The sequence below is a fragment of the Euprymna scolopes genome, chromosome 38, assembly GCF_053919585.1.
Source record: "Euprymna scolopes isolate OS-2025 chromosome 38, ASM5391958v1, whole genome shotgun sequence".
Classification (NCBI taxonomy): Eukaryota; Metazoa; Mollusca; class Cephalopoda; order Sepiida; family Sepiolidae; genus Euprymna; species Euprymna scolopes.
In genome coordinates, this window is record NC_136519.1 from 46,584,706 (window position 1) to 46,656,794 (window position 72,089).

At 36.4% G+C, this 72,089-nt stretch overlaps 1 pseudogene; it reads left to right on the forward strand.

The window, feature by feature from the left end:
- Positions 1–71,717: 71,717 nt before the first annotated feature.
- Positions 71,718–71,857, forward strand: LOC145263411 (U2 spliceosomal RNA; annotated as a pseudogene).
- Positions 71,858–72,089: the final 232 nt, after the last annotated feature.

The following is a 72,089-nucleotide window of genomic DNA, read 5'->3' on the forward strand; positions in this document are numbered from 1 at the left end:
ACCTTCCACTCTTCTGATGAGAAGCATTTAGCCTCGAAATGCCTTAAGAGTTTGTTTTGTTTGTTTTCTTAATTTTCCCTTTAACTTTTCCTTATTGTTTTCATGATATAATAAAGTTATATATAACTTTTCTTCCTCATCGTTTAATATTATATGCATATGCAAGCATATAAAATTATTTCTACGGACAATCTTTTATTTAATATTATTGTTTTCTCCTCTTAAAAGTGTTGAGTTTTTCTTATCTTGATAGGTTTGGCTTTGTTAAAGATTTATCCTGTGATAGCATAATTATATTGCATATTAGTGCTGGGACGATTAATCAGAATCAGAATCGGTATCGGAATCAAAAACATTTGAGCCTATTTTCTGATGCCAAAACTGATTCCTTAAATTATCATTTTTTTATTTGATTTTGGCTTAAGAAATATTTTCCACCGCTGATTGTAATAATAAGATAATAAATATTTATTGATTTTAACTTCCAATAAGACGAAAATCTCTAGATCACCCCCTCACAAGTGTATTTTTACATTCGAGAAAATATAGGCACATTTAAGATGTGTTTTTATGGTAATCGGGACAAACTAACGCTTTTGTAGTTAAATATTTAGAGATTTATAAAGAATCAGAATCAGAATCTGTAATTGCATCGGAATCGGGAATTTAGTATGGAATCGGTAATTGTATCAGAATCGCAAAAAATACTGGAATCGTCATCACCAATATTTAAGATGTGTTTTTATAGTAATCGAGACAAAATAACACTTTTATAGTTAAATATTTAGAGATGTATAAAGAATCGGAATCGGAAACGGTAATTGTATTGGAATCGAGAATTTAGTATGGAATCGTCCCATCACTAATATGTGTGTGTGTGTATGTGTGTGTGTGTGTGTGTGTGTGTGTGTGTGTGTGTGTGTGTGTGTGTGTTTATATGTATATTTGGGCAGCATTTTTTATATTACAGATTACTGACTATTCAGTTTCAAATTTAAACATGACAGACAAACGAAAAAAATGTTTATATGTATATTTGGACAGAAATTGTCAGCGTAGTTTTATCAAACGATAAAACTACGCCGACAATTTCTGTTTCCTTTTTCATCCATCCTTTTGATCAACAAATTAAACCCTCCTTAGCAACGATGATAAAACACTAATAATAATTTTTTCAAAAATAGCTTGTAGTGTCAGCATCAACTGGCACCACTGCAAATAGTTTAGAAAAGTCGAGGAGGATGGAAATACTAAGAAGTGGAAGCACTAAACAGACCTCCACTGGATGGGTGTGAAGAGGACTGAGACTTTGGGGAGGCTTTTTACCACCTAAATTCCAAAGATGCCCAATGATCACTGTTAATGAGAAGTCAATGGCAAACGGCTATTGCGATAATGCAAATTTATTTGCAAAAGTTACTGAAGGAGATGGGGAATAATGGCAATTTGAGGAGACTTGTTATCATCAAAACCTTAAGGAACACTACCGGATATTGTCAGGGAACAATCTCTGATGCTAACCTGCGTGAGAACTTCTAGCGAATTATAATAATAATAATAATAATAAAAATAATAATAATAATAATAATAATAATAACGAGAATCACAAAATCCTGTGGGACATGGACATACAAACGAATAGACCCATCAGAGCAAGAAAACCGAATGTCGTAATAGTTAACAAAAAAGAAAAGTCCTGCCACATTGTAGACTTTGCTGTCCCAGCTGACCACAAGGTGAATATCACAGCAAAGGAGAAACGAAGCAAAGACACAGAGCTAGCCAGAAAGCCGAAAGGGATATGGTTGGTTAAAAAGTCCAGATAGTACCTATAATAGTAGGAGCACTAAGAACAATTCCTAAAAACTTTGAAAAAGAATGGGACATATTGGAATCAGAGGAATGGCTGAAAAGATAAGTGAAACTGGCATTGGACAGGCTATTTCCCTAGATGAGTTTGCAATTACAGGATACTCTAACTTAACTTCTAAATCTGACCCCCAAGATCGCCATGGGCATGGAATATGTGCCTATATTAAAGATAGCTTTCCATGTGGGAGGGACATCTCCAGGGAAGATCCTAACTTACCCTATATGTGCTTCCGGGTTGCTTTAGCTCACACTACTGCATTTATATTTACTCTCTATCGCCCCCACAACAGCGGAGTTACTATCTTTCAAAGCATATCTGAGAAAATTGACCAAGTCCTTTCTACTTATCCTTCAGCTAACATTCACGTATGTGGTGACTTCAATGTTCACAATGTCGAATGGTTGACCCACTCAAACAAGACCGATGATGAGGGGAGGTTCTGTCATGATTTCTCCATTGCCTATGACCTCACTCAGATTGTTCAGGAACCTATCCGTGTGCACGATAATGACGGCCAGTATGCGAGCCTACTAGACCTTTTTCTCACAACTTGCCCTGAACTATGTTCAGTTTCTGTTCTGTCGCCTCTTGGATCTTCCGACCACTCTGTTGTATCAATTAAGATAAAAATGAAATGTAATAAGTCCCCAAACGTACCTCTTCATCGTACAGTATATCGATACACTAAGGCTGACTGAGATAGCTTCCGTACATTTATATCTGATCTACCTCTGCATTCCATGTTTAAAAAGGATGTGTCCTCTATAGTATTAGACCTGACTGAATGGTTAATTGTAGGTATTGACCATTTCATACCCTCTAAAAAGTTTCAGCAAAAACCTAACAGCCAACCATGGTTCTCTCCAGAATGTGCTGCTGCCATTGCGCACAGAAATAACTTTTTCCACTGCTTCAAACGTAATAGATGTATGGAAACTAAAGCCGCTTTCAGGACTGCCAGCAACCATTGTAAGAAAGTAATAAGGAACGCAAGAGAGTTGTATGCTCAATCTGTTAAGTCTAAAGTAGCTGAGCAGCGGCTTGGTTCCCACCAGTTTTGGCAAATAGCAAACAGAATCCTGAACAGAAGCGTGTGCTCCATCCCAACTATTATCAATGGACCTGAGGTAATCTCGTCAGCATCAGACAAAGCCAAACTCTTTGTCAAGAACTTTGCAGCTAATTCTACCCTTTGCGACCAAGACCGCCAACCCCCAATATTTCCTCCTGTATCAGAAAACACGCTATGTGATATACGTATATCTGTACGTGATGTTGCGAAGCTAATCAAAAACCTTGATTTGAGTAAAGCAACTGGCCCGGATGGTATTCCAATTATAGTACTCAAAAAACTTCAACCTGAACTAGCGCCCATACTTACAAAACTGTTTAAACGTTGTCTTAAGGAGAATAGTTTCCCATCTCCCTGGAAAATCTCATCAGTATGCCCTGTATTTAAGAATTCAGGTGATCGCTCATCCCCCTCTCAGTACAGGCCAATAAGTCTCCTGTGCGTCATGAGTAAGTTGCTAGAATCTGTGTTAAATACAGAAGTAATCAACCATCTCAACAAAAATAACCTTCTTAGTGACACTCAATATGGTTTCCGTTCTGCTAGATCTACAGCAGATGTCCTTACAGTTATATCGCATAGGATTAGCAAATCTCTCGACAGTGGCAATCTTTCTAGGGCAATTGCTCTTGACATATCTAAAGCCTTTGATAGGGTATGGCATAAAGGTTTACTTCATAAGATCGCTAGCTATGGTATAGCTGGAAAAGTCTTCTCAATTATTAAATCATTTCTTTCTGATAGGTTCATAAGAGTAGTAGTTGAGGGGCAAAAATCAGAAGCTCACAGTATTAATGCCGGTGTCCCTCAGGGATCCATCCTGGGCCCAACTCTTTTCCTGATCTACATTAATGATCTTCCAAATCATATCCTTACATCATTTGTAGACATTTATGCTGACGACACTACCATTTATGGTACCACATCTAAGACAGTAAACGACCAAGTTCTCTCCAATTCTCTCTCCTCTGATCTTGAGCACGTAGTACAATGGGGTAAAGAATGGCTGGTTACTTTTAATGCATCTAAAACCAAGCTTCTCTCTTTACATCATCAACATTCTGATCCACATCTGACATCAATTGAAATGAATGGCTCTCGTCTTCAGGAGGCCTCAAGTTTTGACAAACTTCTTAGCTTGACCATTACTCCTGATCTTAAATGGAACATGTACATCAAATCTGTTGCCATCGATCCGGTAGATATCTCACTGCTGATGCTATTCTCTATCTATATAAGAGCCAGGTACGTCCAAGGATGGAATACTGTTGCCACATCTGGGCAGGAGCTGCTAGAAAGGACTTGGCCTACCTTGATAGAGTTCAAAATAGACTTCGTAGCCTCGTAGGAGATGTCCTTTTCTCCTCCTTGCAACCTCTATCTCACAGAAGAGATGTTGCGAGTTTGTCTCTGATGTATCGTTATTTTCATGGAAAGTGTTCAACTGAGCTTCAATCTATGGTCCCCCCTCGCCAAACTTTCATGAGAAACACTCGTCTAGCTGTAAACACTATCAATAATTTCCCCCACTCTTTATCTGTGCCTAAACCTAAACGTAGATTCCATGAACAAAGCTTCTTTCTTAGAACTGCATGCCTGTGGAATTGTCTTCCGTTTTCCTGCTTTCCGGCTGACTACAATATGGTTGTGTTCAAGTCTAAAGTAAATAAGTTCTTGATGAGCCGTTCCATATAAGTTATCAAATTTACCAAATTTTCATTACTAATGATTACTATATTGACCAATTTCTACTGTACACTCTTTAACCCTTATCCCTGAGTGGCCTCTTAGCCTTGATAATGTGGTGATGCCTTTGTAAAAAAAAAAAAAAAAAAAGAATAACAATAATGAAAACAGCTGAAATATTAAGGAAAATCTGGAATGCGGAGACTAATACATGAACCGCTTGCACGGGCCGGACGAGCAACTGCAGAGATAAAACACAATGAAACCAATAACATTGAAGCTGCATATCTATAAGTTCTTCATCCCCATCCCCATTACTCAATCACCTCCCCCCACCCCCAAAGAATGATGCCAAATAGTCAAGAAGGCTCAAAGAGGATGAGAGCACTGACCAGACCTCCGCAGAATAAATGACAAGAGAACTGGTACTTTGAGGAGGCTTATTGCCACTCAAACACCAGTGGAGACCAAAGGCAGCTGCTAGCGGGAAATTAATGGTAAGCGGCTGTTGCGATAATGCGAATTCATTTGCAAATGTTATCAAAAGAGGTGGAGAGTTCTGAAAATCTGGGGAGACTTGTTGTCACTCAGCTTCTAGAGAACACCACAGATTGTTCTCAAGGAGAAATCGTTTATGACCTGTGTGAAAGCTCCTTGTGAGTCAATAATAATAAGGAAAATGGAAAGACCGAGGAGAGAAAGCACTAACCAGACTTCTGCTGGTTGAGTGCAAAGAGGACTGAGACGTTGGGGAGGCTTATTGCCACCCAAATTCTAGTGAACAAAAATGGTCGCTACCAACGAGAAATCAATAGTAAGCGTCTGTTGTGATAGCGCAAAATATTTAGCAATGGTTACCGAAAGAGGTGGAGAGTACTGAAAATCTGGATAGACTTTTGTCACTCAGATTCCAGAAAACACCACAAGTTGTCCTCAAAGAGCAATCTTTGATGATGGCTTGTGTGACTACTCCTTGTGCATTAATAATAATTTATTCTACTGTAACCAGATGTATCCTAATTATAAAGTCGATCAAATATATCGTGCATTAACATATTTTCACACACGTGTGCGCACAAAAGATACAGGCTTGATATGGAGTCAATCTTAAGATTTCCATAAAAGAAAATAGTTCAAAATCGGCCAGAGTCTAACATAAGAAGAGAGGGTTGGGTTTGTAGGTTATAATCTGAGTGGGGTTATATGCATCCAATTATATACTTACATGGGCCCCCAGCTAACTAAAATTCACCTACATTGGTTTAACACTCTTGGATTGACACGCTCACCCCTCGTCCATCACACCCTTGTATAACAGATACTTTAATACCCCAGTTATCCCCCGAGCTAGATGTCGGATTGAAATTTTTGCGACCTAGCCCCTAACTCCTCTTCTGATGAGAAGCATTAGGCTTCGAAATACCTAGGTATAAAGAGCATATAACACCTCTAACTTCTAGTTTCAAAAAATCCGTCTGCTTACCTATTTCATGGCTGCCCTGTCTTAAGTCCGATATTAATCGCCAATGCTGCTATTCAATATTCAAAGCATACACAAGGTTAACAATATTTTTGTTTTAACTTATTTTAATGTGTTTTCCTTACAAATAAAGGTAATTAAACTCCCTTAGGTTAAAAAAAAAAAAAAAACAGATTTAGATATAAATATTCAATATATAACTATATTTACTGCTTTTAGTAGCGCTCTTGTGCATTCTGACGATTTTTTATCAGGCCTTACTTAAAAAATATTTTCTCTTCAAGGAGAGCAGAAGTAAAAACTTGGTTTGAGTAGTGTTTTTAGTACGGCTTCCTTAATTTTAATTAGTGCTTGCAGTAGTGCTCTGGAGGCTTCTTGAGGTTTTTTTTCACTTATCATTTAAAAAAATGTTTTCTCAAGAATAAAAGAAAATATAATCTAAAAATCACTTTTTATTTTGAACATTTTTCATCTTACCCTTTAAGGGCCAATGTGTAGACTAGTATATATTATAATTTCTAAATAACCAAGACAACAATATATCAGAATATGTTTATTAGTCAATACTAAAGAAATACATCATGTACTAAAAATATTGTAATATATTGCTGTCTTTGTTATTGCGAAATTATAATATATATGCTCGCTTATCAGTACTGATAATTGTTGAGCTTAATTAACTGGGTCAAATAATATTGACGTTCGTTTAATTGATATATGAACATTACCGGAATTTAATTAGTAAATTTTGGTTAAAAGTTGAAGCGAGAGAGCTATGTGTATGTGTGTGCGTGTGTACGCGCGCATGTGTATATATATATGTGTGTGTGTGTGTGTGTGTGTGTGTGTGTGTGTGTGTGTGTGTGTGTGTGTGTGTGTGTGTGTGTGTGTATCTTTACCTGACGTGGTTGGGGTGTATTAAAGAAATGATGTTTTATATCTAACTTCAATTTCAAATTTATCTTACCTCACGTGATTGATCTAAGCAACAAAATGTCTAATAGTCATGCGAGTTTCTAGTTGTCCTTAAAATACACACTCGTCACTTATCTTGCCTAAACAAGCGAACCTGGCGAACTGTCTCTACCCTTGACTTAAGAATAGCAAATGTTCTCTTTTATTGCGAAGGTGAATCTGCAGATCCGAGAGTTGGCATTAACCTATTTCTTAGTAGCAGTTCGACCTTGTAGAATTTTTGTCCTGCTTCAGCTAATAAATATCTTAATATAAAATCTAAGATGTATCGGATCAGGCATTAAAAAAAAAAGGTATTTGCTATCTTTATAACGTAACATCGATCGGACAGATTCGTCGCCGTCCCATCATCTATTTATAAATCTAACCTGTCTGTTTAAATGTATGTATGTATGTATGTATGTATGTATGTATGTATGTATGTATGCGTGTATGTCTCACAAAAACTTTCAACAGGCGATGATGGTATCATTTTGAAGCTCGACGTCTCGGACGACAAATATTGAAACATTGGCTAAAAACTTTAATTCCTACACCATAAACTCGGCCGTTTTGCACAAGAAGGAATCAATTTTTTCGCTGACATTTTAGCAAGTTGTCATCACCATTGGATTGACTTCAATCGGCGAAAAAAGCGACCCCTCCCTGTAGAAAAGTGCCCAGTTGAGGGTGAGCGAATTAATGTCTTTGGCTAATTTTTCAACATTTTTTGTCCGATGGATTAAGCTTCAAAACGATACCGATTTCGTGAAAATCCATGTCCTCTGTCGAAAGTTTTAGACATACATACATACATACATACATACATACATACATACATACATACATGATGATGCCAGCATTCTTGAGTATTACCATTACTCAATAATCTCTGGCTCAAATGACACAAACATGAGTGCAACTAGAAGAACGTGCTGGACGGTCACTTCTATGAACTTTCACTAATAACCGGGTCCAAGCTGTGGTGCTCCGAACACCTACCAGGCCAGACCCTGGAAGTTCATATTTGCATCAGTTCTCATTGAATGTCCATTTGCCATTTTAAGCTACAGCCAGCCTTTTGGTTATCGAGATACACACTGATTGCAAAATGCGTATTCCATTGCATATCAAGTAATGCTTGTGCTTGAAACTTTTTATAGTGAGGAAAGACTTTGCACTGAGACAATCCCACTCTCTAAACAACTTTCACATTGAACCAAAAAGAAAAGAAAGTCAACATCATTGGAAGCAGCAGTCGCCGCAGGTTTTATATCAAAGTTTTCCTTCTCCTAGAGAGGTTGCCTTCACCATGGCTTACGGGAGCCCTCTTCACCCACCATGCCATTTGATCCATGATTGGGACTAAGGTTGCTGGGCACTAGAGCATGTGTCACACGCCGGTGGGTCATGTATGCCGCAGCTGATAAGGCCTACATGATGATTGCAACGTCTTGTCAGATGAGTGCCACTCCCTCAGACACTTAATGTCCATGAGCCCAGAAATTACTTTTTTTTTCTTAGTCCTACTGGTGAATTCACACGCTCACGCAGGCATGATACTGAAGACGGTCATTGAGATCAATTATTACATGTTTCCAGCATTTCAAGCCTCCAGACGTCATAACTTTTCCATCGCCACAGGACCATTTTTATAGACAAATGCCTGAGGGAGTATCTATACACAGGTGATGTTACAGAGTCTTAGCTTTGTACGACAGCTAAGTCTCTCCCTCGGTTCAAAATGTTGAGATCCAGCAACAAGCAAGATAAGGCCTACATGCATACATACATACATACATACATTTAAACAGACAGATGAGATTTATATTATAGATAGTGCACCTTTTCTAAGTAAAGTTACCTATAGTAATAGCTATAAGCTGTATACTGCACCAAAGTAGATGAATTTTGTCCTGGAATCCAGCAAGAGACGATAAGAAAGATATACTATAACATAGTAGCAATGATACTTGCGCTTTGCGGCACCCTTGCAGTAAATAGATGCTGCAAGAGCCGCACCAAATATGACCTTAACCTTTGACTATGACCTTGAAAATGGTGCGCACCATCCCTAGGTCGGAGACCATTATCATGTCAAGTTTAGTCATGATCGGTCAAGTGGTGTGGGCTGTAGGAGAGTAGATCTACATAGGATATGACCTTGACTTTTGACCTTAACCTTGAAAAATGACGTGCACCATCTTTAGGTGGGGGATCATCATCATGCCAGGTTTGATCATGATCGGACTAGTGGTGTGGAATGTAGGAGAGTTGTACACACAGACACAGATACACACATACGAATGTTACTGCTTTATATATAGAGATTTAAATGGTCAAGAGTACAATTGTGTTCTCGACTATTTTGCTCACTTAATATTTAAGAGGTGAAGGAGAACTTCAATGGAATATTTGAATATCAATGTATCTTATATAGAGAGATCAAGTGTTGGCCCCAGGAAGAGGGCCACCTTTGATTTCTGGGAACTTCAACTGGAGTAATATAAAACAATTAAAGCATGCATGGTCCCTCGTGGCATAAAAAAATGACTAAGTTCAGCAATTGCCTCCCCTCCATTTAGCCCCAAAACTCCCAGGGGACGTCAAATCCTGGTGAAAATGAACAAATGGTGCAGTTTTAGGCCTTAACATATGTAAATTTGAGTTCTGCACCATGCAAAAAAAAAAGAAATGGCTAAGTCCATTTCCCCCCTCCCCCGCCCTATTAACCCCAAAAAGTTCCCAAGACCTTAACATATTTTAATTTTCGTTCAGTACCATGCAAAACTGCTAAAAAGAAAAGTTTGGACAAATATGGTAAAATAGTCCCAAAAATGGAATGTTTTTATTAGCCCTAAAAGAGCCCCTGGGGCACACCCAAGAGTTATCGCGAAGTATAGACAAACAAAATTATATAGAAATCAATTAGTTACAACTTTTCAAACAGTTTTATAAAAATCCAAGACATCATTTTTTTTTTTTAATAAGCACAAAAGTGTCAATTTTAGCTATTTTAACCCAAAAGGCAACTGGAGTTTCCCAGGAAAATCTGTTTTGTTACTTTTTTACTCATATCATATTTAATGTTTGTACAAAATTTCAAAAAATTCCAAGGCGTAGTTATTGAGAAAAGTGCAGGCAGATGAACGGACGAACAGACGAACAGATGAACGAATGAACGGACGAAGAGACGAATGGACGAACGGACAAGAGTGAATTTACAGGTCCACCCTCCTTTTGTCTGAGAGGACCAACAAAGTCTGCAAGAACAACAAGTGCAGGTTCTGCCACATAGAAATAGAAAATGCAAACTACTTGACATCAAGTTATAAGGTTTGATTGGGGAACATCTTGAGAGACAATAGAGTGCTTAAATATCTTCACCAGAAAAAAAAAGTTGAGGAGTCGCTGTGGTATTTAAACATTAAACATTTTGGAGTCTGAAATTTGCAAGGAAATAACATTATCAAACATATGATACAAATGCAATGACTACTAGAGAGAACTTGAATGCTTATTGGAGAGAACTTGAATGCCTACTAGAAACTGCCCTCGAATGCTTAAAGATTCTCTGTTTGGGGGTTTGCTAGGGCAATCTAGCATGAGAATACTTTTCTCCAAAAATAAACCTTGACCAAATATTAAAAATCACATAATATATGAAGCCCAAATAAGTTATCCTCGCACTACTTTTAGTAGTACCATTAAAATGAATTACCTTTTGTGCCCAGAATTTATATACATACATACAATAGAACCCTAGGATACAGTAGTCTTAGGATACGATTTTTTTTTTCAGGTTATGATGTAGAATACAATGTTTTTTTGGCCCCTGGTTACAGTATTTGTCCCGCCTTACGGTGTTATTTATAATGTTATTTGATTATATACGTGTGTATAATATACTGTACTGTATTTTGTTTTCATTCATTTTTTCGGGGTCAACGGCCAACTAGCACCATGTTTGTTTGTTGGGGTGGAGAGGGCTCCCATAAGCCGTTGTGAAGGCAACCTTTCTAGGAGAAGCAAATATCTGATTTAAAAAACCATAAAGCGGGAGATCAGTACCCGCATTAAGCTGGTCTGTAGTTTAACTTGTTGCTGGCTATCTTGCTCTTGCTTGTTGCTGGATCTCAACATTTTGAATCGAGAGAGAGACTTAGCTGTCGTACAAAGCTAAGACTCTGTAACATCACCTGTGTATAGATACTCCCTCGGGCATTTGTCTATAAAAATGGTCCTGTGGCGATGGAAAAGTTATGACGCATGGAGGCTTGAAATGCTGGAAACATGTAATAATTGATCTCAATGACCGTCTTCAGTATCATGCCTGCGTAAGCGTGTGAATTCACCAGTAGAACTAAGAAAAAAAAAAAGTAATTTCTGGGCTCATGGACATTAAGTGTCTGAGGGAGTGGCACTCGTCTGACAAGACGTTTGCAATCATCACATCACTGTATTTTGTTACTAATTTTTAATACGATATCTCGGGGTTCTACTATATATATATATATATATATATATATATATATATATATATATATATATATATATTCAAGCACGTCTTTTCCGATTTTTCTGGATATCTTAAGTGGTCTTTTTTATTTCAGACTGGAATGTTGTATAAAATGGTACCCAAAAGTTGTTGTTCAGCCATATTCTTCTCAAGCAACTTTTGGGCGCCATTTTCTATAACATGCCAGCTGAAATAAAAAAAAGACCACTTAGTGAATGGAAAAGATATCTGTTGTGTTCAATCAGAGATGCTTAAATAATGACTTGCTGCCAAAATATACAAATGTTTTTCCAGCCGCCTTGTTACAGTATTTACCCCGCCTTACGGTGTTATTTAAAATGTTATCTGATTATATACACGACTATTATATACTGTATTTTGTTACTAATTTTTAATGCCGTATCGTGGGGTTCTACTGTATTCACCACAATTCTCAATGCGCTTCTGCCAGCGATGAGGGTGGTGGCTGTGCATGAGCATCTGGAGCGTGCTTTGTTTACTCACATCTCTGTCGCCACTCTGAAATCGACGAACCCATCTGCTAACTGTGCTGACATCAACTGAATCGGCAGTGTTTTTTTCATGCTAGAACCAATGTTTTCGCCATCATAGTGTTAAAATGGTGATATTAATGTTGTTTTTCGTTTTATTTTGTTAGTGTTTTTATTGGATATTTGGGGAGGGTTCTTTCTTTTTTTTTTTTTTTAGGTTGGGTGCTGTTTTGTTTGTTGGTTTGCATTTTTTGTTTGTTTGACTTACCGCCCGCATGTAGTAGGCTGATATAATCCACTTAACCGACTTAATGAGAACACTTCTGCTAATAGCGAGCAAGCACCTTGATCTAGCATGTTGTCAAGAAAGTGCTCACGGCCTGTAAATAGACACTAATGATTTCCTTCCTGTATGAATCTCTCACACTAGTGCTGGCTTTGGCTGTGTGTGTATGTGTACGTCTTATGTGTGTGTGTGTGTGCGTGTGTGTGTGTGTATGTGTGTGTGCGTGCATGTTGAGTGTGTGTGTGCGTGTTGTGTGTGTGTGTGTGCGTGCATGTTGTGTGTGTGTATTGTGTTGTGTTGTGTGTGTGTTGTGTGTGTGTGTTGTGTTATGTGTGCATGTTGTGTGCGTGTGTGTGCGTGCATGTTGTGTGTGTGTATTGTGTTGTGTTATGTGTACGTGTTGTGTGTGTGTGTGTGGTTGCATGTTGTGTGTGTGTTGTGTTCTGTTGTGTTGTGTGTGCGTTGTATGTGTGTGTGTGTCATGTGTTTATGTGGTGTGTGTGTGTGTGTGTGTGTGTGATGTATGTGTGTGTTGTGATTTGTGAGGAAATATCAAAGATATGAGTAGAAACAAATTACAGCAGCCCATATTAGTTTAATATACTCAGGAATTAACAACAGAGCTAGCATAACTGGATGACAGTAAAGGTCATATACCTATTTATAAAAAGTTAGACATCTGCATATCTTCATGTGTTCATTTCTAAAATAATTACCGATCATTATGAATTTTGGAACACAGGTACTAGGCATATGGGCGGATAGTATAGACATCATTTAGTTAAATTCATTTTATGCAAAGGAAACAAAGGGAGTGTGGAAGCCCTCCATGAATATACGGATGCATTTAATATATAATTTTTATATATCTACAAATATATTAAAGGAACTATGTGTGTGTGTGTGGGGGGGGGGAAATCCCTATGGACTCTGAAATGGTTGGGTCGATTTTTATGAAATTTCACACAAATATACTTTATGTATCTGGCGGTGTTCTTAGATAGATTTTGTATCGGAATCTATTTAATGAGTATCAAAAATCGATAATTGAAATAATCCAATGAGAGAAGGTGCAGGCGATTTTCACCAAAGTTAACACTTTATACAACCTAACATCACACGTGCATTTAAAAAGTTTTATTAAGACACAAGCAAAAAGCCCTGACACATAAAATCAATGGTATGTTATTTGATATGATAGGGGCGAGTTTGAAGTGAATGTTTCTGTTAAGAGCACAATTAAACCATAATACTTGACTTTTTCTTTTTAAACTTTAATTCAAGCAATTATCACAAGCAGAAAGACTAAGCATATAAAATCAACAGTAGATTCTTTGATATAACATGAACGCGTTCAGAATGAATGTTTCTGTTTAAAGCACAATTGAATCATGATACTTGATTTTTTTTTCACTTTAAACTTAAATTCAAGCCATTATTACTGCACAAGCAGTAAGGCCAAGCATATAAAATCAACAATAGGTGGTCAGACATGACCGGGGTGCGTTCAAATATTTCTGTTTCGAGCACAATTGAACCATGATACTTGACTTGTGCATTTTAAACTTTAATGCAAGCCATTATATATGAAACATAATTTTATAAAATCAAGAGTAGGTTCTCTACAGTGCAATGTAGGTTGCAATGTATTGTGGACTAAGTCACTGTGGGGAGGCATGTGAAGCGTCCTTTCCAGTACACTGCGATGGGTCTCCAACAAGAGCAAGCAATCAATTGATTTGATTAAAAAATAGATGATTTCACAAATTCCGATGACAATAAAAATAGGGGGGGAGGAGAAATATTCGTTGATCATCATTCAATGCCGAGTAATGTCGACTCTGCATGTTAGTATATATATATATATATATATATATATATATATATATATATATATATATATATATATATATATATATATATATATATAATTTTAGTCATTCAATAAATTTAAAAAGACATTCACTTCGGATTTTACCACGCAATTTGGATGTGAATTTTTATATTCTTTTCATTAACTTGTCCTACTCTATGACATTAAAATACTTAAACAACTTTTAATTGTTGATTTTCCATGTCTCACTGACTTTAGCAAATAAGGTGCAAACCATTATACTTATTTCCTAATATTTTCTCCTCTGAGGAGATAGGATAAGTAGTTATAATATTTCTAATGTATTCTTTGTCTTACATAGAATAATAAAAATCTTTTGATTTGAAATTTAAACATTTTACGTCATAAATTTTTTAATTTATTGAATGACTAAAATTTGATTTATTTGCTTGTATGTCGAGAAATTTTTATTTAAATGGGATAGTACTTATAGAATATTACTGGCAATAATATTTTGTAAAACTTATAAGCACAGGTTTCCATACCAGTTGAGTGTTAGATTATTTTATTCTGAAGTTTGTATATATATATATATATATATATATATATATATATATATATATATATATATATATATATATATATATATATATATATATTCATTTATTAATTATACAGAAGTACACAAAACGTCAGCCATCTTGAAAACAAGATGGCTGACGAGAGCTGAATATTATTTATGTGTTATCATTAACGGTTTCCCGTTGTGTTGGGCTTGAAACCGACGGTACCAATGGTTTTCTGTACTTCTGTATAATAAATAAACAAATATTTAGCTCTTATATTGAAAAAGTTTTTCTTTGTAATCGAGCACTTTGTCGGAACTTTTCCCCCATAATACAGTAAACAAATATATGTATATATATATATATATATATATATATATATATATATATATATATATATATTTATGAAGTGCCTTCAATAAGTTTCCAGACGTTTTTTGTACAGGCATTCAAAATTATGGTAGACTCTTGAAAATTGAGTATGTTATTGCTATATATCGTGATTGACCAATTTTTATGATTTCACGTTCAAATGAACAGCTACAGCAGGAATCTGAATACTCCTTACTAAAGCTGGATCGTTACAGCTAGTGAATTTCATCAGAACGATATACAATAAAATTCTGTATTAGATTTGCAAAAAATGTCACAGACACGCATGAATGCTTCAGACTACTTTTGGACCATCTTGCATGGATCGAGCATAAGTTTTGGAGTGGCATAAAAGATTAAATGAAGGCAGGGAATTTGTGAAGGATGATGAGAGGTGTGGGAGGAGTAAGGAAATCAGAATTTCATGAATAATGAACGTGGTGTGTCTATAGAGACAATAAGTGCACAGTCTGATGTCAATGTGGAACCTGTATGCACAATTTCCATGATGAACTGAAGATGCAGAATATTTGTACAAAGTTTGTCCTCCATCCTTGTCACACACGATTTGACCAAGATGGGCATCATGACAGTTCCTCACCCTCCCTATAATCCAGACCTTACTCCCTGTGACTTTTGGTTATTCCCTAAGCTCAAGGAAAACCTAAGAGGCTCTCATTATGAGACAATTAAGGAGATGAAAGAGACTGTAACGAGGGTCATTAATACACTCACGCAAGAGGACTTCAGTGGAACATTGGCGAAGTTGTTGGAACAAGTGCATTGCAGCCAGAGGAAATTACTTCGAAGGGGACTAGAGTTTCATGTGTGTTATCAATAAAAGAGCCGATATAAAAAATGTCTAGAAACATTGAAGGCACCCTGTATATCTATCTATCTATCTATCTATATATATATATATATATATATATATATATATATATATATATATATATATATATATATATATATAAAAGTCTGCACTTGTAATTTTTTTAAAAACTGCAAATTTAAGCTAAATTTAATGTAACTGTTTAAACAAACTATATCTCATTTGATTCGCCTTTTATTCTTCTATAATTTTACCTGTTCATATTTGACTTTTAATTGAAATATTCTAGTGTTCACGTCAATTTAAAAAAATAACTTCAAATTGAGGAGCAACAAAAAGTCCGCAAATGGAAAATTGTTTTTTTAAATGTAATTTTAGGACATTAATGCAACACAAATACAACAGGAACACAATGAACTAGTTAATATTTAGTAGCATAGCCTTTCTGCAATTTGACAGCCTGCAATCATTTGGGAATTCCTTGAATTAGTCTGCAGCAATACTCCAGGGAAAGGGCATCCCACTTTTCTTTAATTTTTGTCACAAAGTTCTTCCAAATTTGAAATTTTATCATTGCGTAGCTGTTGCTTGATGTAATGCCATACATTTTCGATAGGATTGAGGTTTGGAGATTGTGCAGGCCAATCCAAACATGGAATATCATGCTTTTCCAGGAACATCTTGACATTGCCAGCTGTGTGAATGGGAGCATTATCCTGCATGAAGATGGGATTATCATCCAAATTCAACATATTAATGTACTTGATCGAATTAATTCGACCTTGCAAACAAACTATAGGCCCTGGACTATTGGTACTAATAATGCCCCACACCAAAGCAGAACTTCCACCACCTTGCAGCATTGAGACTGAGCACCTAGGATGAAATTCTTCGCCTTTCCTCCAACGGATGTGCTGCTTACCATCACTGACTAGCCTATTAAACTAGCTTTCGGTGCTAAAAAGCACTTTTGACCAATATGACGAGTCATGATCTTAATTGCATCTGACGAAGTTCAGGCAGCGCTTTCTGTTCTTTACAGAAATCTTTGTCTTGCGTCTTACAACATATTCTCGCAAATTAAATTCCTTTAATCTGTTCTTGACAGTAGAAAGAGAGCTCTTTTTAGCAAGATTGTACTGTTGCTAGATTTGGGGAACGATTTCAAATCTGTTTTCTGGCTGCAGATCTTGCTAGCATTGTCTTCCTTGTTAGAAGTAACTCTTAGTACGACCAGATTTAGGGGTCATCACGAACACTGTCGGTGTTTTGGTGCTTTTGCACAGTATTTCGTACCGTTTTCTTGTCACATTTCAATCTGCGGCTGATTTCTCGATTGGGTAAACCAGATAGGTGGAGATTAATGAGCTCCTGACGATGACTAAGAGAAAATCGTGGCATATGGACTAAATGTTACGTTGTATAACCTGGAACAACAATAATTACGTTTAGAGATGCTTTATTGCCTGTTGGTGGATATTTTAAACTGATTTAGGGGCGATAATTAAAGCTGGTTTTAAGCGAATTTGTTACTGCGGACTTTCTTTTTGCCTCCTCAATTTGAAGTTATTTTTTTTTTAAATTGACGTGAACACTAGAATATTTCAATTCAAAGTCAAATATGAGGTAAAATTACAGAGGAAAAAATTAAAAGTCAAATATGAGGTAAAATTACAGAGGAAAAAAACGAACCATATGTTTAAAAAGTTAAAAAGTTAATTTAGCTTAAATTTTCCGTTTTTGAAAAAGTGCAGACTTTCTTTTTGCCGCCACTGTGTGTGTGTGTGTGTGTGTGTGTGTGTGTGTGTGTGTGTGAACAATTAATTAATATTATGATATTTTCAGTTTCTTTGTAGTACAAGGTGCGTTCATTAGGTTTCCTGACTTTTATAGTACAGGCACCCTGCTAAAGCCTGATTGGCTGATTAAGATGTGCAGCACAACAGTCCCTCACCCTTCCTTAATCAAGGTCTTGCTCCCTGTGACTTTTGGTTATTCCCTCGACTCAAGGAAAACATTACAGGCTGTCGTCATGAAGCAATTGAGGAGATGAAAGAAGTTCTGACGAGGGTCATTAACATGCCCATACAAAAGGACTTACATGGGGCCTTCCAGAATTTGTTGGAATGATACAACAAGTGTATTGCAGCCGGAGGAGATTACTTCAAAGGAGGCTAAGGTTTCATGTGTGCACTATCTATAAAAGTGCCCATATAAAAAAATCTGAAAACTTATTTAAGGTACCTCATATTTTAAAGGACTTTTAGGGGGCATATGGACATAACCTCTCATTTGAAAATTCAAATATTTTCGCTTTGCATTAAATCTATTTATTGACATAAGAATCCAATAAAGCAAGATACCCTAAATTTTACTTTCTTCTTAAGACCCCTTGAATTTTAGACATTTTCTAGAATCAAATTTAGAAATAAATTTCTAGACATAAGGTTTAGTAACATTATATTTTGATTTTAAATCTTTGTAAAGAGACATATAAAACTGCTCTTTTCAGGGGGAGTGAGTGGATTTTATTCGTATTTTTCTAGATAATGTATACTTATATATATATATATATTGCCGATTTTTTTGTGCGTGTTTGTAATATTCGTTTAAAAATTTAAATCTGGGCCTTAAACACCCTATAAACCTTTAGACCATCCCCGAGATAAATATTAGACATCAACTAATAATTATTTTCATTGTTTTACACTAGCAAGCCGCCCGGTGTTTCCCGTTAGTATAAATATTATATTTTACTTCACACAAAAACTGAGACATATACAAGCAAGTATTATGTTCTTATTTCTAAACAGTCTACTTTTTTTTTCTATTTTTTTTTTTACATGGAGGTCACCACTTATCAAGGCTCGGAGGCCACTCAGGGATAAGGGTTATTGCGTGTACAGTAATCAATGGGACAATATTGTAGTAATCGTTAGTATTGGAGATTTGATAAAGTATCTTACTTAAGGGGGCGGTTTGTCAGCCATTTGTTTATGTTGGACTTGAAGACATCCAAGTTGTAGTCAGGTGGGAAACAGGCAAACAGAAGTGAGTTCCACAGACATGCACTTCTGAGAAAGAAGTTCTGCTCATGGAATCTACGTTTGGATTTAGGCACAGATAAAGAGTGGGGAAAATTATTGACAGTAGTTTCAGCCAGACGGGTGTTTCTCGTGAAAGATTGGCGAGGGGGGACCAGAGATTAAAGCTCAGACGAGCACTTGCCATGGAAATAATGATAAAGCAAAGACAGGCTCGCAACGTCTCTTCTGTGGGAGGGAGGCTTCAGGGAAGAGAAAAGGGCATCCCCCACTAAGCTACAAAGTCTATTTTGTACTCTGTCAAGGCAGGATAGGCTGTTTTTAGCAGCTCCTGCCCAGATATGGCAGCAGTACTCCATCCTTGGACGTACTTGGCTTTTATACAGATAGAGAATTGCATCAGTAGTGAGATATCTTCTGGAGCGGTAGAAGGATCCTATCATTTTCCCAGCGTCCTTGGCAACAGACCTGATGTACGTGTTCCATTTAAGATGAGGAGTAAAGGTCAAACCCAGAAGCTTGTCAAAACATAGCGCCTCCCCAAGACGAGAGCCATCCATTTCAATTGATGCCAGATGGGGATCAGAACGTTGATGATGTAAAGATAGAAGCTTGGTTTTGGATGCATTAAAAGTGACCAGTCACCTCTTCTCCCATTGTACCACGCGCTCAAGATCAGAGGAGAGAGAATTAGAGAGAACTTTGTCATTTACGGCCTTTGATGTGTTGCCATAGATGGTCATGTCGTCAGCATAGATGTCAAGGAATGATTTAAGTATGTGTTTTGGGAGATCATTGATGTAGATCAGGAAGAGAGTTGGGCCCAGGATGGACCCCTGAGGGACTCCAGAATTAAAAAAAAATACTCAAGCCGAGATTGAAACCGAAACCTAACGATAGGGAGTCAAATACGATATTACGAATTTGGCTTTTTTTTAAAGTAATTTGGCTTTTTTTTAGGTACTTTGGCCTTTTTTTAAAGTACTTTGGCCTTTTTTTAAAAGTAATTTGGCCTTTTTTAAAGTAATTCGGCCTTCAAAACTTGTATTTGGCTTTTTCAAAACGTAATGTTTAGACTAAGGAAAGAATAAGCAGAATACTGTCTAGATTTATTTAGCGTTTTTCATTTTTTTTAATTATTTATCATTTGTTCTTAATGCGTTCATTTAATTACAGTTTCACTGATCCCTAAATTTATAATAATAGCTCATTTGCCCTTGGAATTAAAATTATATCTTAATATTCTTTTTAAATAAATAATTTAAAGTGCAGTATCTGTTCTGAATAGGGCTTCAGAGCTATATGTTTTGGTTTCAAATCTACATAGATGGACGCAAGATATATTTTTTTTAACTTTTGAAATTACTACTCTATATTGGGTACAATATAAACATCAATAGAGAATTAACTCTTTAATAATAAATACGAAATCTGCATAAATTAAAGTATCATATTTAAGCATATGTTACGACCGGGCAACGCCAGGCAGCCTGCTAGTATGCATACATATATATACTTTCCGTTGAATTAAAAAGTCGGTCAATTTAGCTCTTATGCGTAGATCATCGTATAACGATTTGATCAATGTCTGTCTGACGTAATGAACATTTAAATTAAAATGTTTAAAATTCAACGCTATTTCACACGGTTAATAGTAGCCGAATGGATACGGCCTCCGCTAATCGAGCCAGAGATGTCTCGTGTCGCGGGGTTCGAATCGTTCGACTGGTAGTAATCGTGACACCCTGTACTGAAGAATCCCGAAAGGATGAAACACTAGTGTCTGTAGGTATTTAATTATTATAGTAAAAAAATAATTATATATATATATATAGACGGATTTTTGAGAGCTGGATTTTGGGGGAGCTGAATTTTTGGGCAGCTGGATTTGAGGGGAGCTGGATTTTATGGGAGTTAGATTGGAGGGGGGGGCTGGATTTTCTCCACATTAAAAAATCGATCTCGTTTATGCATCAGTTCTTGTAGGAAGGCAATTTAATTCTTCTGCTTCTTCTTGTATCGTGGTATTTTCCATGCCGTAGATGAAATCATGTTTAGTGTTCTCCATGGTCTTCGGTCCATTGTTGGTCTGATTCCTCTAAAGACATCACATGATTTTGAACTTGACAGAATACATGGGGTGGGTTGCCATTACCTTCCCTAACTCAGTGGCACCTAACTCGCCTGTTTGCGCCTATCCGTTGTCCTTAGATTATCAGCATAGCTGCAGTCAAATAACGTAACGCCTTTTGGCCAAGATCAAAGTTCAAAATTGTAGTATCTTTTCCGGCAGATACTGCAAGCAAAGACCATATGTGGGGTAACCCCACATATCAGACCTTGGTCAATGTAGGGGCAACCCTTCATACCAACAGTTACTATCCAGCTCCCAATTCCCACCTCTCGGGAGCTGGTCCCCCTTTTCCCCCCCCTCCCTCTCTTTTCACATTAAAAAACGGCCTTGTGCCTAATTTGCTCAGTGGGGAAGCAAATAAATACATACTGCAAGCAAAGACCATATGTGGGGGCAACCCCACATATAAAACCATTGCCCTTGTGGCAATCAGTTATTGGTCAATGTAGGGGAAACCCTTCATACCAATTGTCGCTATCCAACTCACCTTCTCCCCGGGGTGCTGGTCCCCATTTCCTCAATCTCTCCACATTAAAAAACGACCTTGTGCCTAATTTGCTCAGTGGGGAAGCAGATAAATACAAACTCTTAATCCCATTTTTTGGGATTGCTTGGCCTTTCAGCCAAGATCAAAGTTCAAAAGTGTAGTATCTGTTCTTCAGATGATGCACTTCAATTTCTTGTTCTCTTTCAGTGGAGGAGAAATCCTTCATGACTGAGACAATTTTTATTTTTGTTCGTTTTCTCCATGTAAAAAAAACGACCCTGGTGTCTAACTCAGTCCCGTGGGAGGCATTGTAAATAGGAACGCTTAATACCATTTTTGGGGATTACTTGGCCTTTTAGCCAAGATCAAAGTTCAAAAGTGTAGTATCTGTTCCGGCAGATACTGCAATCAAAGACCATATGTGGGGGCAACCCTACATATCAGACCATTGCTCTTGTGGCAATCAGTTATTGGTCAATGTAGCGAAAACCCTTCATACCAATTGTCACTATCCAGCTCCCCTACTCCCCGGGGAGCTGGTCCCCATTTCCCCAATCTCTCCACATTAAAATCGGCATTGTGCCTAATTTGCTTAGTGGGGAAGCAAATAAATATAAACTCTTAATATCATAGAACCCTTGATCTGCTAGAGATCCATCCTCCTCCATGGCCATCCAACGTCCTGCTGCCGACGTAATCCGGGTAACCTTCTCCTAGATGCATTTCTTAATTAAGACTGGGGGTGCATCTCTCCCAGTGAATTAACCTGGAAATTTCTTATGACTCGGCGTTGTACATACAGCGCCTAACCTGTCCAAATAGTCACTCACCTAGTACTGGCCAGGCTCATGGTTGCTTAACTTCGGTAAATTTTTGTTATATAAACACGCAAAATACCAAAGCTTCATGCATAGCTAAGAAGTAAATCAGGTTCATGAAACGGATCAGATCTCTTAACCGATCGTGACTAGCAATGCTTGAAACCGTCATGTCCGTGATTAGACACTTCCTCTCTCTCTCTCTCTCTCTCTCTCTCTCTCTCTCTCTCTCTCTCTCTCTCTCTCTCTCTCCTATTTATAGATTTTTTCATTATACACAGAACGAGGTCATTCTTTTCTTGCTATTCTGGTTCGAGAGTCATATATTATGTAAACTTTAATATTGAATAAATTGTTCGTCGGCTTTGAAGTCAGAGGTTACAATACGTTTAAAGAGCTCAGTTTCTCGGGCAGGCATTTATCAAGAAGGCCGGTAATTTCAACTGTTGAGATATCCCCACTCCCCACCTCCCCGCTCCGAACACTATTACACTCGTTACGCATCAAGGAAATTGTAAAGTTTATGTCGCTGTCTCGGTTCATCTATCGATCTATCTAGTTATTTATTTATTTCCATATCTTGATTCGTCTACCTGTCTATTTCGGTTCATCTAGTTACCCATCTCCGTTCATCTATCTATCTATCTATCTATCTATGTCGATTTACCTATCTTTGTAACTATATCTTATCTATCTATCTATCTATCTATCTATCTATCTATCTATCTCGGTGCATCTATCTATTTAATTATGCCGATTTACCTACCTTTGTAACTCTATCTATCTATCTATCTATCTATCCCTCCCCTCTCTCTCTCTCTCTCTCTCTCTCTCTCTCTCTCTCTATATATATATATATATATATATATATATATATATATATATATATATATATATATATTTACTATTATATAAATTGAACTTTGTGTGTGAGAGTTCCTTCCCTGTGGACTCGAAAACGGCTGGATTGAATATTATAAAATTTCACACGAAGTACTTTATTCGCCTGGCAGTGCTCTTATATAGGTTTTGTTCGGAATGTCCTCGATAGGAATCGATAATCGATGATCGAATAATCCCATGGAAGAAAGAACAGACGATTTTGAACAATTATAACACAATGCACCACCTAACACTAAAAGTGCATTCGATAAATTTTATTCCACATAAGACGAAAGACCTGACATATAAAATCAGCATTAGGTTCTTTGGTATGACTGAGGCGCATTCAAAATGCATGTTTCTGCTTTAATGACAATTGACCAATGATACTTGACTTTTTTTTCATTTTACGCTTAAATTCAATATCACAACCATTAAGGCAAGACATATAGGATCAACAGTAGGTTCTTTGATATGACAGGGGCGCGTTACAAATTAATATTTCTGTTTAGAGCACAATTAAACTATGATACTTGTATTTTCCATCTTAAACTTTAATTCAAGTCATTATAGACAAAACATAATTTTATAAAATCAAGAGTAGGTTCTCTACAGTGCAATGTAGGCTGCAATGTATTGTGAACTAGTCACTGCAAGAGGTATGTGAAGCCTTCTTCCGGTGCACCGACAGACAATCAATCGTTTCATTGAAAAACTAGCCTGGGTGCCCGGCGTTGCTTGGGTGTTTGGAGATGTGTGTTGAGCAAAAAACAAAATACAACAAAAAAGTAGTAGTAGGCAGGCAGGCTCGAACCCGTACCGCGAAGGAGGAAAACAACTTGAAAAAAAAAACGCGACGTCTTGGCCATTGCGTCCATCGCCAAACTGGAAGTGGCGAAGTTTTAAATTAAGGCTAATCAATCAAAAAGAGGGGATGACTTTCGAAAGTATCGACGAAAAAACGACGCCTTTTTGTAGAAAAGTGCTCAGTTGAGGGTGCAGGAATTAGCCTATTTTTTCGATATTTGTCGTCCGAAAGGTCGACCTTCAAAATAATACTGATCTCATGAAAAACCGTCGCCTGTGTCGAGAGTTTTAGGTAGACATACATACATACATACATACATACATACATACAGACATTTAAACAGACTGGTGAGATTTATATTATAAATGAGAGATTTCCCCAATTTCGATGACAATAAAAATATGGGAGTGTGAAACATTCGGTGATCATCATTCTATGCCGGGCAATGTCGTGTTAGCCTGCTAGTCTACGTATTTATCTCGATTTATCTATCTATCTATGGTTTTGTGCAAATTTAGTTGGGACAAGCTGAGAAATTGTTCATTTATTGTAATATATCTTGTAATTAAAAGGGCTGTACAACAGCATATTCTTTTCCTTGTTTTGATTCTCAGGTATCATTCAAACACGGTAGTGTTTGTGAATATATGATTAAGTGGTAGTTTTAGTCATTTAGAACTGTTTTAAAGCCATTTATTATATTTTTACTAGAATATATTGTGCTTTTCTTTTCTAGTCTTAGCAACTAGTCCTTTACTTTTCCATGTTTAAGCTTAACCATATTACTTTTCATGCTTGCATTTTTCTATTGTAATATATCCATTGATATCTTATATGTTTTTATGATGTGGTTCTCGGTTGATCAATTATGTCTAACTGTATCGGATATATACTCGAGAGTCAAAACAATGAAAAGAATATGCTGTTGTCATAGCCCTAGTAATTAATGTTTTCTGTCGGGAAACTAAAAGCCTTTTTCCTCTTTCAAGCGTATGTGGACATAGTGTGACTTGGAACAAGTACTTAGTATAGGTGTAGATAGTATATTGAGTTAGTAGACTCGCAAATTCGACAAAGAAAAGAAGCATTGGCATTTTTAGTCAAGATTAAAGTGTAGTATTTGACAGAAGATGGATACAGGTAGCAAGTCTGTGTGTACGAAGAGGAGCCAAATTTGAATACGTGTTCCCCACCTAGGTGTGGAACGCGCAGTTCCATAAAGTAAAATTTAACAAATAGCCTCTCAGCTAGCTGAGTGTATGTTCCATCTCTCCCTGATTAGGAAGCCTCCAAGATCCCCACCCTCTCTTTCTTGCAATTCTTGTTTTCACCCCCCCTCCTCTAAATTTCACTCATCTTGGAGAGAAAGAAATACAAACTAACCCCCATTCCTTACCCACAAAATTTTCTTTTCTCCATTCACCCCCCATCTAGAGGGCATCCCTACTTAGAGACTGACCCGCAAAAGCCAGGTTCATTTTACAAACCTAGTGGAACGGGCAGTCTATCAACTAGACGGGGTTGGGAGGGTCCTATTAATCCCCCTCCCCCCCCCCCGCCCTCGACACAAATGAATTATTGTACCAGTTTTATTGTTATCATTTTTTGTTTTTACACGTCAATAAAAAATGTTTTAAAAATTGGGAGTTAAGTAGGATGTCCCCCAGTATGAAAGGGTGAATGTGGTATTATGGTGAAAGATACTAGCTGGGAGAAACTTTTGATTTTGTTTAGTTCTGGAGTGACAAGGATGACCAACGACACCCACAATCCCCCCCCCCTTCTGAGTTGGCCATGTGCCTAAGTTTTTTGTTCATTGTTGATTTTCAATGTATTTTAAACATGAATAAAGGATTTAATATCTCAAAGTGTAGTATCTGTTCTTCAGATGCTGCACTTCCATTTCTTGTTCTCTTTCGGTGGAGGATCAGTCCTTCACGACTGAGACAATTTTTTTTTGTACCTTTTCTCCACGTTAAAAAACGACCCTGGTGTCTAACTCTGTCCCGTGGGGAGGCATAGTAAATAGGTACACCAAAGAAAAGTCGTTTGTCTGTGCACATGAATAATGAAGATCCGGCTATTTTATTTTCTGAATTGACTATTTCCAGTATGGATATTACGAGGTGCTTTCAATAAGTTTCCAGGCGTTTTTCCTATGGCCTCTTTTATTGATAATACATACATGAAACTCTAGTCCCCCCCTTCGAAGTAATCTCCTCGGACTGCAATGCACCTGTACCATTTCAACACCTTCTGCAAGTCCCCGGTCAAATTTTTCTTGTGTGAGAGTGTCAATAACCCCTGTCACAGCCTCTTTCATCTTCTCAATTGTCTCATAACGACAGCTTCTAAGGTTTTCCTTGAGCTTAGGTATTAACGAAAAGTCACAGAGAGCAAAGTCTGTACTATATGAAGGTAAGGAACTGTCTTGATGCTCATCTTGGTCAAATGGTCTGTGAGAAGGATGGAGTTTTGAACTGCTCCCTTGGGACAAATTTTGCGCAAATCTTCCACATCATCAGTCCCTTATGAATAATTATGTGTACAGTTCCCACACTGATATTAAACTATGCAATTATTGTCTTTATAGATACACGACGGTCTTTATCCATGAAACTCTTTATTTGGTCAATCAACTCCGGTATTCTGACCACCTTACTCCTCTCACACATCTCATTATCCCTTACAGACTCTCTGACTCTTAAATCTCTTATGCCACTTCCTCGATTCATGCAAGATGATCCAAAAGCAGTATAAAGCATTCCATACGTTTCTGTGGCATTTTTTCCAAGTTTAAAACAAACAAAAAAAAACGCAGATGCAATAAAATTCTAAGTGCCCCGTCTTGTCTTCCAGATTACATTTTTTAAATTCACCAGCAGTGACAATCAGGCTTTAGTAGGGTTTATTTCAATTTCTTCTTTAACTGTTCATTTGAACCTGAAATCATAAAAATTGGTCAGTCATCTCAAAATCTGTAGCAATAATATACTGAATTTCCAAGTGTGTACAAAAAAGTCTGGAAACTTATTGAAGTCACCTCGTACTCCTAGAAAACGTGCAATGATTTTGACTATGATGGAACACACCAAATGAGTATTAGAGCAATTAGTGAGGCGTTAAATGTTGGGAAAATCTTCTGAAACAAGGATTATCAATCAAAATGTTACATCCAGCCATTGCAACACTATAGGAAAGGGGCATTGTGGTAGGAAACCTAAAACCACTGCTCGTGATGATTGATTTCTTATAAAAATTAGTGTGAAGGGTCTAAAGGAAACTGGTGCTGACTTGCAGAAGCTGCAGGTGGCGGTGTTCATGATTCTACAGACAGACGACGGTTCCTCGAGGTTGTAAGAAAGGCCTGCAAACCTCTGCATAAACAATTTTTTGGACACCTGTAATGAAGACAAGAGTGGTGAAAAGTTATATTCTCAGATGAGTCACATTTTTAAGCTAATGGGCACAGGTCCATGTTTGTGAGAAGGTTCAAAAGTGAACCTGGCCGAGCTGGACATATTCAGCAAGCCCCAAAACATCCCCAAAAAAGATTCTGTAAACATGACACTAGAGATGAGGACAGTAGTCCGAAGAATCCAAATAATACGAATATCTAATCCTTATCTCAAAAATTCAGAAACGTGTTGTTGCTGTTGTTGTTGTTGTTGTTGTTGTTGTTGTTGTTGTTGAGAAGGAGGCGGAGGTGGGAGAAGAAGGAGGAGAAGGAGAAGGAGGAGAGGGAATGGAGGAGGAGGAGGAGCAGCACCACTCATTCATTTTGTACGAAATAAGATGATTATTGTTAATATTTGATTCCCTGACATCTTTTGGTTCTTTTTTGTTTGTTTGTTTTTTGTTGTTGTTGTTTTGTTTTTTTTACAAGGAAATTATCCCTTATCACTGGACAAAGGTCACTCGATAATAAGGGTTAACGAGTATCGGGAGGTCGATGATACAACGGTAGTAGTGAAAACTGGGTAGAATTTGATTATTTAAGAACTTGTTCACATTGGACTTGAAAACGATCAAGTTCCAACGTGGTAGTTAGACGTTGTATATGAAAGTCTCGCAAAGAAACAAAGAAAAGAAAAAAAGAAATTTAACTCAATTTTTTTTTTTTTAGTGGAAATAAAAGGCATTTAATAACTGTACTTTCCAAGCCCGCATCTTGGTTTTACAAGTATCTTCGTTTCGCCGAGGGTTTTCAAATTTCTTTTACCGGCATGTGTTTCGCCTAGCTGTCGCCGCCCACGTGGTTCCAAAAATCTCACTTTCTTTTTGCTGCTATGACTGCAGCTTCTCCCACAATACACGGTTGTACAATCATTATTTTTGTTGAAAGATTGCATTTAGTCTTAACAGTTCATCTCGCACTGACTGGTGCTTCCAAACTCTCTGGTCACTACGTGGTTCCTTTTCTTTTCCATCTCTTCCTTCGGTGTGACATCACCTCGAACGCCGGCTTGGTCATTTGCATACGTGCCATGCTACTGTTGCTACATACGCATCATCGGGTCTGTCACACATGTTGTACACAGTTGAAAAGCAGCCCCACATGCGATCAATTTTACTACAGTAAAAAAGAAACATCGTTATAATGAGCAATAAAACGATAAAACGATGCAAGAGTTTGTTTTTTTTTTCTTTCAAATAAATGAATTATTTACTTATTAATTATTTTAATCAATATTTTCGGTTCCATGAGACTTTCTACGGGTGATAAAGACGATTCTTTTTTTTTTTTTTTTTCATTGTTGGAATCTTCCATTGTTGCCGAAGATGGACGATTTATTCGTGTCTTCTTAAAGAAACTGTCTTTTATTGCCCGACAGCCGCAGTGAGATGCGCTCGTACTCATGTAAAACTATTGAGATCAATTTTACAACAATGGTTGCTTCCTTTAGTCTTGATAGACTATGGATACCCACTGTGTCATTTTTGTGGCAAGAATTGCGCAATCACCAACCACACCTCTCCTGAGTCGGCGCTGTTAAATACCAGTGGTAAGTGGAGGTTCGGGACGATTGGAAACAATGCCGAGATAAGCGGATAGCACATACATTGCCTAGAATTCCCAAAATGGTCACCCCTCTCGTAGTAGCCGGGCTCACTGTTGCTTAACTTCGGTGATCTGGTGAGAACAGTCGTGTCAACGTGATTGTTATACTGAGAAACTTGAAAACACGATGCAAGATTTTTTTTTTTTAAATAATTTTTTTTTCTGTAAATTTCGGCTCCATCAGTTATCCTCGGGATATTACAGACATTTTTTTCTTTTCTTCTTTCTCTTTCGGCTATCGAACATTAAAAAACGCTTTCTTCGACAAAACCGGAAGAAATCAGGGATCTTTTTTTTTCGACAATGTTTTAAAATCTCGACAATGAAAACAAATAAAAAAAATATGTTCCTATAACCGTGAGGGTGGATGCCTCATAGAACCGAAATGTTTAATTAAAAAGAAAAGAAAAATGATAAATTATTCATTTACTTGAAAAAAAAAAAAATTCCTGCATCGTGTTATCTGGTTTCTTAACGGAATTTTCAAATTTCTTCATATTTTCATCGATGAGCGCGTAAATTGAATGACCTGTTAGATTCCAGATATAATTATTTCTAGAAAGAGAGGTGAAATTTGTCGACCTGCCTAAACTTAAAGTGTTCTATGGAACGAACTGGACTCGAACTTGGCACATTCAGATTGACATTCCTCTTCGTTAATCACTTAGCCACTGTCACCTCCCTATTGTTACTGTCGTTGTCGCCATCTTGTTTTTAAGTGACGGCCTGGCATATCTGGGGGATGGTACGTCTATCGGTCTGGATAACACGCTTCAGTTCGAAATAGAATTTTTATTAATAAACGCCTACATTGAACGGACGTATCTTAAGAATATATATTATTGTTTGTTTATACAGGGTGCGGCAAAAATATCTCGCACATTTTTACATGCGATCTTCCCTATCGCGTTCGTGCAGTTTCTGAACAATCGTTAATTTGTATGGATGAAACTACATATCATTATGTACAATACTTCTGGTTGTTCGATCAGACAATTCCAAGGCCAAAGCATATTTGCGAGATGATTGGTAGTTGGTAGTTTTTTTTTTTACGGCATATCAACCCTTTTCAGGTCATTTAATGCCGAATCCAGTGATTTGGAAGGAATATTTTTTTAATAGAATACATTTTTTTGCTGTTGTTTTTTTCCAAGTCGGTTTCTATTTAACACATAGTGGGGACCCTAACAGGTACTACCACTCCGGGTCAGAGTGGACCTGGGAGCAGTGGCAATTTTTTTTTTTTTTACACAGTGATCACCACTTATCAAGGCCCGGAAGCCACTCAGGGATAAGGGTTATTGCAAGTACATTACGTTAGTGAGGAGATTTGATGAAGTGTTTACTTAAGGGGGCGGTTCATTAGGAATTTGTTAACATTAGACTTGAAGACATCCAAGTTGTAGTCCGGGGGGAAGCAGGCAGACGGAACAGAGTTCCACAGGCGTGCAGTTCTAAGAAAGAAGCTTTGTTCATGAAATCCGCGTTTTGATTTAGGCACAGATATAGAGTGGGGGAAATTTTTCACAGTGGATTCAGCTAGACGGGTGTTTTTCGTGAAAGATTGGCGAGGGGGGACCAGGGATTGGAGTTCAGACGAGCACCTGCCATGAAAATAACGATAAAACAAGGATAGGCTCGCAACGTCTCTTCTGTGGGAGAGGGGTTGCAGGGTAGAGAAAAGGGCATCCCCCACTAAACCACGAAGTCTATTTTGTACTCTGTCAAGGCATGATAGGCTGTTTTTGGCAGCTCCTGCCCAGATATGGCAACAGTATTCCATCCTTGGACGTACTTGGCTTTTATATAGATAGAGAATTGCATCAGTAGTGAGATATCTTCTGGAGCGGTAGAAGGATCCCACCATCTTTCCAGCGACCTTGGCAACAGACTTGATGTACGTGTTCCATTTCAGATCAGGAGTAAAGGTCAAACCCAGAAGCTTGTCAAAACACGGGGCCTCACCCAGACGAGAGCCATCCATCACAATTGATGCCAGCTGGGGATCAGAGCGTTGATGATGTAAGGATAGGAGTTTGGTTTTGGATGCATTAAAAGTAACTAGCCACATCTTCCCCCACTGAACCACGCGCTCGAGATCAGAGGAGAGAGAATCAGAGAGAACTTCGTCATTTACAGCCTTTGATGTGTTGCCGTAGATGGTCGTGTCATCAGCATAGATGTCAACGAATGATTTAAGTATGTGTTTAGGGAGGTCATTGATGTAGATCAGGAAGAGAGTTGGGCCCAGGATTGACCCCTGAGGGACTCCAGCATTTATATTGCAGGCCTCCGATTTTTGTCCATCTACCACTACTCTTATGAGCCTATCGGAGAGAAATGATTTAATGATTGAGAAAACATTTCCAGTTATACCGTAGCTGGAAATCTTGTGAAGTAGACCCTTATGCCATACTTTGTCGAAGGCCTTTGATATGTCAAGAGCAATTGCCCTAGAAAGGAAGTCTTTGTCAAGAGATTCACTAATCCTGTGGGATATAACCGTCAGCACATCTGCGGTAGATCTTGCAGAGCGGAAACCATATTGTGTGTCACTAAGAAGGTTATTCCTACTGAGGTGGTTGACTATTTCTCTATTTAATACTGATTCCAGCAACTTACTCATAACACAGAGAAGACTTATTTGTCTGTACTGAGAGGGAGATGACTTATCACCTGAATTCTTAAATACAGGGCAAACTGATGAGGTCTTCCAGGGGGTCGGAAAGCACTTCTCCTTAAGGCAGCGCTTAAATAGTTTCGTAAGTATGGGAGCAAGTTCTGGTTGAAGCTTTTTTAACACTATAATTGGGATGCCATCAGGGCCAGTTGCTTTACTGGAATCCAGGTTTTTTATTAGCTTGGCGACCTCATGCACGGATATTTGTATGTTACCTAGCTTGTTCTGTGTTATAGGAGGGAATATGGGGAGTTGATGGCCTTCGTCGCATAAGGTAGAATTAGCTGCAAAGTTCTTTGCAAATAGTTTGGCCTTGTCTGACGCTGACGAGATGACCTCTGGTCCATTGATAATGGTTGGGATAGAACGCACACTTCTGTTCAGGATCCTATTTGTTATTTGCCAAAACTGGTGGGAACCAAGCCGCTGATCAGCTACCTTGGATTTAACAGACTGGGCATATAGCTCTCTTGCATTTTTTATTACTCTTTTACAGTGGTTGCTGGCAGTCCTGAAAGCAGCCTTAGTCTCAGTGCATCTATTACGTTGGTAGCTATGGAAAAAGTGATTTCTGTGCGCGATAGCAGCAGCACATTCTGGGGAGAACCATGGCTGGCTGTTAGGTTTTTGTTGGAATTTTTTAGATGGTATGAATTGGTCTATGCCTACAATTAACCATTCGGTCAGATCTGATACTATAGAGGACACTTCCTTTTTAAACATGGAGTGCAGAGGTAAATCAGATATGAATGTACGGAAGCTATCCCAGTCAGCCATAGAGTATCGGTATACAGTACGGTGGAGGGGTACGTCTGGGGGCTTCTTACATTTCGTTTTTATCTTAACTGATACGACGGAGTGGTCGGAGGATCCTAGAGGAGAATGAACGGTACATGAACATAGCTCAGGGGAAGTTGAGAGAAAAAGGTCTAAGAGGCTTGCATATTGATTGGGTGTATCGGGCACACGGGTGGGTTCGCGAACAATCTGAGTGAGGTCATAAGCAATGGCAAAATCATGACAAAACCTCCCCTCATCATCTGTCTTATTTGAATGGGTCAGCCATTCCATGTTATGGACGTTGAATTCACCACAGATGTGGATGTTAGCCGAGGGATGTGAAGACAGTATGTGGTCTATTTTCTCAGATATGCTCTTAAAGATAGTAACTCCGCTGTTGTGGGGCCTATAGAGGGCAAATATAAATGCAGTGGTGTTAGCAAGTGCAACCCTGAAGCACATATAGGGTAAATTAGGATCTTCTCTAGAGATATCCCTGCCACATGGGAAGCCATCCTTAATGTAGGCACATATTCCATGCCCATGGCGATCTTGGGAGTCAGATTTAGCTGTTAAATTGGAGTATCCATTAATTATGAACTCGTCTAGGGAAGTGGTCGGCCCTATTCCAGTTTCACATAGAAATAATATGTCCGGTTTTGTCTCCTGTAATTGGGTTTCAACCTCTGGAAGGTTGGAACGTAGACTCCTGATATTGGAGAAGGAGACCTGGTAGTAGGGGTCTACGCTGGAAGATGGGGTTCTAGGTTTAAGGGGTGGCTCCACACTCCTCAAAGCCCGCAAGCTCGGCCTCACCATCGGATAATTACAAGAAACCTTCTCTGCCACCAATAGCAATGGCCAGTGACTCCCTGTCTGAGAGTACATCTTTCAAACTGCTTGGCCTAACGTTCACAGGAAACATGAGTTGGAACAATTATATTAAAAACATTGCCAGGGCCGCTGCGAAAAAGGTAGGCTCTCTCTACCGTGCTAGAAAACTACTGGCACCTGAAAGTATCTTGTACCTCTATAAGGCCACCATTCGCCCATGTATGGAGTATTGTTGTCACATTTGGGCTGGTGCATCTGCTACTAGTCTGTCGCTCCTAGACAAGGTTCAAAAAAGCGTCGCCAATCTGATAGGCCCTGAACTGGAATCTAAGCTTCAGCCTCTGTCCCATCGATGAAACGTTGCATTCCTCTGCCTGTTCTACAAGTATTTTAATGGTGAATGCTCTGACGAACTGCAGACACTTGTGCCCCCACGACGTAGACACCCTCGACAAACCCGACAGGCAGCTAAATCCCACCCCCACACAGTAGAGATCCCTAGATGTAAAAGATCTTTCTACTTCAGTAGTTTCTTCCCCAGAACCGCTAGACTCTGGAATTCCATTCCAAGTTCCTGCTTCCCCAGCTATACTGACATGCAGAAGTTCAAGTGCAACGTGAACCGACATCTTGCTGCCCAAATCTCAACATAGTGCCCCAGTAGTTGCTGCCCCTGATAGTAGCCCCCTATACCAAAGTGGCAATGCGCGTTGTTTGGGGTGAAAATGTAATTAAAAAAAAAAGATTATATCCAGGACCCTTGCGAGATGAACGTGTAGGAGACTGAATAACGGAAAGTCTCACAGCTCGAATATTGTCTGGCGTTCTAGAGCTTCAAGGCCTTTCAGGTTGTTTTATTTTAAGTGTCGAACCTGTAGCTATAAAATTTTCAACTCATAGCTGTGTCTATTTTCTATCTGAAACAGCATTCTGCCGTTGTAAAGTTTAATGAACTCAGAAATTTCTGTGTTGAGTTACAAATTCATTATTCTTCAAAAACATTTCTACAGTAAAAACACGATGTGCGCCATTCCAAATCATATTGATGAGAGTATCTGAAAAAAAAAGGCAAGTTATTTGCTAAATGAAAACATCATTTGCGTTTGCATAAGTTCATTAGCAAAATTTAGTTAAAAATTTAAAATGTAGAACAAATTTCTGCCGCACCCTGTATGTGTTGTATGTTTCGTCAAGGTCATTGTTTTTTATTTATTTATTTATTTTTTCAAAAATATTCTTTCCATTTCTTCTTTTCTTTTAATGGCGTGTCAGTTTATGTTCCGTCGACATTGAAATAACCTCTCGGCTAAAACTTTAGTTTGCATAAACTAATTCCCACCTGTCATATTAAATTAGTTTTCGTTTTAATTATATACGCTACCATTACCTGCATAACGTAATCATTTCGGTTTCTCTGTCTACGATATATTATTGTATTGTCGGGTGGTATATATATTACGACGCCAGAAGGAATATGTAATATTGTCGGGGCTTCTTTATTACATAGAAGTGTGTATATATGACGTTTTTATTGACGTGTACATACATTTGATCGTCTATATATGAATGTGCCTATTGATCGTCTAGTGATTGTTTAAACAGGGTGTACAATAATTGTAACATTAAGGGACAAACTAGGGTTTTATATCTTGGGTTGATCTTGATTTGACGAATCCTCGGAAAAGCTACAAACGAAAATTCATACGACCCGAAGCTTTTGTGGTATTTACAGCAGCTTTTATTTCGAGTGTTTCCTCAATTGGAAAGCTGTAACGCTGGTCTTAGCATTTTACTATCGACATTTCTCTCAACTTGGAGCCATTGATGCCCACCACTGCCTTTCTTCCCTTACTCTATGACTCCCAATCCTTGACTAACTAATACGTGTCTTCCAAGCTCTCTCGTTAGGTCATTAACTCCACATAACCAAAGACATAAATCGAATCATCTATTTTCGTCGTGCATTTTGTTCATTTTCTAACATTATTTTCTTGTTAGAACATATTTGTTTTTATATATCTGAAATTCTTTCTTGTTTATAGAATCTAGTCAAGTTAAATTCCTAAAACGTCATTTAACCATATTTATCCTTGAATTGCATTTTTCTTTTTAAAGCAAATCAAATTCAATCCATACGATAATAATAATAATAATAATAATAATAATAATAATAATAATAATAATAACAACAACAACAACAACAACAACTAGCAGGGCCTGTGGAAATCCCACAGCTTACTCTTTCATATGTTGATGCTGGCGTTCTGTGGATGTTCAGCATAAATGGAGACACCCTGGTATTATTATAGCTTTTTTGTTAAAACTTCAAAGGTATTTATCTAAGCTAGCAAGGACGCCCGGTCGTAAAATACGCTTAAATATGCTTGATGCTAGAGACAATTCGATACTTATAAAATTGCGATTTCAAAAATAAAAAAAAATACATTTTTATAAATTGGGTTCATCAGCTTGAATTGAAACTGAAACCAAAACTTATGAAGAATATATATCTACATATCTATAAAAATGAACGTGTCTGTGTGTGTGTCTGTACGTGTGTGTATCTGTGTACATTTCCCTACACAATAATTCTGTCAATTTTTAGTCTACAGACTCTAAATTTGATATACAGTGTACTGAGACTTGGGAAAATCGATGTGATCGGGTTTCGGCCAGAAATTTCGCTGTTAAGGGGGTCAAAGTTCAATGATTTTACCTTCGAGAATTTTACCAAACTTCTCCGACAATTTTTAGTCTAAACACGTGAAAACTTAGATATAGGTTCTTTGGACATGGATCTAACTTAATAACGTGATTTGAGCCCAAAACAATAAATATTAAGGGGTCATAATAGAGATCAAAGTTTTTAAAAATTACTGTTTTGTTTTTTTGTTTTTTTTGCTCAGCATACACCTCCAAACACCCGGGCAACGCCGGTCACCCAATTGCTAGTATATATATATATATATATATATATATATATATATATATATATATATATATATATATATATATATACTGATTTCCTTCAACTATAATCGAAACCGAAACAAAAACTTATAAAGAATTGTTGGTAAAATTGTTTATTACAAGATATTGAAGGTCATAACAATGAAACGACAATCACTCGGAAGAAAAAAGATGTAAGCATGACACACAAAAGAACACACACGCTATCGTATTAATATATAGATAATAATAATAATAATAATAATAATAATAATAATAATAATAATAATGATAATAATAACAATAATAATAATGATAATAACAATAATAATAACAATAATAATAATAATGATAACAATAATAATAATAATAATAATGATAATAAAATAATAATAACAACGATAATAATAATAATAATAACAATAATAATAATAATAATAATAATGATAATAATAATAATAATAATAATAATAATAATAATAATAATAATAATAATAATAATAATAATGATTTCATTTATCAACATCTCCCTGAAAAGGGATGGAATTCATTTCCAGGGGATTTCTCTCAATCCCGGCTTCAAACCAGGAGCTTCAAAGATCAGTGGTTTTCCTAAGGATGTTGGTGGTACCTTCAATAGCAGAAGTCTGAAGGTCGCCTAAAACATCGGGGATTCGTAGTTCAGTTGTAAAAAGAAACACCATGCATATGACAGTTCGAAACAGGCTTCGGAACCTAGTAGGTGATGCCATTTTCTCTTCCCTGCAACCTTTTTCTCACAGAACAGATGTTGCGAGCCTGTCTCTGTGCCGTTGATCTGCTTCCTGGCCGATTACAATATGGTAGCATTCAAGTCAAATGTAAACAAGTTCTTGCTGAGCCGTCTCTTTAAATAATCCAAATTCTACTCATACTACACCATTAACGATTACCAAACTACAACCTTACATTCATTAACTCTTATCTTCCCAGTGGCTTCGAGCCTTGATAAGTGGTGACTGCCTTGTAAAAAATGATAATGGTTTTCATTGATTCATTTGCTTATTTGTTTGCTTGTTTTTTTGTTTGCTGTGATTTACGGCATATCAACCCTTTTTGGCTATTTAACATCGAAGCACAATATTATAAACGAGTCAAGGATTGCTTCGGCTTGTCTGTTTTATGGCATACAAACATTTGTATAGCTATTTATTGCAGATTGCCAAGGTTTATAACATCCTATATAACGTAGATTGAAGTGAATGCCTAAAAGATACTGCCAAGTCTGCTGTAAAAAAGATAATCCCTTTACCGCGCTTGAAAACTTCTCACACGTTATAGTATTCTATATCTATCCAAAGCCATTATTCCCTCATGCATAAAATATTGTTATCACACCTGAGCTAGTGTAACATTGTTCAGGAACCAACACGTTGTAACCTCAGTCGCAAAGGAGACAAAGAAGAGAAAAAGAACTTCAACTCGTTTGTTTTGTTCTACAACATTCATTTCCTCATTCTGTCTGTGATGTCTCTCGCTGTTAGCGCTGTCATGTTTCTCACGTGCGTTATTCACGCCTCACACAGGATATCGAAGGTTATAAACGCCTCTCGAACATTATCTCGGTCTCTAACGCGATCTCTTTTTTAAAGTCTATTTTTCCTTGCCGGTGACGTCATTTCTCATGCGTTTGTATACGCGCGTCTGCGCTATAACACACTCGTACGCCAATCACTATCTTGGACAGAACAATGAAAATGCAATTTCAAAATTAAGCATGGGGTGACAGACTAATGAAAATGCTTCTTCAAGCTTAATAATGACAGACCAAGGAAAATGCAGTTCTAAATTTAAGCATAACAGACCAACGAAAATGTTATTTCAAATTTCAGTGTGGCATGAAAAACCAATGCAGATGCAGTTTCGAACCTAATCGTGACAGACCAGCAAAAATGATTTTTCAGATTTAATAGACAGATGGACGTAAATGTAGATTCAAATTAAAGAATGATAATCCAATCAAAAAGAAATTTCAAATTTAAGCATGACAGACCAATGAAAATGTAGCTTCAAAACGGAACAGACCAACGAGCACATAATTTCAAATTTAAGTATGACTGACCAATGAAAATGTACTTTCAAAAGGTGACAGACCAACAAACACATAATTTCAAATTTAAGTATGAAAGACCAATGAAAATGTAGTTTCAAAACGTGACAGACCAATGAACACATAATTTCAAATTTAAGCCTCATAGACCAATTAAAATGTAGTTTCAAAACGTGACAGACCAATGAGCACATAATTTCAAATTTAAGCATGACAGACCAATGAAAATGTAGTTTCAAAACGTGACAGACCAACGAAAACATAATTTCAAATTTAAGTATGAAAGACCAACGAAAATGTAGTTTCAAAACGTGACAGACCAACGAACACATAATTTCAAATTTAAGTATGAAAGACCAATGAAAATGTAGTTTCAAAACGTGACAGATCAACGAGCACATAATTTCAAATTTAAGCCTCATAGACCAATGAAAATGAAGTTTCAAAACGTGACAAACCAATGAGCACATAATTTCACATTTAAGTATGAAAGACCAACAAAAATGTAGTTTCAAAACGTGACAGATCAACGAACACATAATTTCAAATTTAAGTATGAAAGGCCAATGAAAATGTAGTTTCAAAACGTGACCGACCAACGAGCACATAATTTCAAATTTAAGCATAACAGACCAATGAAAATGTAGTTTCCAAACGTGACAGATTAAGGAGATAGTTTCAAATTTAATCATGACTGACCAACGGAAAAGTTATTTTAAATTTAAATGTTGCCTTCACAGACTAACGAAAATTTTGATTTTATAACTTAATCGTAGCAGACGTAAGAAAATACAGTTTAAAAATTAATTGCGACAGACTAATGAAAATGAAGTTTTAAAATTAATCATAACAGACCAAAGAATATGCTATTTTAATCTTAAGCGTGACAGACCAACGAAAATTCAGTTTCAAATTTAAGCATGACTGACCGACAACGGAACGACCTACGAATGGACGGACAGATCCTCCCTTTGCGATATGAGGACACACGAAAGATCATTCAATTAAAACCTATTGATATAATTCACATCCTGTGTCTGAGTGCAATGTCGCCAAAGTCCAGCAAAGCCAATTAAAAAAAAAATATGCTGATATATTGAATAAGGTGATATTTTGCCAATTTCGTAGACAAAAAACGTTTAGCGTTAAATCGTTTGCAAAAAGGGGGGGTACTTTGACTTCCGCCGGAAGTTCGTAATGTCCCAATTTCTCACAAATGGTCACTAAACATGGCCGCCGAGATCTAAAAGCTTGGTTGACTAAACGTGACGTCAAACAAATGGATCTCGACGTCTGTGGTTTTGAATGGTAATGAGTTAGTCAGCCTTTTAAAATGAACTAGGATTTTTTTTTTACATAAATTTGAGAAAATAGAAGAAAGGAAAAAGCAGGTTTCGATTTAAACTAATCTTGTTAACATAAAGGCAAGATATAAAAAAAAAGAAAAGAATGGCAGTCTATGCATATAAAATAATTATTTTTATTGATATCTCAATGCAACAAAAATAAAGAGTCCGTCAAGAAAATAGAAGTTCAAAGAGTCCGAGGAACGCTGTAGAATCAGTGTTATTTTTCGTGTAAAAAAATTAAGTGCGCATGTTTGTTTCAGCTGGCGACGCGTGCGTTTATATGTGTGCAAATGCATAGGCATGAAAATGTGTATATTTATTCGATCCCCTATGTAAGTGAAATGTTGTGTGCGTCTATGGATACGTGTACAATTACGTTGTGAGAATACCATCTAAGGTTAGCACAGTAGTCGGAATAGTAGTTTTATTCGGCTATTGCTGATTTAATTTCCAAAGAGCAGACTAAAAGAATAATGGAATGAGAGAATAAAATATAACTGACTGAATAACTGCCACGAACATGGGAATAACGGACTAAGGTAAAAGAGGATAAAGTACTAATCAAAACTTTACAAATTAACAAACTTAAACGTATAAATGTACATGATTGAACAAGAAAAGAAAACAGCACTACAGCTTTATTTTGACACTTTTATTGAAAAAATCAATTCAGGTAACTTGATTATGCAGTAGAGCGGACACATATTCAATTAGCCGCCTTCAGCCTTAATCACCACCTCGATACAGGTCCGGAACTGGGAGCATGCCTTTTCCACAAGCATTGGCGGGAGCTCGGCGTATACTCGGAAGATGGTGGCGATTAGGCTGACTTTGTTGTTGTGGGAGGTCATGTTGGTGATGTTCTCGACATATGACCAAACGAAGTAGTCCAGCGGGTTCAGGTCGGGGGAGGAGGGAGCTGTGAGAGAAGTAGAAGCACTTCTTCTGAAGCAAAGCCTGGGTGTCTTTAGACGTAGGCCAGTATCAAATCCTAATGCCACGCCCAGTATCTGCCGTCCGCCACCTGATTGCAAGTCGACTTCGAAGATGTGAGGTGGCATGATGTGGCTCTCACTTAAAACCACACCAAAGACCATAACCGTGGCCGGAAACTTTGTTTTCATCACTCTGTGTACGTCCATGTTATTTGTGGCAATCAAGCAATGCATTTTGAGGGTGCTGGCAATGGCAATGGTCCTAGAGCATGAATGTACGGCGGCACATCTCTGATCTCGCTCGTTGAACATTGTGTCACTTTCAGACATGATAGAACGCTTATATCGCTCTTGGAATTTGTACACAACTGGCCAACTAGTAGATGGTCTGCAATAAAGAAAGAAAAGCGGTTTTCATCGAATGGAAATGGAATCATATCATCTTTTCTAGGGTGACAAAATTATCATTCAACCCTGTGTATTGTTTACATTGGTGATCTTTTGAACCAACGCATTTCAGGTGAAAACATTGTTCCATGATGTCATGATAAGATTGATATGGATTCTAAAAATTACAAAAAAAAAATGGTTCAGTACATAATGTGCTAGAAGTATTTTAAATAAAAATCTGCCACAATTACTTCCCCCAGATATCATGTTTAAAGCTATCGGGCCTTTATTTTAAGTGAATGGTTATCTCCCTTGGTTTTATACTGAATTGGTTGCATAACTCTTCATATTAAAACATACGATAAAACCATATCATTATTTTCATGATAAGTGCCCATTTCAGCTTCAATCTATAGGTCCCCCTTGCCAAACCTTCGCAAAAAATACTCGTCTAGCCACAACTAATATCAACAATTTCTCCGACTCCCTATGTGTGCCTAAATCTAAACGCAAATTTCATTAATAAATATTTTTTCCTTAAACTGCGCAGCCGTGGAACTCTCTTCTGCTGATCAACTTTCCAGCTGATTACAATATGGTCGTCTTCAAGTCCAATGTACACAAGTTCTTGTTGAGCCGTCTCCTTAAATAATCCAATTATACCCAATTTCAATCACTAACGATTACTGTTGTTGTCTCGGTGACCACCGTAAACTGATATACCCTTATCCTTAAGTGGCCCACGGGCCTTGATAAGTGATAACCCCCCTGTAAAACGAAAAGAGACTTACTGAATAACGGGCACTAATATTTAAATAACGAAATAAGGGAATACAAACGTAATAGAATAATTGAATACCAGGCACTAACATTGGAATAACGGAATAAAGGAACAGGTGAATAGAATGATTAAATAACTAATATGAACATTGGAATGATGGACTAATAAAGTATTAATGCAATGACTGAATAAAAGAATTACCAGAATAATTGAATAACGGGCACCAACAATGGAATAACGAACTAACGGAATGATGCTATAAAGTATGAACAAAATGACAATAATGCACACGAACATTGAAATAAATGAATAAAACATTAACGGAGTCATTGGATAACAGACAAGAACATCAGAATAACAGAATAATTAACAGAATGATTTAATAACTGGCAAATATTTGAATAACGGACTAATGAAATGATACGATTGAGTAATAACGGAATGACTGAATAGCGGTTATGGACATTGGAATAACGGAATATAAGAATTATAAAGACAAATAACATACTTATTGTTGATGGGAGGATTTTACTATTTTCCCCGATTCTGATACAATTGTTGATTCCGTACAAAATTTCCGATTCCAATAGAAGTACCGATTCCGATTCTTTATAAATGTCTAAATATTTAACTATAGAGTTGTTATTTTTACCCGATTATCGTAAAAACTCATGTAAAATGTGTAGATATTTTCCTAAACGCAAAAAATACACTTGTGAGGGATGGTCTATCGATTTTAGCTTTACTGGTTGTTTAAAATCAATAAATATTTACTAGTTTATCATTATTACCAACATTGGAAGATTTTGCTTTAAATGAAATCAAATAAAAAAAATACAACTAAAAGAATCGTTTTGGCATTGGAAACAAGAGACAAATTTTCCGATTCTGATACCGATTCCGAAACATTCAAATGTGTCGATTTTCCGATTCCCGATTCTGATTAATCGTCCTAACACTAATATCTATATAATCTGTACAGCACACATATTGTAAATCAGCGCAAATGTCTAAGCCAACTTAAAATCTCATCTTGAAATTGAAAAGCTGTATTTTTTTTAAATCTTTGCTCTCTATGAATTGGTTCCATCTGTCAACGAGCATATAAATGCCTCGCTTGTAAAATTCTTTAGTTTTGATGTGAAATATGGATCTAACTTATGTTCAATTTTCTGTCCTGATGTTAACGTAAAGCCATCTAAATGATTTTGTAATTCTCAAAATAAGTGATAATCAGAGGGAGCTAGATCAGGAGAATATGCAGGATGGGGAAAGATTTCACAACCAAATTCTCCGAGATCTTTGGTCTGTAGTGCCGTGTGAGGACGAGCATTATCATGATGGGAGATGACTTCTTTTCTGTTGACTAAAGAATGTCGGTTTTAGTTCAACATGCGTAAAAATCTTGCAGATAAATATGAATTATGCTTTGACGATCTGGAGAGAAAAGTTATAATTTAATCATAGTAGTATGTTATATATATATATATATATATATACCCCACAATTTTAATGAACCACTGTTCTGCAGGATCAAACATACCCATTCCTGTGTCTCGATACATCTTCTATCATTATATGTAATCAGTTTTTTTAAAATAGTTAGCCATATAGGAGCCTATTCGTGACCAGAGAGAGACACACACACGCACACATTCAGCTTTATATATATATATATATATATATATATATATATATATATATATATATATATATATATATATATATATATATATATATATGTGATTGTTGAGCTGGATTAAATCCGACGATATGAAATAAAATGGAGGTGGAAGGACCTGGATACTCAACGTTTCGCCCGATTTATGCGGGCTTCTTCAAGAGGGATGACCATCCCTCTTGAAGAAGCCCGCATAAATCGGGCGAAATGTTGAGTATCCAGGTCCTTCCACCTCCATTTTATTTCATATATATATATATATATATATATATATATATATATATATATATATATATATATATATATAGTTTTATTTATAATATTCCGGTTTATATTATTGAAATATGTATTATTAAATATTTTTTTACGTGCATAAAAGTATAGCTATGGACACGCATGTTTCTGGCTTTTTAGCCTTCGTCAGCGCAGATCAGGATCGAACTCATGACAGCAGTATCCGCATTTGGATACTTAACCGACCCTGAGCTGTGCTGACGAAGGCTAAAAAGCCAGAAACACGCTTGTCCGTAGGTATACTTTTATGCACGTAAAAAATTTGTAATAATAAAAATAAATAAATACGTCCCATAAAAAATAAGGGCGATCTATTCATATAGATATATGAATAACAATAAAAGCTTATAGGTCTTGAAAAATCGCTAAAGTAGCAGAAAAAAATAAAAACAACAGCGTGTCGAAGTTGTTAATATCGCTAAAAATGCCAATAACAAAATTTTATATATATATGTGTGTGTGTGTGTGTGTGTGTGTGTGTGTGTGTGTGTGTGTGTGTGTGTGTGTGTGTGTGTGTTTATCGGCTTGCGGGAGTTCTCCATTCTTTCACGAGCAGCTAATACAAAACGAATGTCCGCATTCAGACGGACTGTACCACACCTTTTTAGTGTAATTAGATAGCAATTATTTCAGTTATAATGCCTATATATTTATATCTGCATTATCGGCTTCCTGGAGTTCTCTATTCTTTTACGAGGAGCTAATACAAAACGAATGTCCGTGTTCGATCCGTATTAAAAATAAAACCAGTGTTTACATTTCTATACATTTCTGTACATAACAGATGTCCAAATTCCGGATATTGTTAGATCACCTTGCTGTTGAATAATATCTACGATAGTGTATTTCTTTTGAATCGTTCCGTTAAATAAAAACAACGAGGAAACCGTCTCAGGTGGTGTTTACTTTGGTTGGGAAAATATTCACAACACGTGTTCCCTATGAGAATTCTATTGGCTTAGAATTTCTCCTGGTTGGGACGGGTGAGTGACGATGACGCCGAAGGATCAGCTTGATAGAATTAGTTAGCTCTGAGAGTGGTGGTGGACATTTTGGTTAACGTAAATAAGTAACGAATAAATAAGTAAATAAATAAAAACATCACCCACGAAAAAATAATCAATTTCTATCGTTTCTTTTGGGGTTATTTTTATGATTATTTTCTATTTTTTTTTTTATATTATTATTAATTTTTTTTAATTATTTATTTATTTTTATGTGCTTGTTTTGGTAATTTTGTGTTTTTGAAGAGTTTGCCAAGAAATAATTATTTTATATAAACATGCATAGGATTACTAGAAGGCTACCTGTCTCAGGTGAAGTAAAAGTCATTCATCGAATAGAGCAATCTTGCACCAGTTTTACGTCTTCCTTACAAAGATGAAGATCAATATATGCAGCAACTAAACCTTATATCTAGAACCCTTGTTTTAAATTTGATCAAGATCCATTCCATTATTTCGATGTTAGAAAATGTTTAAAAATTTAGGTTTAAGCTGTCTTAATAAAGTCTGTTTGTTTGTCTGTTTGTTTGTTTGTTTGTTTGTTTAATATATATACAAAATGTACACTTTTTCACAAATAGATTTGAATACTGAAAACGGGCTGTTGTGTACATTTACTCCTGCGTGATTTCTATATATACAATTTATTCAAAAGGAACCAACATTCAAGGGGTTATGTTATTTGCATATTACAATAAAGAAAATCTGTTTGAATAATTAATTCTAAACTTTTATGGAAATTAGTAACAGAATTGTTTTAAGTATTCTATTCAAAAATCTATATATCTTTAAAAGTGAAATTGTCTGTGTGTGTGTGTGTGTGTGTGTGTGTGTGTGTGCGCGCGTGTGTGTGTGTGTGTGTGTGTGTGTGTGTGTGTGTGTGTGTGTGTGTGTGTGTGTGTGTGTGTGTGTGTGTGTGTGTGCATTTCCCTATCTAACTACTCTGGCAATCTTCAGTCTATAGATTCGAAATTTAACATAAGAGGTATTTTGAGATTTGGGAAAATCTTTTTAATCCGTTTTCGGACAGAAATTTGGTTGTCAAGGGCTCAAAATTCAACGATTTCACCTTTGTAAACTCTACCAAACTCCTCCGCCAATTTGGGGTCTAAACACTTGAAATCTAAAATGTAGATTACGTGGACATAGGCTAAACTTTATAATTTGATTTGAGCCCAAAACAATAAATGTTAAGTGGTCAAAATTGGAGTCAAATTTAAAAAAAAAAAAATTTGACCTCTGCGGTCTCTACCAAATAACTCTGCCACTTTCTTGTCTAAACATTTGAAATTTTACACAAAGAGTATTCAGAGATAGGGCAAGCTTTCTAATCGGTTTGGATCGCAAATTTGGCTGCCAAGGGGTCAAAGGTCAAAAGATTTAACTATTGCGGTTTTTAGCAAACTACTCAGCTTATTTTTGGTATAAACCTTTAAAATTTTACATAACGTGTATTCAGACATGTGGTAAGCATTTTAATCAGTTTTGGGGCGAAAATGTTGCTGCCAAAAGGTCAAATTTGAAAGAGTTTGTAGATTCTACCAAACTTCTCTGCCAATTTTGTGTCTGAACACTTGAAATTTTAGATGTAGGTAACTTGACATAGGTCCAACTTTTTAATTTGATTTGAGGTAAAAGCAATAAATGTTAGGGGGTTAAAATTAAGGTCAAATTTTTAAAAATTTACCTCTGCAGTCTCTACCAAATTACTCAGACAATTCTTAGTCTAAACATTTGAATTTTTACATAAAGGGTATTCACACATAGGTGAACAGTACATAGGGCCCGAACAAAGCCGGGCTGAACTGCTAGTATCATCTAAAATTGATTTATTTAATTTAGTTTTAATTTGATTTACATTAAATGTGATTTATTTATTAGTATAACCAAGAGCAGCTGCGTTTAAAAACGGAAGTAATTTTCATTTAACCTACGAGTTATTTTCTTTTAAGATATGAGATTTTTCTTTCCCTTATTGAATATCATACATGAAGATGTTGAATGCTTCCAAAAATCCAAAATATTCTCAACTTTTAGGGAAATTGTAACAACTTAGGATATTTAGTGTGTTTTTAATAGTATGTGGCTAAACCTTCTGCCCAGCAACATGAAAGTGTATTTACACATAGGGCTAGCTTTTTAATCGGTTTTTGGCCGAAAATTTGCCTGCCAAGGGGTCAAAGTTCAAAAGATTTGACCATTACGGTCTCTAGTAAACTATTCAGCCAATGTTTGGTCTAACCATTTGAAATTTTACATAAAGGGTTTCAGACATGCACCAAGCTTTTTAATCAGTTTTTGAGCGAAAATTTGTCTTCCAAGAGGTCAAAGTTGAAAGATTTACCTTTGCAGACTCTATCAAACTCCTCCGCCAATTTTGTGTCTAAACACTTGAAATTTTAGATGTAGATTACTTGGACATGAGTCACCTTATAATATATATATATACATATATATATATATATATATATATATATATATGCACATAAAGTTATGAATAGTACATAGGGCCCGTGCAAAGACGGGCTAAACTGCTAGTATATATATATATATATATATATATATATATATATATATATATATATATATATATATAATTATTGGTTCGTTTGAAATCACTAAACTTGAAATCTACAAGTGGGTTTTTTGTTATATTTTGCAAGAATGATTGCATTTAACCCAACTGTGTTTGTAAATATTAAAAAGTAAAAAATAATGCCACATTAAAAAAAAAACTTTTTTTCGTTTATTTTCGGTTCTGACTTCACCCGAGGCGATAAAACAGAAATACTTCCGGTTTATCACCTCAGCTGAGATCGGAACCGAAAATAAACGAAAAAAAAATTTTTACTGTGTTAATATATTTTACTTTTTAATATTTAAAAACACAGTTGGGTTAGATACTACGGTTTATATTGAATCCCCGGAACTAAAATTTGACAGGGACCTTTTGATGTGTCACCGTTTCCAGAGAGCTCCCATCAAGAGGACAAAAAAAAAGCTGTGGCGCAAATTTTTAGTTGACTCTCTTACTTTTTTTCTGCCGGATCCTCACGTGCTCTATATACACCAAAGACACTACGATAATTCTCCCAAATCAAACAAAAAAAATAAATCACCCTATCTCTCCACTACACGTTCTACAAGAAGTGCCTACACAAAAATAAACATTTAATTTCTCTTTTCTCTTCGAATTTTACACACAAAAAAAAATACCGAGTCAAGAAGGATTTTTTCGTTTCCAATGGGCACTAAAAAACTTAAATTTACACTTCTTTTTTGTGCCAAGTCTGAATATTTACTTTTATAAAAATTATTTTAAGGGAGCTGTCCGTTATTTCGTCTGGCGATTCGGCAATTTGTTTACATACTTGCAAAAAAAAAATACACAAAACAGTTTGTTTCACTTTTTCTAAATTATATAAAAAAAAAATAACCTCCCCATGTTAAAAACAGTTTGCGGATGAAACAGCCCCCAAACCTCGAAAATTGTTCTTAACATGTGGATGTTGAGGGAGGGGGGTATTCCGAGGGCCACTTTTAACGAACTTGCTATTATTTATTGCAAAAATAGCTTACAATTTATTTAACAAAAAAAAATAAATAAATACAAATGGACGATGGTAGGCTTTTAGGTTTTTTGTGCTTTTTTTTTCTATTGATGTTTTGTTTCTACATTTACAATTTTACTTTGCAATTTCTTTCGCATAGCTAAGTTATTATTACATCTTGTAAATATTCAGATACGTTACAACAGAACATCGACCACTCTAGATATAAGAATATTACATGAAAATATTTAGCGCTTATGTTTTTTTTAAACCGCATTAAAAACTACGTAAGACAAATGGGTGACCAAATGTCGAAATAATGATTTTTTTTCATAATCTGGTTAATTAGTGTCCAATCAATAATAATCCAGTGGAAGAATTTCAAAAAAACCTATCAGTATAGAAATTACGCAGGGGGTGATGGTTGTACAACTCCGTCCTTTTTTGTTTATTAAATTGTTAGGTGAAAGTACAAATAACCCGATCGGTTTCCATTGTGTGGAAACTCTAGCTTCCGAAAAAAAAGGGTACTCTGGATAGTAACAAAAATAAAATTAAAGTAAAAGGATTTCTCCTGTACTGATCGAGGAAAAAAACGGTGAAGTGTAGTTCACCCTCTGTTTCTCCCCCCCCCCTCTCTCTCTCTCTCTCTCTCTCTCTCTCTCCTCCTCCTCCTCTTAATATCTCTTTCCATTCATCTCTCTCTCTCAATCTATCACCCTCTCCATATCTCTTTGAGCCCCTTTCTTTCTCTAACTCCCCCTTTCTCTCTCCTCTTCTCTCCTTTCCTGTCTCGCCCCCTCTCTATTTCTAACTCTTCCCTCTCAATCCCCCTATCTCTCTCTATCTCTATTTCTCTCTCACTTTCTCTTTTCTATCTATATATCTTCCTCTCTATCTGTTTATCTCTAATCCCTCATTCTATTTTAGTCTCCTAACTTAATTACAATGAATAAGGCATTGTCAAAACATGGATAAATCCTATTTTAGTCACCTAATTAACTTACTGTGAGATTAGAAGTAATCTGGAAATTACTGCTACCTTGAACAGCACCAGGAGTAACTGGTAAAACATTTCTACTTAAATTTATTTTGACAGCCATTCGGTGACAAAATGGCATAGCCTTAGCCCTTGCTGCATGCAGAATACCTGCGACCTTGCTACCGAGTAGAACTACTTATTCTACTTTAAAACTACTATTAAACATTCAATTTTTCAAAAATCTCATGTTCAGCATTTCCAAAACATCTAGTATGGGGAAGAATATTGCAAAAATGTAAACTTATTATTTTCGATGAATGCAGAATGGTACACAAAAAAATCACTTGAAGCTGTTGGTAATGTCAGACCATTTGGGAATGCAGTAATATTGTTTGCAGGAGATTTCATACAAATGTTACCTGCAATTCCTTAATCAACACCAGCATATGAAATAAATATTCTATTTTTGGATGCTATGTGAAGACATTAAACTTAACTCAAAAGATGCATGTCCAGTTGCAGACTGCTCGATCCACACATAAATTTTTTATGGGAAATTGGATACGTAAAAGTGCGGGCTAATCCGAGTTAAGGGCGAAATTCTTTGACTCTTAGCTTCTGTAATTTATAACATCAAAAGAAGAGTTGGTTAAAAAGGGTTTTCCAGATATTCAAATTAATTATACGAATTCCACTTGGGTGAGTGAATCAGCTATTCTTGAAGACGTCCATAAACTTAACACTATTATTCAATGTAAGATTCAAAGTGAGGTAGTCAGATAGAAATCCATCGACACAGTTGTGGAAGCAGATAAAGTGGTTAATTATCCAACAGCTAGATTTGTCAGGGAAGCCACCGCATGTACTGCAACTGAAATTGGCGTCCTAATAATCATGTTGTGAAATATAAACTATTCCAAGCTTGGCAATGGCACATGGCTTGCAGTAAAAAAATTAACACACAATATCATAGAAAGAACAATCTTAACATAAGCTTTCACGGGTGAATATATCTTCATTCCACGCATTCCTATGATTTCAACACGTACACCATTACACTTTGTGAAATTGCACTTTCCAATTTCATTGTCGTTTGCAATAACCATCAACAAAGCTCAGGGAACAATCTTTACAATTGTGTGGCTTATAGTTACACACTGACTGTTTTTTCACATGGACAATTTTATGTTACGTATATAAGAGTCACCAAATCAGAAAATCTCTATATCAGCTAAGAAAATGGAACAACAAAACCTGTGTACTCATACTAAATGGGAAATTAAACCTATAAGAAACATGCCTTTTCTCATTGTGGAACTTTTTCCGTTACGCCAATTTGAGCCACAGCAACGCATGGCAGGGTACAGCTAATATATATATATATATATATATATATATATATATATATATATATATATGTATATATGTATATATATATGTATATACATGTATATGTATGTATATATATATGTATATATATATGTATGTATATATATGTATGTATATATATATATGCATGTATATATATATGCATGTATATATATGTATGTATATATATGTATGTATATATGTATGTATATATATGTATATCTATATATGTATGTATATATATATGCATATATATGTATATATATATCTATATATATATGTATATATATGTATATATATGTATATCTATATATGTATGTATATATATGTATGTATATATATATGTATGTATATATATATGTATGTATATATATATGTATATATATGTATGTATATATATGTATGTATATATATGTATATATATATATGTATATATATATGTATGCATATATATGTATGTATGTATGTATGTATATATATATGTATGCATATATATGTATGTATATATATGTATGTATATATATATGTATATATATGTATGTGTATATATATGTATATATATACATATATGTATGTATATATATGTATGTATATATATGCATATATATGTATATATATGTATGTATATATATGTATATATATATGTATGTATATATATGTATGTATATATATGTATGTATGTATATATATATGCATGTATATATATATGTATGTATATATATGTATGTATATATATGCATGTATATATATATGTATGCATATATATATGTATATATATGTATGTATATATATGTATGTATGTATATATATATATATATATATATATATATATATAGTTGAGGTTGTATTTTCTGTGATACAAGCGTTGTTTAAATTTTAAAATAAAACTACCTGTATATATCAGACGTTGCCAGGTGAAAACATATTGCCGGTTGTAGATTTTAGTCACATATGGTTGATACTCCTATAACATATCCTAAATTATTACGATTTTTCTGCAATTAACCCACATTTGGAATTTATGGAAGCACAAAACATAGTCATCTTCGGCAAATAACATTCATAGTTTTAATAAATGAACTCATCTTGGTAATAATAATTGAAAATATATTAAATTGCATATAAAATAAGTTCAAAGATAAATAAACATCATATACTATTTCTAAATAGAACAGTTAAAACAATTCTATTACAAAAAAAACATTTATAAATGGAGCTAATTATTAAAATAGATTTTATTTAATGTAATATGCAAATGAAGTTACTTCTTGAATGTGGATTTCTTTTGAATAAATAGTATATATAGAAATCATGCTGGAGTAAATAAAGCATGTAAAATTCTGTTTTCTGTATGAAAATTTAGTTGGGAAACATTTTACCTTTTGTACATATTAATCAAATTATGAACAAACAAACAAACAGAAATACGGCTTTCAAACAAGCAAGGATGCCTGGCCAGTCCACAGAGATTTATGATTATTAAGATAAGTATGTTAGACGTTTAGAAGCCAAAACACAACGGAAAGATTTTGTAAAATAAACAAATATTATTTTTTTAAATCAATATTTCGACATAATACGTCTTCCTCAGAAGATTTTTCCTTATTCGCGCCATGATGTTTAGACGAAAATAATTTAGTAGTAAAAATCCGTGTTTTTCTTTCAACAGCGATATTTTTTTATGTCCGGAAGAAAACTAGTCGCATGTGGTATGAAATAGTTAAGGTTGTGTTCTCCGTGATATAAACGTTACTAAAATTCTTAAATGACACACACACACACACACATATATATATATATATATATATATATATATATATATATATATATATATATATATATAAGTAGGTTGTAGTTTGCTTGAAGCATTGTTGAAGAAAATTATAAGGTAAAATTAAAAGCCAAGAACAATGCGAGATTTTTTTTTTATATAGAGTAAAATTAAATGCAAACAAAAGAAATAAAGTTCTTTTTTTGTTGTTTGTTTTTTCTTTTTCACACAAATTTTAACTCTAAACAACAGTAATTTTTTTTTTCTGTTGTATTCAATGGTGATATAAATCTCAATATATTTCAGACTTATTAGTCCATTTTCAAGAGAAGACAGCGGAAGAGTGTTCAAAATTGGAAAAGTAGCCGCAGAGTTTGCCACGTGATACCGCGAAATATAGAACAAAAAATGACGTTAGGAGAACGTTAAAATAAATCAGTTGATGTTTGAAATACTTGTTGCGTTTGTGAATCAAGGGAGATGACTATTCAAGCAAGGTTTTTTTTTTTTTAATTATTGTTTTTCTTATGTTTTAAACTTATATTATAAAAGCGGAGCTCAATTCCAGTCTATTGTTTAGTGTGGGAGTATTTTTTGAAATAATTAAAGATTCGAGGATACGAAGTTGACCTACGTTTCTTGAAGAAGCAAGAATGTTGATGTGAAAATCTGGTTCTGAATTAATGCAAGTGCGAATATGTTTATAGAACGACGAAGCAGTAGTGTTTAAGTGCTCTTTAATGCGGTGATGAAGCAATCTGGTAGTGCTTCCGATGTAAGATGCACTGCATTTAGCGCATTGTAGGTCGTAAACAACGTGGTTCTTAAAGCATAAACCTGTGTGTGATATTGGGCAATTAGAGAGTGAACAAGGGGAAGGTGTATGCGATGGATGTTTTCGGTTGAGCTGTTGTCTTAAAGTAGATCCAGTGTGGATGAGTTGAATGTTGAGCCCCTCGCTGCGGATGGCTTTTCGGATTGAAGATGAGATTTTGTCACTGAGGAAGGGTAGTTTTAGAAAACAATTGTTAGAGAAGGGTCGGGTGTTGCGTTTTTTCTTTTTAAGTGAGGATATGATCGTATTAGGATAGCCGTTTAGTGAGAGGGTCTGTAGGAAATTGTTAGTGTGTGTATGTTTGTCGGAGATGTTAGTGCATTTGTCTTGTATGCGTGAGATTTCGGCATGTGCGTAGTTTAGTTTGTCCTTGAGAGGTAGCGCAGATTTGAAATGTACGAAGAGGCGTTTGCTGGCGGGTTTTCTGTAGAATTCAGTGCATATGGCACCATTTTTTTTTATTTGTATTTTAAAATCAAGTAGAGAAAGAGATTCCGAAGAGTCTGGGTGTTCTATAGTAAATTTTAAGTTTGGGTCTGCGTTATTGAATTTGTGGAAAATGTTAATAGCTTCTTCGCGGGAGTATGTGATAATTAAAATGTCATCGATATATCTAGTAAAAAGGAGATAAGAATAGCAGGTACTAAGGGTGTGTCTTTCGAGTTTGTCCATATAAGCAATGGCAAGAATACCGGATAGACTGGAGCCCATGGGTAGTCCAGATACTTGTTTGAACGTGTTTTGTAGGAAAGTAAAGTAAGTGTTGTCTACTATAATACGGAGGAGTTGTAAGAGATCTCCTGGAGTAATTCCGAAGCATTGATTTGAATCCTACCCATGTCCTTCCCGACAAGGGTAGGATTCAAAAACTGTTCTCTTTTTCGTACGATCTATGACTTTTTTCTTTTCTTGCATTTTTACTTCAATATCCTGAAGATGCCTCTGAAATAAGGACGAAACGTTGATTATTTTAATAATTTCATTCGGTTTTTCTATTTTTCTCAAAACATAACGTCAACCACCGCTGGTATTTTTATTTTTACTTTTCATATATATATATATATATATATATATATATATATATATATATATATATATCAGGATCGGTGTACCCGCGGTGGCGGTGGAAATATGACACAATGTTAGAATAGCTACGTTGATCTCCCAAATACGAAATAACCTTTGATAATTAGTGCGTTATCGTATGTGAATCACGTAAATTACTGTTTATGAATACAACTAAAATAAGTATTAACACGGATAACAGGAAGATGGCGGCGGTTGCTAGCGGTAGCCATTATCGGTCCAATAAAATTGCAGGCACTGGTAGCAATGGTCAAAATAAAAGCATTTGGATTTCACTGTCATGCATTGTCTAGCAGTGACAGCTAGCGGAATACACTGGCTGATATTGTTATTGATTAGTGTTGTTTTAGGGCGGTTACTTGCCTTTACAACTGTCACTGTCAGTGCATGGTGGTCAGTATCGATCACTGTCATCCAGTGGCGGGCACTGTCATCTAGTGGCGATTATGACTAATAGTTTGAGGGTAGTGATTTTAGGTGATTATACTTAGTTGATAGCACTAGCGGGCACTATCGGACACTAGGGGGCACTGTCAGTTATTGCTGCGTTGAGGAGGTTACTGTGGATACTGTCTGCCTTAACAACTCTTTGCTACATCGCAAAATGTTGGTGAATGGTGGCCATAACCGATGTAGTGCTCGCTGTGTTCATGTGGATTCTATATTGTAATATGTGTTTTGTAATTATGCAGAATATGGACCGTGTCATATTTTACATACTGTATACGGTAGCTATTGTTTGCTTGTTAGGTGTATCCCATGTTAAGACTGCCTCAGTAAATAATAACGTCTAAAATAGCATGAATACAATGGCGCATGTTTATTTTGCACCATTTGTAAAAGTAACTAATTATTATATAAGTTTCTTTGGAAATATTTCTTAAAATGCCAAATTACGTTCTGTTAATGAATGGTAGAAACCGTCGCAAGCGATGATGGCAACCCAAAATCCTTGCTTATAGTACATTATAGATGAACGTTTCAGAAAAGTCGAAATGAATGTTAAAGTATTTAAACTGGCGAATCGAAAGTTATACGTGAGAAGAATCATTTATTCAATAAATAACGTGTCCCTTAAACATCCCGTAAGAAATTATTTACGAAGGAGAACATGAAGTAGAATAAAAAAAAAGAAAGAACGAAGGAAGGAAAGAAAGAAGGAAATGACAGAAAAAACAATAAAAGCCAAAGGTCTGCCGGTCATTTGAAACGACTTTTTTGTTTACGTATGAGCGATGAAATATGACTGAACTGCGAAAAATACGAAAAATAGGATGGATACGTCAAAGAAGGCGAAAAAACAGTAAAGAATATGATAAATATGACAGCAAACGCCAAAGAAGAAGAAAAAGAAGAACAACAACATGTCCGGTAAATATTCTGATAATCGGTGCTGTATAGTTGTTTGATTGACGCCATCTTGTTTTATGTTTAACCGATCGAAAAATAACGGAAACCGATATTCCCTTAATCTGAGAAACACAAGCGGAAAACAAATGGAATTGGCCAGGCTTTACTGAAAATGAAAACGTTAATGTGAAATGTATGTGTCGATGAAGCAAATACGGACGATGAAGTAGTGGAACTTGCGAACAATGTAGAGAATTTCTTGGTGATAAATAGAATCGTGAGAGGAGGAAATAATTAGGGAGAAAAATTGTGCTACCTCCGGTAACGAAAACGTAGTTTGGATTTTGACGCTCCTAGGAATTAATATAAGATTTTATTATAACGGATTAATTCGACTGCAAACATGCGCAAACTCTACATAAGATAATGAATTTATTATGTGGCGGCTGCGTTTGCAATGCTATGATGTTTTACTGTTTTTGCTTTGTGTGTGTGTGTGTGTGGAGAAATAATTGTTCTTATTTTATTATATGCATGTACATAAGATAGAAGAAGAAAATTATATATATATATATATATATATATATATATATATATATATATATATATATATATATATATATATATAACAGCGTTTCGAAGTTGTTAATATCGCTAAAAATGACAATAACACAATCTTTATATATATAATAAAAAGCTGAATGTGTGTGTGTGTGTGTGTGTGTGTGTGTGTGTGTGTGTGTGTGTGTGTGTGGTCACGAATAGGCTCCTATATGGTTGACTATTTTAAAAAACTGATTACATATAATGATAGATGTATCAAGACACAGGAATGGGTATGTTTGATCTGGCAGAACAGTGGTTCATTAAAATTGTGGGGTCTGCGTTCGCGCCTGGTTCACAAAGTATGGAAATAAAAAATTTAAAAATTAAAAAAAAACGTTTATAAGTGTTTCTTGATATAGATGTACATAAGAATACTTTGATAAGTATGTTTTAACTTAAATAGAGATGGTATAATAAAATTGTCTGCGTTCGCGCCTGGCCTCCATAGAATGGAAATAGGCACAAACTTTAATAAAGACTTTTCATGTCTATCTATGTAAGTATACTTTGATAATTATGTTTCAGTTTTAAGAAATATGGTATAATAAAATTATGGGGTGTTCGTTCGCGCCTGACCTCCATAGAATGGAAATATGTCACACACAAAGTTTAACAAGGGTTTTTAATATAGATCCACAGAATATTGTGATAAGTGTTTCAGTGTGAACAGGTATGGTATAATAAATTATGAGGTTTATCTATTTTATTTTTACTTTCATCATATTTTGCTTTGGTTTTGATATCCCCAAATTTACAACCCTTCCTTTTCATAACCTATCATACTTTCATAAATCAGAGTCCATTTTCTGTAGGCTGTTTTTGAACCCAGTCAACGACGGGTACTTTTGCTAGCATATATATATATATATATATATATATATATATATATATATATATATATATATATATATACACACACACAATGTGGAACGATAAAATTGTCGCCCTAAAGAAAATAACACTACAGCTTTATTTTTAAACTTCTATTGACAAAAATCAATTCAGATAACTTAATTATATTGTAGAACTGACATCTATTCAATGTAGCCGCCTTCAGCCTAAATCAGCGCCTCGACCCGGGTCCAGAACTGGGAGCATGCCTTTCCCACAAGCGCAAATATACTCATCTCAGAGACAATTCTATCAGGGAACCTATTTATAAACATTAAGAATAATAAAGGTCCAAGGATCGACTCTTGAGGTATACCCGCATTTACATCATATTGTTTAGATGTACGACCATCGAGGACAACCTGGGCTCTTTTCTTATTTAAGACAGATTTAATTACATTAAGTATTCGTCCAGTGATACCGTATGATCTGATTTTCCTGAGAAGACCATCATGCCATACCCGGTTAAAAGCCTTAGATATATTGAGGGCTGATGCCCTACCCTCCCTTGCTTTCTCCGGTGTATTGTGTACACGTTCGGAGATTACAGTTAGACTATCTGTTGTAGAACGGGCTTGCATAAATCCATATTTATGGTCGGTCAGAAGTTTAGCAAATATAAGGTGATGGACGAGAAGCTTGATTAATTAGGGACTCAAATATTTTGGTGAAAAGAGGGAGAACGCTTTAGAGGCGATAATTTAATGGGTCAGTTCTTTCGCCAGAATTCTTGTAAACTGGCACCACAGAAGCAGTTTTCCATCAGTCAAGAAAGCGAGATTCGTTAAAACATTTGTTGTAAAGTTTGGGGAGGACTGGAGCAGCCTCAACATATTCATATATATATATATACACGTATAAACACACACATATATAAACACATACATATAAACACACACACGCACACACACACATATAAACACACACACACATACACACATATAAACACACACACACATATAAACACACACACACACACACACACACACACACATATATATATATATATATATATATATATATATATATATATATAAGCGTGTGAATTATCTGCATGCTTAATGTGAGAGAATGATTTTTTTTTTCTTCTGTTTAGTATTTCCCGGCTAATACAGAATCGTGATAAGGAACAAGGAGCTATGTTCTTGTTCTTAGCTGTCGGATACACCCCTCCTCCACTTTCCTCGTTCCCACTCACCCACGCCATCACAATTTCTACCAGACCCTCCATCTAATCCACGCCTGTACACAAACCAGTTTATCGGATCAGAATAAAGATTACAGAAAGCTACCGTTCTTTTTCCTTGTCCTAATCGTCCGACATAAATGAAATTCTTATCAGCTTGCAGCGAGCGTTGGTTTCCTGCTTGAGTGTTTTATAAGGATGTGCAGTAAGAAAAAATACAGGGAGGAACGATAAAATTGTCGCCCTAGAGAAGACGACATGATTCCATTTCTGTTGCATGAAAAACGGTTTTCTTTCTTTATGAAGACCATCTACTAGTTGGCCAGTTGTGTGCAAATTCCAAGAGCGTTAGGAGCCTTCTATCATGTTAGAAATCAATGTTCAACCAACGAAATCGGGCATGCGCTGCTATACAACTCATGCTCTCTACCGATTCAAGTTATGACAACAGCACCCTCAAAACGCATCACATAATAGGGAAATGCCGAGGGTAATGAAAACAAAGTTACTGGGCACGGTTAGTGTCTTTGATGTGGTTTCAAGTGAGGACAACATCATGCCACCTTACATCTTCGAAGTCGGCTTGAAAGTCAACACAAAAGTGTTCCTGGATGTGCTGTTGGGTTTATTTGCTTCCCCACTGAGCAAATTAGGCACAAGGCCGTTTTTTAATGTGGAGATAGGGGGGGAGGGAAAGGGGGGACCAGCTCCCAAGAGGTGGGAAATGGGAGCTGGATTAGTAACTGTTGGTATGAAGGGTTGCCCCCTCAGTGATCAAGGTCAGATATGTGGGGTTACCCCCACATATGGTCTTTGCTAGTCATAGCTTGCAGCATCTGTCGGAACAGATACTACACTTTGATCTTGTCGCCCGGTCCCCAGAGGGAGTTTGGGGCTGTTGGATTTATTTGCTTCCCCACTGAGCAAATTAGGCACAAGGCCGTTTTTTAATGTGGAGATAGGGGGAGGGGGGAGGGAAAGGGGGTACCAGCTCCCGAGAGGTGGGAAATGGGAGCTGGATTAGAAACTGTTGGTATGAAGGGTTGCCCCCTCAGTGACCAAGGTCAGATATGTGGGGTTACCCCCACATATGGTCTTTGCTAGTCATAGCTTGCAGCATCTGTCGGAACAGATGGTATTTATTTGCTCCCCCACCGAGCAAATTAGGCACAAGGCCGATTTTTAATGTGAGGAGTGAAGGGAGGGGGAAGGGAAAAAGGGGACCAGCTCCCGAGAGGTGGGAAATGGGAGCTGGTTAAAGGTCAGGCATGTGGGGTTGCCCCACATCTGGTCTTTGCTAGTCATAGCTTGCAGTATCTGTCGGAACAGATACTACACTTTGATCTTGTCGCCCGGGACCCCGAGGGAGTTTGGATTTATTTGCTTCCCCACTGAGCAAATTAGGCACAAGGCCGTTTTTTAATGTGGAGAGAGAGGGAGGGGTGAGGGAAAGGGGGATCCAGCTCCCGAGAGGTGGGAAATGGGAGCTGGATAGTAACTGTGGTCTGTAGGGTGATCCCTACATTGACCAAGTTCAGATATGTGGGGTTACCCCCACATATGGTCTTTGCTAGTCATAGCTAGTCTTTGCTTGCAGCATCTGCCGGAACAGATACTACACTGTGATCTTGTCGCCCGGACCCCCGAGGGAGTTTGGGGCTGTGTGTTCCTGGATGTGCTGAAGAGTGTGGTGACTCCATGGTGTAATAAGGTGGTCGCTGCTAGATCCTAGGTGTGGCAGCAGGATTGGACGCCGGCTTACGAGTTCAAAGAGACCCAGGCTTGCCTTCAGGAGTTCTATGACTTTGTACATTTCTCTCACTGACCCCCCCCTCCTAACCTAAACCCGTTGGACTACTCTGTTTGGTCATACGTCGAGAACATCATGAACATGACCTCCCACAACACCAAAGTAAGCCTGATGGTCGTCATCCGCCGAGTATTCACTTAGCCTCCGCTGATGCTTGTGGAAAAGACATAAAAGTTTTCAAATAAGGCTGTTATTTTCTTTAGGGCGACAATTTTATCGTTCCACCTTGTATTATCTCGATCATCACTTATTATAAAGGATATTTTTTAGAGGCGGCGAACATTAAATTGAAAATATTTTCTTTTCTTTTCTTTTGCAGATTTCGCAACGATCAGTAATTTTAAGTTCATTATGAATAGACTGATACCCTAGCAGCGTTTGCAAATTGTGCAAATTTATTTTGTAAAATCATTTTGAAACATTTAATGAACGAATAATTTCACAAAACGGGACTGTCAACTGTACGCGTTGTTCGTCTGATTTAACCTCATCAGATTATTTTCTTTTGGGGATGTGTAAAGTCCTTTATCTATGCTGATAAACCAGAGACGATAGACTACTTGGAAGAAAAAATTTCAATGTGTTATTTCCGAAATATATCCTAATTTAATGTGTTGAGTTTGTGAAAATTAGATCTCTTGATTACCCAGTATAAATTTGAACCTCTATGCAATATATGCGCGAGCCGTGAGGGTTATATGTCTAAAATTGTATTTACATTGTAAATGCCAGAAATTAATATTTGAAATAAACCACATCTTTATATGATAAAAATATTTTTTCTGTGATTTATATTAATTTAAAATTCGTCGCCTCTAAAAAAGTGACTTTCATAAAGGGAAGTTATCTGCGTGTTTGTATGTTCGTATGGGCAGCTAAAACTTTAAAAATACACAGCAAACCCTAACAAAGTTGGTATATTTTTAGTTAGCATAATCCCGAAGAAATACTCTTTATATCATTTAATGTTCCTATTTGCTTGCCTCCCCACGAGGGCAGAATTAGACACAAGGTCAGTTTTTAATGTGGGGAAACTTCAGCTTTCCACTCTGGATAGGAACAAAAATAAAAATTGTGTCAGTCATGAAGATATTCTCCTCCACTGACTGAGGACAAAAACGGTGACGTGTAGCATCAGAACAGATACTACATTGTGATCTTGGTCTGCATTATTAAAAACTAAACACGATTTTTAATTATTGATCTATTTATTATTGCGGACTATTATTCTTATCTTCTAGTTGTTGTTTCATGACGTTTCGGCCAACTATCACTCTGGCCTTCATTAAAGGAATGCCAAATCTCCTAACTGCATCCTCAGCAATTACTACCTCCCATAGTTGTTGTTGTCTCACCACATTTTGGCCAACTAAGCCTCTCGCCGGCTTTGGGTAGGATTGAAACCGCTATCTTCAGACAATGTTCACCTGGAACCATAGAGATTCAACGTCTCTATCCACTGTGCAACGAGGCCTGTAGATAAAAACGTTGAATTTTAGGAGAGTTAGAAGATTCAGAGTTCCTATCCCGCCGCGATTAACCACCTGACGAAGGCCAGAGAAATAGTTGGCCGAAACATTGCGAAAAAACAACTAGAAGATGAGGATAATAGTCCGCAATAAATAAATTAATAAATAATAATAAATAAATTAATAAATAATACTCATCTCAATAATGAATTCTAATTAATTAAATACGATTTTTAATGTTATCAGGAAATTAGTCAACAAATTTTTTGGGTTCCCCGACAAAAGGAGGGTAGACCTATAAATTCACCCTTGTCCGTTCGTCTGTCCGCATTTTTCTCAATAAGTATACCTTGAAATTTTTTGAAATTTTTCACACACATTAAACATGATATGAGTAAAAAAGTAACAGAACGGATTTTCTGGTTGATCCCCTAGGAGTGCCATTCAGGTTAAAATGACTAAAAATGACACTTTTGTGCTTATTAAAAAAAAAATTGATGCCTTGGATTTTTATAAATCTTTCTGAAAAGTTGTAACTAACTGATTTCTATATAAATTTGTTTGTCTATACTTCAGGATAACTCTTGGGTGTTCCCCAGGAGCTCTTTTGGAGCTAACAAAAACACTCCATTTTGAAGACTATTTTACCATATTTGTCCAAAATTTTCTGTGTATGTCTATTTAGCAGTTTTGCATGGTGCTGAACTCAAATTTAAATATGTTAAGGCCTTAGGGACTTTTGGGGCTGAATGGGGGGGGATGCAAATGATGGACTTAGTCATTTCATTTTTTTTCCATGGTGCAGAACTCAAATTTATATATGTTAAGGCCTAAAACTGCACTGGTTGTTCATTTTCACCAGAATTTGACGTCCCCTGGGGACTTTTGGGGCTAAATGCGGAGAAGGGGTGCAAATGCTGAACTTTGTCGCATTTTTATGCCTCGTTCACTGTACACTCACGGTGGACCATCTATGCTTCACGCTTCACTTGTTTCTTGCTTTATTTTAATTAAATTAAGATTTAATGTATCGTTTCTTGATTATTGTCATTTCTCCATAAAGAAAAAGGAGGAAGAGAAACCTAGTTTTAGTAGTGCTGTGGAGGCATCCTTAATTTTATTTAGCACTTTCAGTAGAAGTTTCCTACGTTTTATTTGTTTCATTCCTCGTATAAAAAAAAAAAAAAAATTCTCTTTTAGGAGAAGGTGAGAAAGTTAACACTATTTAACATCTTTTTTTATCTCGTTTTTCTTTTTTAATGGCCCTGAGCAACGCTGAATAGCCGTACTAGTCTTATATAAAGGACATTTGTCCGTGTGTATGTGTGTGCATATTCCCAGCTAGAAGTCGAAAACTAGTAAACAAAGGACCACAAAGTAAACATATGCTTGACTGGTATTCCCTAGTGTGAATGATATTTAAAATCTAAAAGCGATTATTCATATTTTAGCATCATCTGAACAAGGTTTCGTCAGGATAAATAAAGAGTATGAGGAGTTTGCTAGTATGTGCTTTTGTGAGGAGTTATTTTAAGTGAAGAATGTTTGAGAAAAAGCCTGCATGCTTTACATGGCTGTGAGTATTCTGGCTCTTTTTTCGTGTGAAAAAAATGCTACCTGCAACTTCTTTATAAGGGTTTATGCTGTAATGCCATCAAGCCAACATCGTCCATGATAGGGAAACTAGGAATAGAGACTGGAGCTCGAAATGTTTGGTATTTTATAAACTGGAACAGGTAATTTTTTTCTTTCTTTTTTTTTTTTTTGTACAAGCGACTCACTGCTTATGAAAGCTTAAAGACCACTCGAGGATGATGATTAATGAATGTCAGGAAGTCGGTGAGAAACACTGTAATGATCAGTTGTAGTGAAAATTGTGTATAATTTGTGTTATTTAAGAGGATGGCTCAACAAGGATTTGTTTGAAAACGACTATGTTGTAGTCAGCTGGAAAGCAACCCATAAAGTATAGTGTTCCACAGGCAATAAGCAGTGATTGGGTTAGCTGTTATCCAATCCACAAGACAACTTAGGGGACAGAACTCTATTCCACAGTCCTGTTTTCTTGCTGACTACAATATAGTTGTCTTCAAGTCTAATGTAAACAAGTTTTTGTTGAGCTATCCCTTTAAATGATTAAATTATACCAATTTCCACCATTAACGATTATTACACTGTAACGGTGACCACTGTATACCCCATTAATTCTTATCCTTGCATAATCTACAGGCGTTGATAACTGGCATTTTCTTTGTAAAAGAAAGCGGGGGTTGGGGGCAATCACTTACCAATCTATGAGTGTCTCTACTTACTTGCTTTCCCATCAGGGAAGAGTTAGACACAAGGTCGGTTTTTGATGAAGAGAAAATCCAACTCCTCCAAAAGGGAAACTCTAGATTGGGGCAAAAATTAAAAATGAAAATTACCTCAGCCTAGAAGGATCTCATACCTCATGGAAGAGCCACACAGCAAACCAACAGCTTTATGGTGACCTACCACGAGTATCATTGAAAGTACAGCAGAGAAGAATGAGAGTAGCCGGTCACTGCATGAGACACAGCGAAGAGGACGCCAGCAAGCTTTTTCTGTGGATACCAACAGATGGACACCCAAACCGTGGTAGAAGAATGACCTATATTGACAACCTGCTACAGGACACAGGATTGGAAAGTGTTCGGGACCTGCAAACTGTAGTGCGAGATTGAAAGAACTGGAGAAGTCGTGTAGATTGGGTGGTGAAGCATCGTTGAAAGAAAATGGAGCTGAGATGAGATAGGAGGATCTCGCCCTCACTAACTGAAGATAGAACAAATACAACACTTTGAAATATTTATTGGCACAAAATATAAAAAGGTTACATTTTAGCATTTGAACGAATTAGACACACCCGTCTAGCTGAATCCACTGTGAAAAATTTCCCCCACTCTATATCTGTGCCTAAATCAAAGCGTGGATTCCATGAACAAAGCTTCTTTCTTAGAACTGCACGCCTGTGGAACTCTGTTCCGTCTGCCTGCTTCCCACCTGCCCACAACTTGGATGTGTTCAAGTCCAACGTTAACAAATTCCTAATGAACGACCCTCTTAAGTAAACACTTTATTAAATCTCCACACTAACGTACTGTACTTGCAATAACGCTTACCCCTGAGTGGCTTCCGGGCCTTGATTACCGTGTAAAAAAACATTTTTTAAAAGACACAAAGTCATTCAAAAGTTTGGGAAAATGGGTGCCGTCACTCATCCTTTGTTACGATGACTAGAAAATGTCTATACTGCTCTTAACTAGAACCATTAATCACCATAATACCACATTTACTCCAGGAGCCGTCCTTCTTTAAATTTCTTGAATCGTTCAAAAATTTTGTTGAAAATGAATACGTCTATAAATCATTTCATTGGCAAGAATCGTGGAGTGGAGAAAAAAAAACAGGAAATAAAAAATTTGATTAGTAAGAACCTCCAACACTTTCTCAAGACTAGACTGCCAACTGTTTTCCGGTTTGTTTTAAACCGAAAACTAGCAGGTAAGTCTCTAAGTGGGAGTAAGATCTAAATGGGAGAGAAACAGAAATAAAGGGAGGGAGAGGCTTTAAAGAGTGGATGACATTCTTCCAATCCAAGAAGTTATCTCTATGTATATACAAAAGCAACTTTGTTTATGTGTGTGCATCTGTGAGTGAATGTGTGTGTATATTTCTGTGTGTGTATCTGTGTGTGTATCTATGTGTGTCTATCTATAGGTGTGTATCTATAGGTGTGAATCTGTGTGTGTATCTATGTGTGTGTCTATGTGTATGTATCTGTGCATACATATATGTGTGTGCATCAATGTGTGTATATCTATGTGTGTGTATCTGTGTGTGTGCGTGTATGTGAGTTTGTTTTCTATGGACTCCGAAACGGCTGAGTCAATATTTTAAAATTTCACACAAATGTACTTGGTATGAGTCTGGGGGGTGATCTTAGATAGGTTTTGTATCGGAATGCCTTTGATAAGTATTGAAAATCAATAATCAAAAAAAATCTAATTAAATAACGAACAGTCCGATTTTGACCAAAGTTAACATCTTTATACAGTCTAACACCACAAGTCCATTTGAGAAGTTTTATCACCACACAAGCAGAAGAGTCCAGCATATAAATATCAACAGTAGGTTCTTTGATTGGACAGGGACGTGTTCGAAATAAATGTTTCTATTCAGAGCACAATTGAACCATAATACTTTACTTTTGCCTTTTAAACTTAGATTGAAGCTATTATATGAAAATAATTTTATAAAATCAATAGAAGGTTCTCTACAGTGAAATGTAGACTAGAATGCATTGTGGACTAAGTCACTGGGGAAGGCATGTGAAGCTCTTTCCTAGTGCACTGTGGTGGGTCCCTGACTAGAATAGACTATCAATCGATCTGATTTTTTAAAATGTGTGCTTGAACTAATTTCGAGAACACTAAAAGTATAAAAGGTGTGGCACGTTCGTTGATTCTCATTCAATCCTGGGCAACGTCGAATCACCCTGCTAATGTCTGATATATGTAACATTTTAATAAAGAATAATATGTTCAATGGATGAAGCACATGGGAAGTACACTTGTGCGTTCAATAACTGCATACTCACTGCACTTACGTTATCGCTAGTGAACTATAAAAACAAACAACCTAATTAAATGACATATGGTCTTCATTCTTTACATTGTTGCTTTTCGTATGTGTGGCCGATGATTTGTATTGTTGCATTGTCTGGCAACTATTTAACTCAGGACTGTGGCGTATATGGTTAGAAAAGAAGAAGAAGAAAAAAAAGAAACGTACCGGGCGTATCTGCATCGCTCCTTGGGAAAGAAGAAGGAAAGGGTTGCCAGCGCATTTGTATACACGAAGGGCATCTTGGGAAGGCAGAGCATGATGGGAGAAGCTATTTTTTTTTCCTGTCTCTTCCTTTTTTTTTCTAGATAGGAGGATATAAAAGCCGGGAAAAATTCCCTGGGGCAGCAGAGAGAAAAGAGTCGTGAACATCTCTTGAAAAGAATTTTGTATTGCTGACGTTCGGATTGTGCGGTGTGACATTGGTGGCGAGAGGCCAGGTGTGGTCGATTGAAAAAGAAGAGGGCAGAAACGTGCTGTTGTCGAGAGAGTGACTCACTCCTTCCCGAACCCCAGAACCGAATCCTGATTATAACTCTAGAAGGACAAATAATGTTAGGTGTTGGTCGAAAGGTGTGCTGGTTGACGATTATTATGACTATTCCAACCAAAAGTTTTGTCAGCTAAAATATGTTTTAGAATAATCCAAAATATTTAGAATAAATATTTATTTACATAAATTTAGAAATGTAACTTAAAAATTGACAACTTAAAAATAATGATACGTAAAAACATCATGTCGGCATTTTGCTAGACATACCATAAAAATATCCACCTTTAATGTACGGACACTTCAACCCACATCTCAAATATCAGAACTTGTTGCTTCATCCAAAGAACACGATATCGATATTGCGTGTATTCAAGAGCACCAACTCTTCCACAACGACATGGACATGAAGTACCATGAAATTGGTAACAGGTGGACACTAGTATCAGCGTCAGCATGGAAAAATTCGACAAATAACACAAAGGATAATTCTTGCTACCTTCAGTGGTAATCCTGCTATTACTGTTATTTGTTGGTACCGCCCTACCAACGTCAGTGACAAGCAAGAGATCCTGAATTTCTATGATGAACTCTCAGCAATAGTGCGCTCAATCCCCAAACATAGTTTATTGGTTATTGGGGGTGACATGAATACACATATAGGACGGGAAGACAACAAGCATAAGTTTTCTTTCCATGATGGAACAAACTGAAATGGAGAGTATCTATTAACTTTTCTCCTTGAAAACAACCTACAATGCATGAATACCCATTTTCAGAAAAGACCCGGTAAGCTCTGGACCCATCAATCCCCAAATGGAGACAAGGCACAACTGGACTATCTTTTTATGAATAAGAAGTGGATCAATAGCTGTCATAACTGTGAAGCTTATAGCAGTTTCTATGGTGTGTCTACTGATCATAGGATTGTAACCTCCAAGTTGAATTTAAGCCTACGAGCGAACAAAACTAAAAATCATCCAGACAGCTCTAAACTGGTCAACGTTGTCACACGACAATCAGATCAAACAGAGATTCATTTTCGAACTGCGAAACAGATTTGATGCTTTACAAGCACAAGAGCAGGAACCAACTGCTAATACCACTTATGAAAACTTCGTTAGGTCGCACCAAGAAGCAGCAAAGAAGTGTATACCTCTGAAGACCAAGGTAAAACGAAAAGTACCGTGGGAAAATGACAAAATAATATTAAAACGAGAAAAGTTTTTAAAAAAAACATAATCAAAAAGCAACATGAATACCCCACTCGACAGAATACAAAATTAAGGAAGCAGGCGCTTCAAGAACTTAGTATGATGTACCTATCAGAACAACAGAAGTATGTTCCAGAACAAATAGATCGAATCCAGAATGCAGCAGATAACAAACAATCCTATCTGGCTTGGCAAGTAGTAAATGAGATGACAAACTGAAAAGACAGTTCTTCAGGGCAGTGGTAGAGTCTGTCCTTGTTTACAGTGCTACAACCTGGACACTCATCAAAAGATTGGAAAGAAAACTAGACGGCACATACACCCGTATGCTAAGAACAATATTAAATATATCTTGGCAAAATCATCCCACGAAGCAGCAACTTTATGGCAACCTACCTGCCATATCTAATACCACCAGAGAAAGACGCCTACGATTTGCCGGTCATTGTCTGAGGAGCAAGCATGAATTGGTGAGTGATGTATTGCTATGGACTCCACGACACGGACGCGCAAGCAGAGGACGACCTAGATCCACGTACATCCAACAAATAGCACACGACGCCAACTGTGAACCTGAAGATCTGAGGCAACTGATGGAAGACAGGAAACTCTGAAGAGGAAGAGTCACATTGGTCCGGGCAAGGCGCCCGTCATGATCATGATGATGATGAAAAACATCAGGTGATTATCTTAGTAACGTATACTAATGACGTCATTTAGAAGGGAAGACGGTCTTTTTGAGATACGTGGAGATTAGTTGAGTTAGGCAAAGTCGAGAGAGGAACAGAGACGGTTTTTAGATCGTGTTGGCTTCAAGTAGAGGGGGGGCAGAAATGGCGATAATCAGAATCAGCGTTGTAAATTTTCAAAATAGAAAAGAATGCTCTGGAATAAAAAGTTGCCGAAAACAAAACCCGAATCTCTGTCATTTTCTTGGGAAGAATTTTCATTGCAAATTTCCGTCAAACAAGACCAAAGATGGGCTAAATATGTTCCTGATTGGACAGATGCTGAAACGCCAAATAAGTGTTATTCTTCCTTTGTGTTGTAGAGGTATTTATGTATATTCTTGTCCCGTCATGAGCTGTAATTAAATGTGCATAAACACCCAACGAACTCTAGTTAGACAATCGAAACGCTAAACGGTCATAGACGAACATACGTATATACACACGTCATCTACATGACTGTGAAATGTATATACAAACATATATACATTCTCATATAATCTAACCATCTAAACATATACGCTCATTATACACCTCTGCCCCAGTATACAACAATAACTCATATATGGAAACACAAAGAGACTTGTTAATTGTTTTAAAGGGTTTATTGAGGGGAGTATTACGTTCGCAAGGGAGAGAATAAGAATAACTCTTTATAAGAAAAATGCTACGATTAATTATTTCTTATGTGATTTTGTTTATAGAAATCACTCCAGACAAGGCATGAAGTCAGTTGATGTGTGGAGCCAAAAATATTACTTCAACAGGGCTTTACATTGCGAGTGATACAGTCGTATTTGCGAGTGATTTTTCACAGTAGCGACTAGAAATAATGAAACACTTATCTTTTGACGATTGTATTTCTTTCACTGACACTCTTCCAAAGCTCTCTATTGAGTGAAAAATGTCTTTTCAACTTTTTTTTTAAATAAAACAAGCAAAGTTGAATTATTTAAACAATAAAAGGTTTAACAAAACAATACTTTAAAAAGCATCTGAGGAAATTCGAATGTTTATACCTTCAAGTATCAACATAAAATTCGGTATATATTTAGAATTACACTTATTAAGAAACACAAAAAAAATCTTTATGATGTACATACTCGGCATAAAACGAAGATGTCATATTCTAAAAATCATATGGGTTTGGCTAGTAACTTTTCTATTTGGCTAGTAAACGAAAATATTTAGTTGTCAAAGGTCAACTAAAGATACTTTTTTTTTTGTCCGTAAAGTCTTGTTCAATGTCAAAAACTTGCCAGCGATAGATGTTAGGTGGAATAGATTCTGATCCAGAAAACGGCAGTTGTTCCCTCTTTGTCAGAAACATTGCTCATGGAATGTGAGAACTAAACGACAAAATGGGGGAAGCAAGTTACGCGGCTGATGAAAGTAAAAGCAAGGTCCACTTTCTACTCTCCTTTCCTTTACTTAAAAATGGTCGAAGAACGACTTTCGAGTAGATTATTTACATCTTTGCAGTGTGTGGGCACGTCATGTCTCTCGGATTCTCCGATGCGAACTGCTCAAAAACTTTGTGTCGAGATGATATATATATATATATATATATATATATATATATATATATATATATATATATATATATATATATATATATATATATACGAAAAAAGAATTAATAAAACATGTTAAAACACTTTAAGAAGAGTTAAAAACATATTTAATTTTCAAAAAGGAAACACAAATTAAGTGAATTCTCCTTAATCTGCGGAGTTTCGAAAGGAATATTTTCCTTCTCATCAGAGGGTAGGAATTAGCAAAATGCGGAATCGGATTTTTCTTGCAAATTATTTAATGAAACTACAGAGCTTACTTGGAAAAAGTAAAAAAAAATCGTGAAGCAGAGGGAATGGGGAAAAAAGAAAAATGATTTCACGTGAATGGATGGTCGAGTGAAGAGCAGAATATCCAATAACGGTAAACTCCAAGAAGAGTTGGTAAAATCCGCTATCAAGAAGTAAAAATCCAAAGAAATCACGTTACTGGAAGATCTATCGATGTCATCCAAAAGGCAAAATTCCGTGAAATAATTTACAAATGCGTACAAATAAGAAAGGGTGAGATCAATGTATTATTATAAAAAGATAAGTAGAATGAAACAATGGAGAGATTTCAAGACGGGTAAGGGTTAGGGTTGGGGTTAGGGTTAGGGTTAGGGTTGGGCCGATGCCGCGTTTCTCAGTACGATTAAAGAAATAGAAACGATGAACGATGACTATAAGTCATTCCGTCGGTCGGTCTGTCGATCGTTCTGTCCGTAACACTTTTGTGCTTGGCCTTTTTGGTTAAGATCAAAGGTCTGTTATTAATAGATGCTGTTCTTAGCTTTTTAAGTTTTTTTTCTTGGTCTTTTGACCAAGATGAAAGTGTAGTATCTATTCCGTCAGATACTGCAAGCAAAGACCATATGTGGGGGAAACCCCACATATAAGACCTTAGTCAATGTAGGGGCAACCCTTCATACCAATTGTCACTAGCCAGCTCCCCTACTCCCCGGGGAGTTGATCCCCATTTCCCCTTCACTCCTCACATTAAAAATCGGCCTTGTGCCCAATTTGCTCGGTGGGGGAGCAAATAAATACCAACCCCACATATAAGACCTTAGTCAATGCAGGGGAAACCCTTCATACCAATTGTCACTATCCAACTCCCCTACTCCCCGGGGAGTTGGTCCCCATTTCCCCTTCACTCCTCACATTAAAAATCGGCCTTGTGCCTAATTTGCTCGGTGGGGAAGCAAATAAATACCCTTTTCTTGGCCTTTTGGCCAAGATCAAAGTGTAGTATCTGTTCTTACTACATGCTGTATTTATGTTTGTAACTGTGTGATATAAAGTGGGGGATCACTTTTCTGTATTAATTTAATGTAAAATGATAACACACTTTACAACCAGTCAGTCTCAAAGCCATTCAAGTCATTCTCCAGATCATTCAAGTTGTTTTTGAAGGATTCCAGTTATTTTTTAAGCATTCAAGTGATTCTTAAGGTCATTCAATTCATCCTTAAGTTCATTAAAGACATTCTAAGTCATTTACTTTTTATTTATTTAAGTCATTTCAGACCATTTTTCGGTCATTTTAGTTTATCTTTAAGAATTTCATGTCAATCCTACATTAA